The following is a 72,089-nucleotide window of genomic DNA, read 5'->3' on the forward strand; positions in this document are numbered from 1 at the left end:
CCAAATGGTAGTTATAAGAGGTGAGGGGCATTAAAGGGAAGCAGTGGTTGGGAAGGGAGTGAGACAGGGTTGTAGCCTCTCCCCGATGTTATTCAATGTGTATATTGAGCAAGCAGTGACGGAAACAAAAGAAAAATTCGGAGTAGGTATTAAAATCCATGGACAAGAAATAAAAACTTTGAGGTTCGCCGATGACATTGTAATTCTGTCAGAGACAGCAAAGAGTTGGAAGAGCAGTTGAACGAAATGGATAGTGTCTTGAAAGGAGGATATAAGATGAACGTCAACAAAAGCAAAACGAGGATAATGGAATGTAGTCGAATTAAGTCCGGTGATGTTGAGGGTATTAGATTAGGAAATGAGACACTTAAAGTAGTAAAGGAGTTTTGCTATTTGGGGAGCAAAATAACTGGTAATGGTCGAAGTAGAGAGGATATAAAATGTAGACATACAATGGCAAGGAAAGCGTTTCTGAAGAAGAGAAATTTGTTAACATCGAATATAGATTTGTCAGGAAGTCGCTTCTGAAAGTATTTGTATTCAGTGTATGAAGTGAAACATGGACGATAAATAGTTTAGACAAGAAGAGAATAGAAGCTTTCGAAATGTGGTGCTACAGAAGAATGCTGAAGATTAGATGGGTAGATCACATAACTAATGATGAGGTGTTGAATAGGATTGGGGAGAAGAGAAGTTTGTGGTACAACTGGACTAGGAGGAGAAGGGATCGGTTGGTAGGACATGTTCTAAGGCATCAAGGGATCACCAATTTAGTATTGGAGGGCGGCATGGAGGGTAAAAATCGTAGAGGGAGATCAAGAGATGAATACACCAAGCAGATTCAGAAGGTTGTTGGTTGCAGTAGGTACTGGGAGATGAAGAAGCTTGCACAGGATAGAGTAGCATGGAGAGCTGAATCAAACCAGTCTCAGGACTGAAGACTATAACAACACAAAAGTATACTGCAATATTCGACTGTTATAAGTAATCGCAAGTTGTTGCAAAGACGCCTCCCTAAGTTCTCCGCGTGTGCAGCCTTCTTTCAGTATACGGCTGACTCACACACTTGCTCGGAGCAGTGTGATGATGGAGGAATCCAATGCGGCGAGCAGATTCGGCACTCATCACTCTGGAAGCGCAAATCTTGGCCAGGCCTTTGCTACGATATAGTACAGAAAGTAACTGAAACACTACGCTATGAAAAGAACAGAAATGACACTTTTGTTCAAAGACAACGATTACACAGAAGTCACGTCGATTCATGATGGTCTGCTGCACATTACAACCGGCGTGATATTGTTCTTGGTATGATGAGTGATTACTAAGGATAGAAAACTATGGCCTGCAGTGTACTTCCATGCTGGCCACGATGTTGCTAAGGAATTGTGGCAGGACGTCTCATTTGTCTGTCTGAGCGGCTGACAATTGCCGGATAGTCGTTGGTGGATGTGGCCGTTCTGCAGTACGACTCCCCAACGCGTTCCCCACCACGAGGGAACTGGCAGGCCACTCCATTCTCAAAATTTCCTCTCACCATTACACCTGGACTACCAAAACGATGATATTCGACTATTCTGCTCTTATCCTCATGTGGCAAGAGGTGGGAAGACGTAAAGAACCAAGGAAAATTATCGAAATGGTCGTCGTTTTTGTGGGCCAAGTGCCATGGTATGTGCTGCGGCGCCGTGCGTTGCAAAGATACACTCACCTTGTGGTGAATCTCTTCTCAGACGCATGTCCACTTGAAGCCGTTGAATTGCAGATCTCAGCCGAAAAAAGCTATAGAAAAAGAGCTGTACACTTCGCAGCCACAAGTCGCACTAAAATCGTTTTGTTGGAGGAAGGAATACTTAAAATAAAGTATTTGTGTGCGTAAAATTTGATACCTTATCCAGTTTATGGTAATTATTAGTGATACTTCCCAAAAGATTACAACCGGGTTGTTTCTTTTAGAACAGCTCGCTCAGATGTTGCTATAATCAATCAAACGTCACCAAAAATTCTGAATATCACCCATTACATTAAATCGAACTCTTCCCCACTTTGTCCGCAGCTCGTGGTCGTGCTGTAGCGTTCTCGCTTCCCGCGCCCGGATTCCCGGGTTCGATTCCCGGCGGGGTCAGGGTTTTTCTCTGCCTCGTGATGACTGGGTGTTGTGTGCTGTCCTTAGGTTAGTTAGGTTTAAGTAGTTCTAAGTTCTAGGGGACTGATGACCTAAGGTGTTAAATTCCATAGTGCTCAGAACCATTTTTTTCTTCCCCACTTTCCGGCACTTCTCAAACATGTTGGTACCGAAATATCGGAGTATTAATAATTTTTATTGGAGCACATATCAGTACTTCTGATCACTATGAGAACCAAGTCGCGAGTCTCCTCATCTCTGTTCACAAAAGAAGTTTCCAGCTCCCCAAAACAAGTGCGAATATGCTAATTTCTGAGTCGCAGAGAAACATCACAGCCAATCGGAAAGCAGCATCAACCCCATTTTTTTTTCTTTATTGTTTTCAATTCCCCCTTGGGGCGGGTTGTGTAATGCCACTTCCTCGGACGAGAAATGAAAATCAAAAATTAGCTCCAAAATTCCCAAAGATTTCCCCAAAACAAATCCCAAATTCCATGAAAAGTGAACAAGCAAACAAATTTCCAGTTAACACTATTATTTGGATATTAACCAGTAACTGCATCAGGAATCTAATACTTAGTCATTTATTAACATACGAAAGAAAGATAGGATTCCAGTAAAATCAAACTCAAAATTCAAAATCATAGTAAATCGCAAAATCATCGTAATAAAAAATCGCGAAGTAGAATCAACGTTCCCAAAGAATACTCCGTGTGAGTACTTTTTGAGATTCGTGAGTAATGGCTAAGGATAATTCAATCCATTGTCACTACGTTACGACAGTTAGCCCAAGCAGGTCATACTGTTGAATGCTCGTATATGTAGGCGCATTTACATTGTTTTTTCAGAATTGTCGCAGTGAAACGATACTTTGAGTTCAAATATTACGTTATTTATAATTCTGATAGAGGGCATGCAGGTTCGAATCCTACCTCGGGCATGGATGTGTGTGCTGTCCTTAGGTTAGTTAGGTTTAAGTAGTTCTGAGTTCTAGGGGACTGATGACCTCAGATGTTAAGTCCCATAGTGCTCAGAGCCATTTAGAGGGCCTGCATTTATTAGACAGAAGTGACTTTTAATTAGATAACCTGAAATTAACACTATTTAGGAAGTGAACACAGATAGACAATTTCATTTGTAATAACGAATTGACTATGGAATTTAGGTTTAAGTAGTTCTAAGTCCTAGGGGACTTATGACCTAACATGTTGAGTCCCATAGTGCTCAGAGCCATTTGAACCATTTGATTTTTGACTATGGAATTTGGCGATAGTTACGAAGCATATAATTTATAATTCCCCCCCCCCCCCCCCCAACACCTGGGAAAGCTTCTTCCTCACGGCTCTGTTAGGAAGTGACTAATATTGTGTAATAGCATATCGTGTCAATTCATGCATTTCAAGTTTTACAATCTTATTTATAGAGATAACGTGCTGCGATATTATTTGACTGAAGCGCTCGGCGCTTTTATAGAAACTTCTTGACGTTAGGAATAAATAACACTGTTACGACTGATTATAGATTTGAGATTACAACCAGTCTATAGGGAATTTGGTGTCGCTGGAACTAATTTGAACTTATAATTAATATTTAAATAGCAACTGATGAACCATCGATTATAAACGATTTAATTACGACATTTGGTGAAGTAAATATCTCGCACAAGTCGCGAGTTCAGTTCATCAATGTTCTTTGTGTAACGTCGATACCGATACATAAGAAATAACAATCTCATTGCTCTACCGCTGAGTGCTAGCCAAGACCGAAGATCCGAAGGACGTTACAGCTGGCAAAAGCATATGCGCTGCTCTTCAGTGGAAAGATATAAAACATACAATAGAAGACATTTAAAAATAACATAAAGGAGAAAACGTGGTGCACATAGATATAAAAGAGGAGGGAACATTATGGAAGACAACAGACAAAAAGGGGTGACCGTAAAAAAGTAGCGCACACAAACCACATACTGGGACAGTTAAAAGAACACAAGGCGAAGGACTATGTACAAGTCCAGCACACAATTAAAATCACACCTCTCGACACACAAGAGAACAGCACCAAACACAACACTGACGTAGTAGACTGATGACGATGAGCAAAACGGAGGATCTGCCAGGTGAAAGGAGATGAGGGAGAAGGGAAGAAGGGAGGGAGGGGAAGAGATGGGGACAGACGGGCGGGGGTAGGGAAGGACGTGGGAGGGAAACGGGCGAGGATGGGGTGCAGGGACTCAGGGGTTTATACACAACGAATCAAAATTTGTCTCTGAATCAGGATAGTAAATTGCCCTAAATAAATTTTGAAAACCCAAAAAAGTAAAATTAATTCCATCTTAACACAACTACTTTACCGAAAACATAATCTCATTTCCCCAGTACCATACACTGACGTACTAGTTTATAACAAATTTCCCGATGTGAATGACTAATACAGACGTCATTCTCGAAAACTCGTCCACTTTACATAAAACAGTATTTCACATTCACACCCTCATTCACTCTCACAACGAAACACTATTATAGTAGCAATTAATAAACAATTAAACAATTTAACAAACAGAACTGCATATAAAAATGACTATTTTGATTGCAGCTCAAGCATTGTCCCTCAGCTGGTGACCTCTACCAGATCGTTCAGCAACTACATACACTCGAGTAATCTGACACCACCTGTCCTGCGCGTGACTCATACTTCACGTCTGTTCCCTGCTGTAATGTCCGATCTAAATAGGCACAATGTAAGGCGCTACGCCTCGTGTGGGGAGAATAATGTTCCACAAGCCGGCCTGACCATCAAATCTTTGAACACGGTATATGAGATGATATTCGGAGAATGGACTGTGCTGTTCATACCCAGCTTAAATGCTACTGAACACGTTGGGATGCACGTCCGCATGCACCAACGATCATCCAGCAGCTGTCAACCACGCTGGTGCGGAATGGATCGGCCTGAGACATGAACTCCCTACCAAACTTGTGGTCAGCTGCCATGGCAGCTTGTTATAGAGCATGCACTGCTGTCTGTCGTTTCTGTTTGGTTACTGATGCATCATTTTCTGTATTAATAGCTTGTTTTCTAGATTCATGAGAAAGAAGCAAAACGAGGAGCTGCAGTCATTTGTTTTGCTAGTCGCACCTTATCTGAATGCAAACGGATATACTCCACCACAGAAATAGAAACTTCAGCAGTAGTTTTGGCGTTCAAAAGAATCAACTATTACATTTATAAGAAGGAACATGAAAGTCTATTGTCACCAACAGGCACTGAGTTTCCTCTAGTCTTGCAAGTTGCAACATCCCCGCCCCCCCCCTCCACCCCCTTCCTCCACCCACACCGCCCCCACTTAGCAGTTGTCTTCGTATCTTCAGGAATACAAGTTTGAGATCATTTACATGCCTGGAACAGATAACATTGTAGCAGATGCACTGTCACAATTACTAGGTTTATCAGAGTATATGGAACTAATTGAACAAGCAGCTGGCTATCGAGGCTGTTAATCCCAGACTATAATTATCGCTGATATTGCCTAGAAACGCGCAGGAACAACGCTGATTTACAGAATGGAGACAATCGTAGGTAGAAGTTAAAAACGTTGCTTTCATGAAAACCTTTAGTCAAACAGAAACACCACTACATGATTCGGAATGAAGTCCTGTTCTATAGTCGAAATCCTAAGTGTGATACTTGATGCATTTGGATACCTAGCACATCTCAAGGAGCATTAATTTGATATACATATAATGCCTGGGGGCTTTATATACATCTAAGTGTATGCAGAAGACTAACTTACACCCTTATCTTTTTCCAGCTGTGAGAAAACGAACGCAACAACTGCTAAAAACATGCCATATTTCTCAAATATCCAAATCCATCAATAAATCCCATAACGCAGAGTTACAGCCCTTTATACTAACACAACCGCTTCAGATATTCTGTGGATACTGCAGGACCTCTCTGCCCTGCGAGAGGTGGTCTTAAATACGTTGTAGCTTTACACATTCACCAAGTATGTTACGTTATACACTGCAAGATCTATAGCAGCAGGCTCCCATTATCAAGAGGATAATAAACCACTACATAACAACAGCTGGCAAACCCGCAGCGCTGCTATCAGACAATGCGTATTATGAACCATGTCCCTCCTTTCGCAATTTCCAGGGTACCATCATAAAGTGCGATGACTTCAGTATCATTTCCTTTTTTTTTTTGGTCATCAGTCTACTGACTGGTTTGATGCGACCCGCCACAAATTCCTTTCCTGTGCTAACCTCTTCATCTCAGAGTAGCACTTGCAACCTACGCCCTCAACTATTTGCTTGACGTATTCCAATCTCTGTCTTCCTCTACAGTTTTTGCCCTCTACAGCTCCCTCTAGTACCATGGAAGTCATTCCCTCATGTCTTAGCAGATGTCCTATCATCCTGTCCCTTCTCCTTATCAGTGTTTTCCACATATTCCTTTCCTCTCCGATTCTGCGTAGAACCTCCTCATTCCTTACCTTATCAGTCCACCTAATTTTCAACATTCGTCTATAGCACCACATCTCAAATGCTTCGATTCTCTTCTGTTCAGGTTTTCCCACAGTCCATGTTTCACTACCATACAATGCTGTACTCCAGACGTACATCCTCAGAAATTTCTTCCTCAAATTAAGGCCGGTATTTGATATTAGTAGACTTCTCTTGGCCAGAAATGCCTTTTTTGCAATGCGAGTCTGCTTTTGATGTCCTCCTTGCTCCGTCCGTCTGGTTATTTTACTGCCCAGGTAGCAGAATTCCTTAACTTCATTGACTTCGTGACCATCAATCCTGATGTTACGTTTCTCGCTGTTCTCATTTCTACTACTTCTCATTACCTTCGTCTTTCCCCGATTTACTCTCAAACCATACTGTGTACTCATTAGACTGTTCATTCCGTTCAGCAGATCATTTAATTCTTCTTCACTTTCACTCAGGATAGCAATGTCATCAGCGAATCGTATCATTGATATCCTTTCATCTTGTATTTTAATTCCACTCCTGAACCTTTCTTTTATTTCCATCATTGCTTCCTCGGTGTACAGATTGAAGAGTAGGGGCGAAAGACTACAGCCTTGTCTTACACCCTTCTTAATACGAGCACTTCGTTCTTGATCGTCCACTCTTATTATTCCCTCTTGGTTGTTGTACATATTGTATATGACCCGTCTCTCCCTATAGCTTACCCCTACTTTTTTCAGAATCTCGAACAGCTTGCACCATTTTATATTGTCGAACGCTTTTTCCAGGTCGACAAATCCTATGAAAGTGTCTTGATTTTTCTTTAGCCTTGCTTCCATTATTAGCCGTAACGTCAGAATTGCTTCTCTCGTCCCTTTACTTTTCCTAAAGCCAAACTGATCGTTACCTAGCGCATTCTCAATTTTCTTTTCCGTTCTTCTGTATAGTATTCTTGTAAGCAGCTCCGATGCGTGAGCTGTTAAGCTGATTGTGCGATAATTCTCGCACTTGGCAGCTCTTGCCGTCTTCGAAATTGTGTGGATGATGGTCTTCCGAAAGTCAGATGGTATATCGCCAGACTCATATATTCTACACATCAACGTGAATAGTCGTTTTGTTGCCACTTCCCCCAATGATTTTAGAAATTCTGATGGAATGTCATCTATCCCTTCTGCCTTATTTGACCGTAAGTCCTCCAAAGCTCTTTTAAATTCCGATTCTAATACTGGATCCCCTATCTCTTCTAAATAGACTCCTGTTCCTTCTTCTGTGACATCAGACAAATCTTCACCCTCATAGAGGCTTTCAATGTATTCTTTCCACCTATGTGCTCTCTCCTCTGCATTTAACAGTGGAATTCCCGTTGCACTCTTAACGTTGTCACCGTTGCTTTTAATGTCACCAAAGGCTGTTTTGACTTTCCTGTATGCTGAGTCTGTCCTTCCGATAATCATATCTTTTTCGATGTCGTCACATTTTTCCTGCAGCCATTTCGTCATAGCTTCCCTGCAATTCCTATTTATTTCATTCCCCAGCGACTTGTATTTCTGTATTCCTGATTTTCCCGGAACATGTTTGTACTTCCTCCTTTCATCAATCAACTGAAGTATTTCTTCTGTTACCCATGGTTTCTTCGCAGCTACCTTCTTTGTACCTATGTTTTCCTTCCCAACTTCTGTGATGGCCCTTTTTGGAGACGTCCATTCCTCTTCAACTGTACTGCCTACTGCGCTATTCCTTATTGCTGTATCTATAGCGTTAGAGAACTTCAAACGTATCTCGTCATTTCTTAGTACTTCCGTATCCCATTTCTTTGCATATTGATTATTCCTGACTAATGTCTTGAACTTCAGCCTACTCTTCATCACTACTATATTGTTATCTGAGTCTAATCTACTCCTGGGTACGCCTTACAATCCAGTATCTGATTTTGGAATCTCTGTCTGACCATGATGTAATCTAATTGAAATCTTCCCGTATCTCAGGGCCTTTTCGAAGTATACCTCCTCCTCTTGTGATTCTTGAACAGGGTATTCGCTATTACTGGCTGAAACTTGTTACAGAACTCAATTAGTCTTTCCCCTCTTTCATTCCTTGTCCCAAGCCCATATTCTCCTGTAACCTTTTCTTCTACTCCTTCCCCTACAACTGCATTCCAGTCGCCCATGACTATTAGATTTTCGTCCCCCTATCACTATTGTGTTCGAATAAAACTGTCACATCTCTTCGTCTCTTTTTGTATTTATTTCAGCTACCTTCTCTACCGTAAAATAGCAGTTCTTTTTAAGTATGGTCCTAGTTTCATCGAGCTATGTTACCAGGCAGTAATGCATCATGTGAGCTTTACTTTCGACTTTAAGTTTTGCACACCAGTGTATTCATTTCCTATCACCAGAAATTGATAACGAATGGGATGTGCTCGACCATGTCGCTCCATATTCCTGATATATCAGAAATAGAGCACATAATTTCAGGTATGTTTTACGCACCTGCAGACAGTACTCAATAGAATATGTTTGGCTTCCAAGTTTTATTGCTTCAAATACAGTGAAGTTCACCAGAACGTTTTTCTTCCTGTAGGTAGTTGCTGTAACAGGGCAGCTGAACCCGATGAGACCGGCCCATTGAATGTTGTGTTGGACGTTCAACGTTCAACATGTACTGAAATCAGGAGTTTCCAGAAGTGAACTTGATGTTTGGCGAGGCGTTCGGCAATGCTGCCCTCCTCGTCGTTGGCTCAAATGGCTCTGAGCACTATGGGACTTAGCATCTGAGGTCATCAGTCCCGTAAAACTTAGAACTACTTAAACCTAACCAACCTAAGGACATCACACACATCCATGCCCGAGGCAGAATTCGAACCTCCGGCCGTAGCGGTCGCGCGGTTCCAGACTGAAGCGCCTAGAACTTCTCGGCCACAAAGGCCGGCTTCGTCGTTGGTACCAGGATAGGTACCCATGGCAAAGACGCCCAGGTCAGTAGATTTTTTTAAAATGTGATCATCGTCGTCTGTGGCTGATGGGAAGTTCACATCTCCAGTTTTGGAGGAGAGACGACCAAGATCTAGATCCACGTGTAGGGAAGGGTATTATGGATTCTGTCCACGTAACTCCTCCTGTCAGCAATTGAAGGTTAGGGTTAGTAGTAATGGAGTGACAGCTCTCGATACCTAAACACTCCAGTAGCACTCAAGAAAAGTCACTAATAAGATAAACATGTAATTGGTAGGTAGTGGATAAGCAGAGCAGGTATGCGGCGACCTTGACCTTCAGAATCAGGTTACACTTTCAGTATCAGGCTGCATACTGAGGCAGCTGGTCTACTAGACTAAAGACCACGCTCCCACTCCCATCCATCTTAGGAAAAAGTGTCCTGTCCACACACCTGAGGCAACCTGTGCGAGTTGTACTCAAGGCCACTCAGAGGAAGCCCCACCCCACTCACACACCTCACCTGAGGTGGTGCAGGATGTAACCTAATATTGATCAGCCACTTGCGTGATATAAAACTGGCAGTAAACTCTCTCTCTCTCTCTCTCTCTCTCTCTCAGCCACTGAGAGCACATTCCTCCTGGACCAATAAAATCCAAGCTCCCGTCAGCCTCCTCAACCTTTATACCTAGTTTAGTTTTGTAGGCCTGTTCATTCGAGGTCTGTGCATCACAGGAGAGATTCACTTTCTGTTATAAACAAATTATTATTAACAATAGTTTTTTCTCTATAGTGTAACACTAGCAATGGTATAAAAAATTAACTTACACTTTATTAACGAACATTTTAGTAATACAATTTGATAATAGTATTCTTTGAATTTGTACTAATAATTCTTTTTGATAATCCTTTTGGTGGTTTATTTCCAAAGCTATTTTTGCTGATGAACAATAATTTACAAAACTAATTTTTAATCCTTTTGTTGTTTTGCGGGTGTGGAACAGGGAATTGTATCTATGCTTTATAGATCTAGAAAAGGCATATGACCGGGTTCCTAGGAGGAAGTTATTGTCTGTTCTACAAGATTATGGAATAGGAGGCAAACTTTTGCAAGCAATTAAAGGTCTTTACATGGATAATCAGGCAGCAGTTAGAGTTGACGGTAAATTGAGTTCATGGTTCAGAGTAGTTTCAGGGGTAAGACAAGGCTGCAACCTGTCTCCACTGTTGTTCATATTATTTATGGATCATATGTTGAAAACAATAGACTGGCTGGGTGAGATTAAGATATGTGAACACAAAATAAGCAGTCTTGCATATGCGGATGACTTAGTTGTAATGGCAGATTCGATTGAAAGTTTGCAAAGTAATATTTCAGAGCTAGATCAGAAATGTAAGGACTATGGTATGAAGATTAGCATCTCCAAAACGAGAGTAATGTCAGTGGGAAAGAAATATAAAGGGATTGAGTGCCAAATAGGAGGAACAAAGTTAGAACAGGTGGACGGTTTCAAGTACTTAGGATGCATATTCTCACAGGATGGCAACATAGTGAAAGAACTGGAAGCGAGGTGTAGCAAAGCTAATGCAGTGAGCGCTCAGCTACGATCTACTCCCTTCTGCAAGAAGGAAGTCAGTACCAAGACTAAGTTACCTGTGCACTGTTCAATCTTTCGACCAACTTTGTTGTATGGTAGCGAAAGCTGGGTGGATTCAGGTTACCTTATCAACATGGTTGAGGTTACGGATATGAAAGTAGCTAGGATGATTGCAGGTACTAGTAGATGGGAACAATGGCAGGAGGGTGTCCACAATGAGGAAATCAAAGAAAAACTGGGAATGAACTCTATAGATGTAGCAGTCAGGGCGAACAGGCTTAGATGGTGGGGTCATGTTACACGCATGGGAGAAGCAAGGTTACCCTAGAGACTCATGGAATCAGCAGTAGAGGGTAGGAGGAGTCGGGGCAGACCGAGGAGAATGTACCTGGATTCGGTTAAGAATGATTTTGAAGTAATAGGTTTAACATCAGAAGAGGCACCAATGTTAGCACTGAATAGGGGATCATGGAGGAACTGTATAAGGGGGGCTATGCTCCAGACTGAACGCTGAAAGGCATAATCAGTCTTAAATGATGATATATATATATATATATATATATATATATATATATATATATATATATATATGATGCGCAGTTCAAACAGCTTTCCCGAGCACGCGTCCACTACCTCCAAATAAATCAACCAACCGCACATTCACTATCACTCAATGACTAATGAGAGTATGGACGGATCCCGATCCAATCCCCACACATGAACTATTAGCTGTTATGAGGTGACAGCCCAGTTTTCATCTGCAGTGCAGCATGTACCTCATGGCTTCAGGGTGAAACGACTACCTGGCGCACCGATCAGAGTGGTACCAATGCCCTTGAAGCACGCATCTCATGTAATCCTCGATTGTGACAGCTTGAGGCCTGACCATTCATACACTTAGACCGCCTTTGAGGGTCACCTGTATCTATACGGTAAGCGCACTTATCGACCTGACCCCTAAAAACTCTACAACCTGCGAAGCATTCGCCTCATCTTTCGTTAGACAGATAATCTCCGTGTTTGGAAGTGTTATTCCGTAAGGATTATTAGTCTCATATTCACAACTGTAGAATTCTTTGGGATTGACCTTATTACTTCATATTGATCACTGCCTTTCAACCAGTAGATGAAACTGTCTGTATACATATAAAGAAATTTGAGTGAGTGAAGTGGAATTGGTACGTACGGAGTTTGCAGTGTTTCAGAATACAGAACACACATACTGACATGGAAAGGTTTCGTCAAGTGCACTGAAACCTTAGCCATCTCCACAGCCACTAGTCCTTTAAGGACTAGTCCTTTAAGGCCTTGCGATGTAATCTCTTGCACCAAAACGAACCCCCCACCTGTAAACTAAATAAATTTCGCGTTATTATACAACATTTACCATTGTTTTTCGAAAAATTAAATATTTCATTAATTTATAAAACTCTTTTTCACACATCATAAGAGCCCTCTGTTCAGTGTTTTTAATTCAGCGACGCTGGTTGAAGGAGATTACACGTGTGGTTCTAAGAAGTTGGATCTCCAAACTGAGACATTGCTTACGGGTTTTTGTAGTGCAAAACATATCTCTCCTTTTCATCAGTTTCTGTACGGAACCATTTCTCTCTGGACACAGAGGCAAGTCGCAGCGGGCATCATGAAAATGTGTGGAATATGTCATTTCCTCCTCCAAGACATATACCTCCACAAAATCATCTACATCTACCTCAATACTACGCAAGCCATCAGGCCGTGTGTGGTGTAGGCACTACTGAAGCCGCTAACTGAGCCATCGTTCCCTATTCCATTCTCAAATGGATGTGGAAAGAATGGTTGACAGTAAGCCTCTGCATTAGCACTACTTTCTCGAATTTTCTCTTGTTGGTCATTTCACGAGACAAATATGGGAACAAGAAAAATGTTGTCAGACTCTTCCCAGAAAGTACTCTCTCGATACATCATTAGTAAACCTCTTTATGTTGCACAGCGCCTCTCTTGTAGCGTCTGCCATTAGTGTTTTCTTAGCATCTCTGTAAACGATTTCGTGACGAAACATGCCGCTCTTTATTTAATCTTCTCTCTTCTATTTCCTACCTGGCAAGGGTTCCAGATTGATGCACAATACCCAAGGAGAGGTCGAACAAGTGCCTTGTAAGCTATTTCTTTAGTGGATGTATTAAATTTTCTTAAGACGGATAGATGATTTGATGGGGTTAAAGGGACCAGACTACGAGCTCATCGGTACCTTCATCCTTTGATGTCAAGTGTCAATTCCTGCACCAATCGTCAGTCCTCCGTAGGTCCTTCTTGTAAATCGTTACTGTCTCCTATCGCTACCTTCTTAAAGACAACAGCATCATCTGCGAACAGCCTTAAAGATCTTCCAACTCATTCTACTGGATCGTTTACATACAATATAAACAGTAACGATCCAAGACTTCCTTGGGGTACATCCGAAATTACACTGGACGTTACCTATACATTTGACTATTCTGATTCGTTAAGAGCGAATTGTTGAGTTGTATCTACAAGGAGGTCTTAAATCCACTCGAAAATCTGGTCCGATGGTCGGTGAGTCGCAGTTTTTTTCACTATACGGCAGTGCGAGACAGTGTCAAATGCCATCCTGAAGTCTATCAATACGTCTTCAATCTGAGAGCCTATGTCTACTGCGCTGTGGATCCCATGGAGGAACATAGTGAGCTGAGTTTCATAAGACCTCTGTAGATTTTTGCTCTACAAAAGCATCATAGTACATGAGCATAAAACATGTTCCATAATTCTATAACAGGTTGACGTCAACGATAAGGCCCCGCAATTATGTGCATCTGTCCTTGGAACCTTCTTGAAACCAAGAATGACACGCGCTTTTTTCCCGTCGCTAGGTACCCTTCGAAAAAATGGTTCAAATGGCTCTGAGCACTATGCGACTTAACTTCTGAGGTCATCAGTCGCCTAGAACTTAGAACTAATTAAACCTAACTAACCTAAGGACACCACACACATCCATGCCCGAGGCAGGATTCGAACCTGCGACCGTAGCGATCACGCGGTTCCAGACTGAAGCGCCTTTAACCGCACGGCCACACCGGCCGGCTAGGTACCCTTCGTTGCTCTAGTGGTCTACGATAAAATGCTACTGAAAGATGAGCAAGTTCTTTCGCACAATTTCTGTAGAATCTAAAAGGTATCCCATCTGTCGTACACACTGACTTTAAGTGCAACCTCTTGAAACCCCTCCGATATCAAATGCCTGCCTGCAGGCGCCTAGGAGTACTTCACAGGTTGTTTGTTTGTAGATTTATTTTTGAAATTCTCTGTGAAGGTGAGCGGTCCCACCAAGAGTGCTTGGAATCTGGGAAGCCTTAGCGGGACTCTTTGCCGTTATATTCGCACGCATGTGTCCCCCCCCCCCCCCCTCTAGCTCCCTCACCCCGCTATCCCCTTGATCACGCCTCAGGGATGGCTTAAAAAGCTTATACACATTTTGCTGCTTCGGATCACGATAATATTTAGTCGAATGGTTTTGAACGGTGCCTAGTCGTTTCAGCTTGTACACGAGAGCAAAAACTGTGACCGCACTGCAATCCAAAAGGGTGCGATCACGCTCAGTGGATACGCCACCCCTTAATGTCCCTAGAGAAAGACTGAAACATGCGGGAGAGTCAGCAGTGTCGGTTGTCAAGAAAGTCATCTAGCTCCTCAAAGCACTCTCAACTGTCGTTGTCGACGGCGGATGCGCGGGATCAACGCTGCAAGGAAAGAGGTGGTTTTATTGATGCCATTGAAGCCACTACCCGTGAAATGTAAGAGTGGATGTGATGAATCCATCGGGTGACACGTCCACGGTTATGTTGGAGGAGGAGGAGGAGGAGGAGAAGGGTTTTGTGGGCGCACGACAGCAAGGTCTTCAGCGCCCGTTCAGTATCATAGTGAGACGGGGGTCAAGAAAGAAACTCAGAACATTTATATCAAACGGAACATAAAACACGGGGAACAATCATGGAAAAATATGTGCTCACCCACACCGAAGCGTGGGATGAAGCAGGGCGTCAGCAGTAAAACATGGACAACACGGGAAAAAAAAAGGTAGAGGGAGCTAAAACAATGGAGCAGATGGAAGTGGCTGGCTGACCGCAAGGAAAAAAGGGAGGAGTCAGCCACTCTGCAATACACTAAAATCGCCAGCCTAAAAGTTTAGGCCAGAGTCCAGACACATCACAAAACTTAAAAACCCTAGACACACACGTCTCATCGTTAGCTAAAACACAGGGCAGATCCACATCAACTTGTGCTTCTGCCCTTGCATCACGGTATAAAACGCAGTCCGTTAAAATGTGCCGGACAGAGGTGTGCACACCACAAGCATCACAAAACGGAGGATCCTCCCGCCGTAATAAATAGCTATGTGTCAGAGGACAGTGCCCGATCCGAAGACGTGTGAGCGCCACCTCTTCCCGCCTGAGCAGCCGGCAGGAGGAACGCCACGGCCGAGTGGTTGACTTTACCGACCGCAGTTTATTGGCCGTCACCGCCAGCCATTCGTCCTCCCACAACTCCATGCATTTCCTGTGGAGTGCAGCGATGACTGACTACAAGGGGATAGGACACTGGACCACATCCTGCTCTCTGCAGGCCTCCTTGGCAGCCCGATCAGCCTGTTCATTGCCCCATATGCCGACATGACCAGGCACCCAGCAGGAGGATACCTCTTTACCCCGCCGTTGGAGCAAGTAAAGTTGGTCATGTATCAGCTGGACCATCTCTTCAGTCGGGTACAGGTTCTGCAGTGACTGTAAGGCACTAAGAGAATCGGAGCAGAGAAGAAATCGATCGCCCCGAACACGATGCATCTGCTCCAGTGCCGTCAGGATCGCGTGGAGCTCCGCTGCGAAAACGGTATATTCAGCAGGGAGGCGAATCCGGGTAACATGATCAGGGAACACCACAGAACAGCCAAGGAAAGTCTCCTGTTTGGAGCCATCAGTATAAACGACAGTGAAACCGTGATGCACATCTAAAATGTTAAAAAACAGAGATTGGAACGTAAAATCTGGTGTGCCAGCTTTCCTAAAATTAGTCAAATCTAAAATAAGTTTGGATCTCCGGAGGAGCCAAGGTGGAGATCTGCTCCAACCGCGACGTAAAACACGAAGACCAGCCATAGACATCGCACTGAGGCAATCCTCTGCGCGAATCCCATAGGGCTGTGTCGCACGTTGCCGGTTATGAAACAATCGTGCCAGAGGAGGCTGAGCAACGGTATGGTATGCAGGGGTGTATGGTGTGGACAAAGTTTTATACGCCTGGCGCATTGTAAGTAGCCGTCGCCGCTTATGAAGTGGCGTTTCACCAGCCTCTGCACAGAGGCTGGGTATGGGGCTAGTTCGGAATGCCCCAGTGGCCAACCGAAGCCCTCCGTGGTGTACAACGTCCAACATTTTTAAGTAAGAAGGCCTCGCAGACCCATACACCGTGCACCCATAATCGAGCCGAGACCGCACAAACGCCCTGTAAAACTGGAGCAGACAAGTCCTGTCAGCTCCCCATGTACTGTGGCTAAGACATTTTAAAATACTTAAAGCCTTAAATGACCGCCGTTTCAGGTTTTTAAGATGAGGTAACCACGTGAGCTTAGAGTCAAAAATGAGCCCCAAAAATCTCACCGTGTCTTTAAAAGTAAGAATAGCGTCCCTCATCCTCAACTCAGGAAAGGTTAAAATCGAACGAGAACGGTTAAAAAGAACACATACAGACTTCTCGGTGGAAAACTTAAAACCACTCTTCTGCGCCCAGTCAGCCAAACGCCTAATCGTAAGTTGCAACTGACGAGTTGTCGTTGCAAGGCTTGAAGAAGAGCAAAACAAGGAGAAATCATCCACAAACAAAGAACACTGGACAGGACTTTTCACTATGGACGTAATGCTATTAATAGCGATGGCAAAGAGAGTCACACTTAAAACGCTGCCCTGAGGGACACCGTTCTCCTGCTCAAAGCGATCAGACAGGACGTCACCAATCCGGTATCTAAAATATCGTGGCGAGAGGAAAGACTGAATAAAAAGAGGAAGACAACCACGAAAACCCCATTCGTGAAGCTGCTTCAGGATGAGACGCCTCCAAGTAGTATCGTAGGCCTTCTCGATATCGAAAAATACACCTAGAAGGTGATGACGGCGTAGGAAAGCTTGTTGTATAGCCGCCTCCAAGAGGGCAAGGTTATCGAAGGTGGAACGAAACCTCCTGAACCCACACTGAAAGCGACTAAGGAGTTGCCGGGATTCTAACATCCAGACAAGGCGGCGGTTGACCATCTGCTCCAAGGTCTTCCCTATGCAACTAGTGAGGGCAATACTACGGTAGCTACTTGGGCTCGTGCGGTCTTTCCCAGGTTTTAAAAAAGGGATTAAAACTGCCTCACGCCACGCGTCAGGAAAGTGACCCGACGCCCAAATGGCATTCAAAAGTGTGAGGAGGACTTCTCTGTTCCGCATTGTGAGGTGCCATAGCATACTGTAATGGATCCTGTCGTGACCAGGGGACGTGTCACGAGCCCCAGACAATGCAGAATCCAGCTCCCACACAGAAAATGGGCAGTTGTAAACTTCATGAGAGGTGGACTGGAAGTTCAGACTACGTCTCTCAGCAACCGCTCTATGGCACTGGAAACCGGGATCCTGACTGGTTGTGGCAGTAGCTGTGGCAAAATACGCTGCCATAGTCTGGGCAATGTCTCGCGGATCCGTGTGGAGAGTGCCGTTAGTCATTACAGCAACCATGGGGCACCTCCCTCCTCTGCCAGAAATTCTCCTGATGGTCTCCCACATAATGGAACTTTTGGTGGAACGATTAATGGTGTTCAGGAACGTTATGTTGGGCACGTAAAATCATTAACCCAGCTTACACGTCATATGAACTTTTGAACTTTGTCCTTTTCTTCTGCTGCGTCGACACTTTGCTATTTGAAGCGTTGTCGCGTCGCGGGGGGTGATGTCACAGGGTACCTCACTTTTGCACCGTTACAGAAGTAGGCTGTAGCCACCTTTCATTCTAATGTCAAATTTTTGCGCCGCACGGAGTGGCCGCGCGGTTCTAGGCGCCATACGCCGGCCGCTGTGGCCGAGCGGTTCTAGGCGCTTAAGTCCGGAGCCGCGCTAATGCTACAATCGTAGGTTCGAATCCTGCCTCGGGCATGGATGTTTGTGATGTCCTTAGGTTAGTTAGGTTTAAGTAGTTTCTACGTCTAGGGGACTGATGACCTCAGATGTTAAGTCACATAGTGCTTAGAGCCATTTTAACCATTTTTGAGGCGCTTTGTCATGGACTGCACGCCCCTCCCGGCGGACGTTCGAGTCCTCCCTCGGGCCTGGGTGTGTGTGTTGTTCTTGAGCCTGGTTGTGGCTTGGGTTGGTGCCGTTGGTAGGTTGGCATCGTGTAATAGGGATAGTGGCATCTCGTTTTCTTCTCGTGATTCCTGTCACCACTACTTTTGCTAGCATTGTCTGTCCGTGACTAGCAGCAGCAGCGGTTATCGATATCTAGTACGCTAGTACTATCTTTGGAAGGGCGTCAAGTATTTTCCAGCTCAGAGTGTGTCGGGTAGTTCGGATAGGACGGAGCAGCAGTGAGGCCCAGCAGTGCGAAGACATGCCGGGACCGCTGGCAGTATGCAGGGACTGCCGGATCGAGGGGCTGTAGTTGTAGTCGTTCTCCACCGGACCCAGGACGTTTGAGTTGAGTGAACATTAACCCAGTAGTGAAACATCTATTATTTTGAGATCACGCCATTTGTTCGCACGTTGCTGCTCGCAGCGTTGCTGAGACGAAGAGCTATGAGTGGAGTGTGTGGAGTTGGCGAAACTAATTAGCCATCCTCCACCTTTTATTATTAATCATTGGATTCCTTGTGTTTATTGATGAAGTTCAACCAGATGTATTTTTCTGCCCCAGTTATCTGCCCTGGAGGTTAGCGTATTTTCGCAGTAGTGTACTTTCCCTCGCCTTGTTGCTGCCGTCCGGTAAGGCGCGTAGTTCGACAGCCTCCTTCATTGTGCTTCGGATATTTGTTTCTTTTGGACTACTTTGGTCGTAGTGGGTCCTTCTGTTTCTGGATGTTCTAAACACCGGATTCTGAAGACGCAGTGCTGTCCGCCAGTTCCGCCTTGCCTGGGTCATTCCATCGTTGTGTTGGTTATCAGACGCCAGGTAGATGTTGCTGGCCTGCGTTTTAACTGTCACTAGTTTGAGTTACCATCCGGTTAAGTGAATACAACTCTAGTCTGCCTGTCTCATCGTTTACCAAGCTGAGCGACTTTCCCAGGTCGATCCTTGGAGCACTGTCTGAGGCCCACTTCTCTCTTGATTTGGTCAGATTGTGATGATTGTCAATAAGGCCTTCAGCCGTGAATGCAATTTGTCTTAAGAATTTTTAATTAGATACTGTCTCTTAATAGTGAAAATTTGTTGATAGTCCTTTTTTTATAACATTTTAGTTGTGTTGCAGAAGTTAACTCGTTCTTAAGAATTTGCCAACTAGGCCTTCAGCCATCAAATTGTTATTTTAGTTATTACTATTGGGACCTTCATCCAACAAATAATTTGAATTTCTTGTCAATAAGGCCTTCAGCCGCGAATGAAATTTGTCTTAAGAATTTTTAATTAGATAATGTCTCTTAGTAGTGAAAATTTGATGATTGTCCTGTTTTTATAATATTTTAGTATCTCTTGGAGAAGTTTAATTCGTTCTTAAGAATTTGCTATCCATTCCTTCAGCAGTCAATTTGTTTTTTGCGTTATTACTATTGGGGCCTTCAGCCGACATATAAGTTGAATTTCTGGTAACTTCTCTCGCTACAAGTGAGTAGTGTGAGTACGGGTGAGTTTCAATGCCGTCATCACAGATGACCCTTTTATCGTCATGAGGCGACAGACCGATTTTAAACTGCAGTACAGTGTACACCTCGTGTGCGATCGATCGAATACTAGTTTGCCGGACAATATGCGGCGGCTGCAGCTCAGCACAGCGAACACCACCACGTAGGCACTGCAAAAAGCCTTCGATAGACAGAGCTCGTGATGCCATCCGTCGTACCCCGTTAGCCCGTCTCTAAGTGGGACCTTCCAATGTGCGATATGCATACATCTTGGACCGAAGACCTACAAACTCCAGAATTGGCAATCCTTTCGTCTCGTCTTTCATGACACCAATAACCTTCTTGTTTTGCGGAACAATACCATAAGGATTATCGCCCGCATAAGAAGACGTGTCGAATTCATTGGGGTGGTACCTAATTACTTCATATGGATCGCAGTTCTTCACCCAATAGATGAAACTATCTGTATCCATATAAAGTAACTTAGGATCTGTGAAATGAGTTTTCGCAAACTCATAATGAAAGCGGTACATGTGGAGTTTGGATAGGTCTATTATGCACATCCCCACATAGATAGGTTTAGTAAACTCTACTGCAGTTTTAGCCATCTCCACAGCAACAAAATTCTTATTGAAAATAGTGAGCCGTTTCAAATTTGGTCTGGCAATGCATTTTCGTACGCCATAACGCCCATCCCATTGCGTTCTAGTAAAAATTTCACGTCGTTCCCTCAAATTCTCCATAGTGCTTCCGAAAATTGAATTATTCATTAATTTATAAAAATCTTTGTAGCGGGACTTTGAATTTCGCCGCGCTACACTCGTTCCCTCAGAAAAAAATATCCCGTCGCAGCGGTATGAGCGCTCGATGGCAGAGAAACGACTAATATTGTAGCTTTTTTTTGTTTACTATTCGTTTCTTAATTGTCTCTTGTTAGCCGAAGCTGAAGGCAGACGTGATCTGATGAAGACGTAAAAAAAAACTTATTAGCTAGTCTTGATCTGATTTTAATGTGTAGACACATCGTGGAAGTTGTTAAGAAATTCAGAGGATGGAAGTAGCAAAGTAAATTAAATTGCATACAGTATCAAGATGATTTTAATTGGTATAAATTAGTGATTCCTGGATCATTGCAAGATTTCGGAGCAGACTTTTCACGCCGAAATGAAGGAGATTTTTGAAGACCTGGATGCCGCACGAAAGAAGACAAGTTAACCTGGTAAAGGATGAACTCTTATCTACGCCACTTCCCCCTGGCAGTTACATTTTGTTATTCTCTGTTTCTTTTCAATAATACTTGTAGTGGAAATTGGTTTAACTTTTGCTCAAAAACGCCACAAGGACCACCCTAACTATAGCTTTTCTGTAATACGAAGTCCGATCTGCATTTCTTTCTTTCTTTCCCTTTTTTCACGGTCATTTACGATTTTAAAACCGCCTTATTATTCACCATTTCTCCCCACATTTTCAACCTTTTTTTCTTTTTCCTTTATTCTCTCTTTTCTTTTTTTATTAACCACTACAACTGGCTCCCGCGACAGGACGTTGTGCAATTTTCGGGTGTGTCGTTTTTGAGCAAATTTGAAACTTTAAATTGTATTTTTTCCCAACAGAGAATAACCAAAAATCCTGAAGTTTAAAGGGTAACGAAAACACCAACTTTATTGTACCTAAGCAAATGATCATACAACAATATTGTAAAGAATTTTTGTAACTAATTCAATCTGTTTTCTTTTCATAGCATATATTGATGCAAAACTGTTATTGTGAGACGTTTTGGTGATTATCCGATGGAGATGTATTAAGAAAATCCATATTTTGACGAATACGATTTACGCAGAAGTGATTGACCAGCCGCTGCAGGACAGAAAATTTAATGGTGAGTCACACAATTATGTTTCATTCAAGCATTCAATAGCCAACTGCAGAATCCATTTTTCCCTTTCCACGCATCCTGTAGTTTTCTTCTAGATTTTTCCAAAATTATCTATCTCTATTGTAGTTTGTGGTAATTATAGTATTGTAGTAGCATATGAAGATCGTGAATTTGACCGCCAAACAGTCATTTGTTACGGAAAATTTTGTCCGCCCTGCTGCATCTTTCTCAACCATTGTTTGCAATAGAGCAATCATTTACATTGACGAGAAAATATTTCAACCTAAATTTGAGTCAAATCTTTATTAATCAGACTCATATTATTCCCTTTTGACTTACGATTATACATCCTATTACACTTGAACGTGGTAAGGTAGAGATAGTTTCGGCAGATGAGTGAAGTGAACTAGATTCATTGTGCAACCAACAAGAAAGACCGCGTTTCCCTCCATGGACGAGTTCACAGATCAATGCAATGATTTTGCCTCACACTCGCAACATTTATGATAACACACAGATGGCGACTTTAAATGACGAAATGTGGAATGGACGCGAGACTAGACCGTCAGCGCCATTGTTAACATCAATGTCAGAACCGAATATGAGACAAATTCAGCAATGTGACACAAATCGGACACAGGAAACTGACAAACTGGACCGACTATTAGAGTTATTTGCAGATATGAAACGAGACGTTAGTCAGAAAATTGACATATTAAACCATACTATGACCCAAAATTTTGAACGGACGACAAAACAGATGACAGAACTAAATAACACCACTCAACAGCTCAGCCAGCGATTTGAGACACTGTCCGATCGAGTCACTAAACAGGAAGAAACTTTGGTTATATTCACACACGAAACAAAAAACAATACCACCCGATGTGAGAATCAGTTAACTCAAATAGTTAATGTGCAGCAGGAAGTGAACACTCGTGTGGAAGAGTTAGCTCAGGCCCACACTTCAGCTCGCTCCACCCAAGAAAAGCTGACTGAAGAAGTGGGAAATATTACCCAACAACTCACAATGGCAGTTCTTGAGCAAACCCACCTCAAAGAAAAGATAGAAAAATTAGAAGACCGAGCGGACCTCGCGTCACTAAACAACGACACCAACATGGCCGAAAGAATCGTACATGAATGTAAATTGTGTGACGACTATCTGGACAAAAAACTTGAAACAATTACACAGGACATACTTTCAAAAACAAAGACGCATGTTAAAGACGAGACAAAACACATAGAAGACGAAGTGACAAAATTACGAGACAATGTTGTGCCGTGTTTGGCGATTGGTGCAAACGCATCGCTAGGAAACGACAAAACAGCTAAAACCATGGCTAATGACACAGACAGAACACCTATTGTGAAATCACCTATTTCCATCAAAATTTCAATGTGGAGCTTTCTTTTCCACCAAACGAGCAATATTATGGTACGACACCTAGAGTAGCAAGTGACACAAACTACGTCAATACAGTTATGCCAACCGTCATGGCCGATGACACGTTTGTAAGACATGGGCATTTCCAGACATTTTCCAGTGAGGACAAGCACAAAGTCCACCCTATTGTGTTTATTAGATCATTTGACGGTGTTTTTCCACGTAGTTGGTCAGAAGTCGATAAAATCAGATACGTCACCAATCTCATGAGAGGACGAGCAGCTAAGTGGGGTGCCGCTATGAAACGGCGGTGCCTTACGTTTGAACAGTTCGAACAAGTCTTCCTGGCCGAATTCTGGTCCGAGAATGAGCAACAGAGTCTAAGGAGAGAAGTGTGCAACCCCGAGACCTATGACCCTAAAAAAAGAGACATTAAGACAATACTTTGAGAGGTACCTAGACAAGACACTGTACTGGTCCAAACCAGCCGACTTGCCAGCGACAATTGACACTTTAAAGGGCCACTTACCCTTTCCATACCGAGACAGATTAATAGGAGTACCGGAGAATGATGTTAAGACTTTCTTAAACTTCTTAGATCAAATGGACGTAGTTTACAGAGGCGATTCACGCCATTCAAATTTTACTCATATTAGTAACCAAAATCAGCACCCACCCCAAAGGAACCGTAGTGACGGTGGTTGGTGGAACCATCCGTCCGCGCCGCGACACAATACGATGCCTGCGCGCGAAACATATTCAAATGGAAACGTGTATGACAGTAGGAACAACCGCAGAAATTCGTGGAGTAATAGTAACAATAATTATCACCCATATCAAAATGGTAACTACATGCAAAATGAAAATCACAGACAGTACAACAACAACAGCAATAGGAGACGTGAGAATAACCGGTTCAACCCGGGCTACTTTGACAGGAACATGACATATAACAGACATAATTACCACCAAAACAACAATAATCCCAACAATCACCGACAGAATATGTGGAACACACAAAATTCACGCATGATAAATCATAACCCTCCACGGAATCCGTCCCCGTTCCCCAGTACAGTTATGCACTCCCCGCCACGAAGTAGCAATAACAATTGCGGCGCGCCATCAGCTGACGCGTGGGCGCCAACCGGCCGGAATGTAAACATAGTGGAGCTGGTCAATGAACCCGGCCAAACACAGCAGACGACGGAAAACAGTCGACGACCGAGCTAAGCGCTCGTGCTTCGGTCGTGAGGTGTTCTAAGAGCGCAACGGCTGAGACGGTTTGTTTCCTCAGGTACGACGACAAAATGACAGCAGAACAGGAATTAACGAACCTATCAGGTTGATAACCTTGTTCTTTTGCGTTCACATCCCAAGTCTACAAAGTTAAAACAACTGAACAGAAAATGGCAGCTATTATAATCAGGTCCTTTCAGAATAGCAAGCATACCTCACCCAGGTTGTTACTCCCTAGAATACCCGTTATCTCACAAGCCGAGGGGGCTGCATCCCCACAGACATTTGAAACCCTTTGTGCACTAACACAACATAATATAATGATAACTAATTTGAACATGAGCAAGTTGCTGTGAAAACGAGATCATAAATACTTGTATTGAATACACGAACATTAATTTATACAGCCTAAGAACACGAACATTAATTTATGGAAATTATATACTGCAGTTACACTTGTACACATAATTATGAACCGAATGTAAACCCAGGTGATTACACTTACTGAATGAGAAGAGATATTCATATAGGAATGAGATCTACACAGATTACATTTGTTGTTAGTTGTAAACTATAAGGTGAATCAACAATTAGTTATTTCAAGGCACTACAATGAGAGGAAATAATAGCTATTGAGATCAGTAATGACATATGTATGTAGCAGAATGAATGAGGACGTAAGAATGAATGATCAGTATGAATGAGTTAATATTTAGGTTAATATAAGAAGGTAAATTACTGTGAAGTAGTTGATGGAGACAAGAAATTATTTGAGGAAAATATTATTGGAAGTTTATGAGAATGGAAGTGCCCCACGTATGTGATATATTAATGTTTGATGAGGAACATGTTTAATGTATAAGGATATATATATATTATAATTATTATGTGAGTAAGGAATGAGTGAGAATGTTTGGTAATATTGTGCTACATAGAGAAGTGAGTAAACAGTCTACATTTTTAAGATTACATAAGAATTTCAGTTTGAGAGAAAACATTTGTGATGAGTTAAAACACGTGAGTACAAGGCGTTAAAGGTAAATCTATTTACAGTGTCCTTGAAAATGAACGAATGCAAGAAAAGCAGAGTGAACATAATGATGATTACAGCTGTGGAAAGAAGTTTTGTTAAGCCATTGTGTGGAAGAAAACATTTATACTCCTGGAAATTGAAATAAGAACACCGTGAATTCATTGTCCCAGGAAGGGGAAACTTTATTGACACATTCCTGGGGTCAGATACATCACATGATCACACTGACAGAACCACAGGCACATACACAGGCAACAGAGCATGCACAATGTCGGCACTAGTACAGTGTATATCCACCTTTCGCAGCAATGCAGGCTGCTATTCTCCCATGGAGACGATCGTAGAGATGCTGGATGTAGTCCTGTGGAACGGCTTGCCATGCCATTTCCACCTGGCGCCTCAGTTGGACCAGCGTTCGTGCTGGACGTGCAGACCGCGTGAGACGACGCTTCATCCAGTCCCAAACATGCTCAATGGGGGACAGATCCGGAGATCTTGCTGGCCAGGGTAGTTGACTTACACCTTCTAGAGCACGTTGGGTGGCACGGGATACATGCGGACGTGCATTGTCCTGTTGGAACAGCATGTTCCCTTGCCGGTCTAGGAATGGTAGAACGATGGGTTCGATGACGGTTTGGATGTACCGTGCACTATTCAGTGTCCCCTCGACGATCACCAGTGGTGTACGGCCAGTGTAGGAGATCGATCCCCACACCATGATGCCGGGTGTTGGCCCTGTGTGCCTCGGTCGTATGCAGTCCTGATTGTGGCGCTCACCTGCACGGCGCCAAAGACGCATACGACCATCATTGGCACCAAGGCAGAAGCGACTCTCATCGCTGAAGACGACACGTCTCCATTCGTCCCTCCATTCACGCCTGTCGCGACACCACTGGAGGCGGGCTGCACGATGTTGGGGCGTGAGCGGAAGACGGCCTAACGGTGTGCGGGACCGTAGCCCAGCTTCATGGAGACGGTTGCGAATGGTCCTCGCCGATACCCCAGGAGCAACAGTGTCCCTAATTTGCTGGGAAGTGGCGGTGCGGTCCCCTACGGCACTGCGTAGGATGCTACGGTCTTGGCGTGCATCCGTGCGTCGCTGCGGTCCGGTCCCAGGTCGACGGGCACGTGCACCTTCCGCCGACCACTGGCGACAACATCGATGTACTGTGGAGACCTCACGCCCCACGTGTTGAGCAATTCGGCGGTACGTCCACCCAGCCTCCCGCATGCCCACTATACGCCCTCGCTCAAAGTCCGTCAACTGCACATACGATTCACGTCCACGCTGTCGCGGCATGCTACCAGTGTTAAAGACTGCGATGGAGCTCCGTATGCCACGGCAAACTGGCTGACACTGACGGCGGCGGTGCACAAATGCTGCGCAGCTAGCGCCATTCGACGGCCAACACCGCGGTTCCTGGTGTGTCCGCTGTGCCGTGCGTGTGATCATTGCTTGTACAGCCCTCTCGCAGTGTTCGGAGCAAGTATGGTGGGTCTGACACACCGGTGTCAATGTGTTCTTTTTTCCATTTCCAGGAGTGTATTTCGTGTTCAGTTTGCTAGGAGCGTGCGATGGGTCCCGCATGTGCGCGTGATATTGACTTGTTAATTTCTTTTATTTGAGTTGGGAGCTTCGTGTTAAATTGACTTGCATTGGTACGTATCTTGACGGGAGCGACAGTTCACGCGTATGTGTGTATTTTCGCGGTGATCCTGTTTTACGTAATTGGGGTATGTGGGGTGAACGTTCTTTGTCCCACAGTTCCACATGGTTGATCGCCCATTGTGACGTCAGGGAAGTTTCCAACTCTGTACCAAACATTCCAGTTCGAGCGTGTCGGTTCCTGTCTATCGGTGAGAGAATTGCAGAGTTTATGGGGCGAGAGCGTAGTTTGTGCTACATCATCACACGTGCTGGTGGCGCCGTGGAGTCGCGGGCATGTGGCGTGAGGGTGGTTTGAACAAAGCAAGCGTGTCGGTTCCTGTCCGTCGGTGCTGGGAATTTGCGAATTTTAGGACCGATATAGCTTTTAGTGTGTCATGTGATAGAACTTTCCAAACATCTCGAGCGGTTGTGTGAGGTAGGCATCAGCAGGTTGGAACCTGTTCAGAAAAAAAAAGAAATTTGGATGGAACGTGTCCTTTGTCTGGCACGCGGTCGACAGGTTCCATCGTGTCCGGCGTTAAGCGCTCGCGGGCGGGTGAGGATGTTTACGTAGCCGGACCGTTTGTGGCGCCGCTCGCCGCCTACCTAGCGCGCTGGCCGCCTCACGTGCCAGGCGTAGGCAGTGTCTCCGCGTGCTGGCCAGTGGTTGGTTAGGATTTGAAAAAAAAATGGTTCTGAGCACTATGGGACTTAACATCTTAGGTCATCAGTCCCCTAGAACTTAGAACTACTTAAACCTAACTAACCTAAGGACATCACACAACACCCAGCCATCACGAGGCAGAGAAAATCCCTGACCCCGCCGGGAATCGAATCCGGGAACCCGGGCGTGGGAAGCGAGAACGCTACCGCACGACCACGAGATGCGGGCTAGGATTTGAACTAATTCAGTTGGAGCGCGGACGTTGTGGTGACTGCACTGCGATATCAAAGATGTGTGTGCTGACTGTGTTGGAGAACAAGTGATGATCGTACTGCTTGAAATAAAGTCTTCAGTCCCTTCCCCCCTGCAAAATCAAAGGATGTGACTTACGTTACTATAAGAGCAGTTTATTATTTGACGTGATTATGATAGGATACCAGTGAAAAAAATAAGTGAGGGAGAAAGTTCGTACGTGTGATCAATTATGGTGTTGGGATTTGAACTTGTGATAGATTTTTGTTATGGATGTAAGGAAAATGGCTTTCTCGCAGAGAAAATCGGACATCTTGAATAAATAATAAATGATAATAACAGATAGAAGTACAGTTTTCGAGGTATTATGGTGTTGGAATTTGAATTTGGTGCAATTTTCTAGTGGAGGTAGGCCTATAATAATAAATGATAATGAATGATAATAAATGATAATAAATGACAATGAATGTTAATAAATAGTAATGAATAATAATAAACAAAAGTAAGGTTTTGAAGCCATTATCGTGTTGGAATTTGAATTTGGAGGGAATTTTCTAGTGGAGGGAGGTCAATAATAGTAAATAACAATAAATGATAATAAATAATAATAAATGATAATGAATGTTAATAAATGATAATCAATAATAATAAAAAGACAAGTACAGTCTTTGCATGCATTATCCTGTTGGAATTCAAAATTCCCACCATTTTTTCTTCTAGAGGTTTAGGTCAGTGGACGTAGCACAATTGGACTATTTTCCCACCAAAATTCAAACTTCCAGCCATTTTTTCTGAAGGTTAGGTTAGTGGACATAGCACAATTGGCCTATTTTCCCGCTAAAAGCCGCCATCTTGGATGACGTCAACCACTGTTGCCAAGCCTACATGCCGCCATCTTGGATGACGTCATCACCGCCAACTTGAATAAATTTGGCAACAATGCAACGTGTCTTGGTGCCCCCTTTGTCCCCCTACTTACCCCGTGGTACACAAAACAGAACACTGTTGTAGAAGTGACGAAAAGACCATGTCAAATTTTAAAAGAACACAAAATCTCCAGGATTGTCGAGGTTTTATTGAAGCTCGAAACTGAGTGCAGACTTCAATGCAAGACGCTTTTAAAAATTTCCACAAGGAAACTGTGTCTTGAAATTTGACAGAAAATGCAAAGAGATTAGGCCGTATGTAAATTACACCAGCAACAAGACACAGTCAATACCTACACTGCACGATACCACTGGCAATATTACCGACGACAGCGCCACTAAAGCAGAGTTTTTAAACACAGTTTTCCCAAGTTTCTTCATCAAAGACGACGAAGTAAGTATTCGAGAAATCTAACTGAGAACATATGCCATTGTAAGTAACTTAGATGTAGATATCCGCGGTGTAGGGAAGCCTAAAACACTTAATAAAGGCAAGTCTTCCGGTCCATGCAGCATTTGAATAAGGTTCCTTTCAAAGTATACTGATACAAAGCACCATAGTTAGCAATCACATACAACCGTTCGCTCAACGAAAGATGCGTACCAAAAGACTTGAAGATCACCCAAATATTCAAGAAAGCAAAAAAGAGTAAACACGCCGAGTTACAGGCCCATGTCACTCACGTCGATTTTACGGGCTCTCCTGTGTCCAGCGGTCAGTGGAATGCACCTTACAGGTCTCCGGCCGAATAAACCATGTCTGTTCAGTCACCTGCCGACTGTGTGTCTGGAGACTACAGTTCCAGTGGCTGCGGTAAGGTCCCGAGCAAGGCTACCTACAGTACTCCGTGGCCGTCTGTGGGCGCTGATGATGAGGTATCGGTCTTCTTGTGGTGTTGTACACTGTGGACGTCCCGTACTATAGCGCCTGTACACGTTTCCTGTCTGCTGGAATCGTTACCATAATCTTGAGACCACACTTTGTGGCACACGGAGGGCCCGTGCTACGACCTGCTGTGGTTGGTCAGCCTCCAATCGCCCTAGTATTCTACTCCTCATAACGTCATCAATATGTGTTCTTTGAGCCATTTTCAACACACAGTCACCATTAGCACGTCTGAAAACGTCTGCACACTTACTCGCTGCACCGTACTCTGACATGCACCAACACACCTCTGCGTATGTGGACTGCTGTCAGCGGCACCGTGCGACAACCGCAGGTCAAATGCACCGCGTGGTCATACCCCGAGGTGATTTAAACCAGGAAACCGCCCCCGAGAGCGTTGTTTCACCATGTACCAGCATTATCCTTAATTTATGAGCATGATCGTATATAAAAGATGTAGAGGACAATCTGAGCAGCCCTCTTAGATTGTTTGCAGATGAAACTGTTATTTTCTGTCTAGTAAAGTCACCAGAATGTCAAAATAATTGCAAAATGACTTATAATGGGTGTCTGTAAGGAGCGAAAAGTGACAATTGTCTCTAGAGAAGAAAAGTCTGAGGTCATCCACAGGAGTAAGAAAGAAATCCGTTAAATTTGGGAAGACTGTGAATACAATTAGATACCTTGGGATGACAATTACGAAGAAGTTAAACTGGAACGATCCCACAGATAATGTTGTGCGGAAGGGCAACCAAAAACTGCGTTTTATTGACAGAACACTTAGAAAGTGCAACAAACCTACTAAACAGACTGCCTTCCGTACTGTTGTTCGACCTCTTCTGGAGTGCTGCTGCACTGTATGGATTCTGTATCAGACAGGACTGACGGAGGACACCGAAAAAGTTCAAAGAGGGGAGCTCCTTTTGTGTTATCGCTAAAGAGAGGAGAGTGGCTCACGAATATGATTCCGGAGTTAAGGTGGCACTCATGAAAACGAAGGCGTTTTTCGTTGGTGCGGGATCTTTTCACGAAATTTCAATCATTAACTTTCACCTCTGGATGTGAAAATATTTTACTGTCGCCAACTTATATAGCCATTTAAAATATAAAAGAAGAGAGCAAATGAAGTTCAAGAAGCAGTTTACTTCAAATTACGAGGGGCATTCGGAAAGTAAGGCCTTACTTTCTGAAAAACTGTCTAAATCTGAGTGGCGACTTTGTAGAGAAGTAGTGGAAGGTCTAGTTAACTGTTTCAAATAAAATACTTTCGAATTTCACAGTGGTTTCATTTCGCAACCGGTCAGACCATACTTTCTGAAAAGCCCTCGTAGTGTGTTTTAATTAGCTTGCAGGTTGCCTTCGGAAACTCTATCCTGGTGAGAAAACTGCATCGGAAAGCGCCTCACAAGTAAATAGTAGATATTTGACCACTACTCGTAATGTAGCTGTACTGTATGAGCTCGGCCACACACTTGATCGGCAGGCGATGTAGGTGCTCTCACGCCGCTCCCACCCGGCCACGTGGTCGACGTCGTTCCATCTCACCCCGACCCGAAAGTCTCGGCCACCGTGCGTGACCTGCTGTCTTCGGACGAGCAGGTGCAACCACGCCATGAGCCGGTAGTATCGGTCAACGTAGACTCCAGGAAATTCCAATTCCATGCAGGAAGTATCGAACTTTTGTATGGCCATCCTTTTGACTGGAGTTCTGGGACACCACGGCCGTTCACTGTTGTAAGAAAATGAAACGCTTACAGCCGTCCTTATGATCTTATTTATTGTGCAGCTTCCAGTTTCTGGACTTCAGTGAGCCGTCTTCAGTCTTAGTTGATGCTGAAGGGGTTATCACGACCCATATCGTGCATATGATGCATCAGAGCCCAACGTAACTGGTTTACTCAGACTATCTGTAATTGTGAAGTCTCTCTAAGCATCAACTGTCAACTGTCGACGGTTGATGGTTGGAGAGACGACATCACAGTAATAGATAGCGTAACCGGTTATGTTGGCCAGTGATACATCGTATATAGGGTGGTTCATTGATAGTGACCGGGCCAAATATCTCTCGAAATAAGCATCAAACGAAAAAAAAAACTACAAAGAACGAAACTCGTCTGGCTTGAAGGGGGAAACCAGATGGCGCTATGGTTGGCCCACTAGGCGGCGCTGCCATAGGTCAAACGGATATAAACTGCGTTCTTTTAAGTAGGAACCCCCATTTTTATTACATATTCGTGTAGTACGTGCCGCACCATTCGTTAACCCGCCAAGGTCGCTATGTTCCACTAGTCGCAGCCATCGTGCATTTTCCGTTGCCCAATAGTGCATATTATGCCGGTTTACGTTACCGCTGTTGGTGAATGACACTTCGTCGCTAAATAGAACGCGTGCAAAAAATCTGTCATCGTCCCGTAATTTCTCTTGTGCAGAGTAGCAGAACTGTACACGACGTTCAAAGTCATGGGCAAGCAATTCCTAGTGCATAGAAAAATGGTACGGGTGCAATCGATGTTGATGTAGCATTCTGAACACCGACGTTTTTTGAGATTCCCCATTCTCGCGCAATGTGTCTGATACTGATGTGCGGATTAGCCGCGACAGCAGCTAAAACACCTACTTGGGCATCATCATTTGTTGCAGGTCGTGGTTGACGTTTCACATGTGGCTGAACACTTCCTGTTTCCTTAAATAACCCAAGTTTCCGGCGAACGGTCCTGACACTTGGATGATGTCGTCCAGGATACCGAGCAGCATACATAGCACACGCCCGCTGGGCGTTTTGATGACAATAGCCATACATCAACACGATATCTACCTTTTCCGCAATTGGTAAACGGTCCATTTTAACGCGGTTAATGTATCACGAAGCAAATACCGTCCGCACTGGCGGAATGTTACGTGATACCACGTACTTTTACGTTTGTGACTATTACAGCGCCATCTATCACAAAGCGAAAAAAGTGGTCCAACTAAAACATTCATATTTCTTTACGTACTACACGAATATGCAATAAAAAAAATGGGGGTTCCTATTTAAAAAAACGCAGTTGATATCTGTTTGACGCATGGCACCGCCATCTAGCGGGCCAACCATAGCGCCACCTGGTTTCCCCCTTGAAGCTAGACAAGTTTCGTTTTTTGTTGTTTTTTCGTTTGACGCTTATTTCGTGTGATATTTGGCCCGGTCAAGATCAATGGACCACCCTGTATAGAGATCGTGATAACCCCTTCAGCATCAATTATGGCCTGAAGATGGCTGGCTGAGGCGCCGAAACTGGTAGCTGCACAATAAATAAGATCATATGGACGGTTGTAAGCGTTTCATTTTCTTACAACAAGACAGTAACGAGGCTGGATTTCTAGTATCAGAGTAACAGTTTTCAAGCTCGTAAATCACCGCACAGGCCTACCGCAATCACGATATCACGTCGCTACTGAAAATACATATGAAGCGATCAAAGGTCTACTGTGAGTCAGACCAGTATCTCTGAGGAACAATACCAACATGTAGTAGAGTCCATACCTTGATGTGGTACTGCAGTTTTGACGTTGTTGTTGTTGTGGTCTTCAGTCCTGAGACTGGTTTGATGCAGCTCTCCATGCTACTCTATCCTGTGCAAGCTTCTTCATCTCCCAGTACCTACTGCAACCTACATCTTTCTGAATCTGCTTAGTGTATTCATCTCTTGGTCTCCCCCTACGATTTTTACCCTCCACGCTGCCCTCCAATACTAAATTGGTGATCCCTTGATGCCTCAGGACATGTCTTACCAACCGATCCCTTCTTCTGGTCAAGTTGTGCCACAAACTTCTCTTCTCCCCAATCCTATTCAATACTTCCTCATTAGTTATGTGATCTACCCATCTAATCTTGAGGATTCTTCCTGTAGCACCACATTTCGAAAGCTTCTATTCTCTTCTTGTCCAAACTATTTACCGTCCATGTTTCACTTCCATACATGGCTACACTCCATACAAACACTTTCAGAAACGACTTCCTGACACTTAAATCTATACTCGATGTTAACAAATTTCTCTTCTTCAGAAACGCTTTCCTTGCCATTGCCAGTCTACATTTTATATCCTCTCTACTTCGACCATCATCAGTTATTTTGCTCCCCAAATAGCAAAACTCCTTTACTACTTTAAGTGTCTCATTTCCTAATCTAATACCCTCAACATCACCCGACTTAGTTCGACTACATTCCATTATCCTCGTTTTGCTTTTGTTGATGTTCATCTTATATCCTCCCTTTAAGACACTATCCATTCCGTTCAACTGCTCTTCCAAGTCCTTTGCTGTCTCTGACAGAATTACAATGTCATCGGCGAACCTCAACGTTTTAATTTCTTCTCCATGGATTTTAATACCTACTCCGAATTTTTCTTTTGTTTCCTTTACTGCTTGCTCAATATACAGATTGAATAGGATCGGGGAGAGGCTACAACCCTGTCTTACTCCCTTCCCAACCACTGCTTCTCTTTCATGCCCCTCTACTCTTATAACTGCCATCTGGTTTGTATACAAATTGTAAATAGCCTTTCGCTCCCTGTATTTTATCCCTGCCACCTTTAGAATTTGAAACAGAGTATTCCAGTCAACATTGTCAAAAGCTTTCTCTAAGTCTACAAATGCTAGGAACGTAGGTTTGCCTTTCCTTAATCTTTCTTCTAAGATAAGCCGTAAGGTCAGTATTGCCTCACGTGTTCCAGTATTTCTACGGAATCCAAACTGATCTTCCCCGAGGTCGGCTTCTACTAGTTTTTCCATTCGTCTGTAAAGAATTCGTGTTAGTATTTTGCAGCTGTGGCTTATTAAACTGATTGTTCGGTAATTTTCACATCTGTCCACACCTGCTTTCTTTGGGATTGGAATTATTATATTCTTCTTGAAGTCTGAGGGTATTTCGCCTGTTTCATACATCTTGCTCACCAGATGGTAGAGTTTTGTCAGGACTGGTTCTCCCAAGGCCGTCAGTAGTTCCAATGGAATGTTGTCTACTCCGGGGGCCTTGTTTCGACTCAGGTCTTTCAGTGCTCTGTCAAACTCTTCACGCAGTATCGTATCTCCCATTTCATCTTCATCTACATCCTCTTCCATTTCCATAATATTGTCCTCAAGTGCATCGCCCTTGTATAGACCCTCTATATACTCCTTCCACCTTTCTGCTTTCCCTTCTTTGCTTAGAACTGGGTTTCCATCTGAGCTCTTGATGTTCATACAAGTGGTTCTCTTTTCTCCAAGGTCTCTTTAATTTTCCTGTAGGCATTATCTATCTTACCCCTAGTGAGACAAGCCTCTACATCCTTACATTTATCCTCTAGCCATGCCTGCTTAGCCATTTTGCACTTCCTGTTGATCTCATTTTTGAGACGTTTGTATTCCTTTTTGCCTGCTTCACTTACTGCATTTTTATATTTTCTCCTTTCATCAATTAAATTCAATATTTCTTCTGTTACCCAAGGATTTCTACTAGCCCTCTTCTTTTTACCTACTTGATCCTCTGCTGCCTTCACTACTTCATCCCTCAAAGCTACCCATTCTTCTTCTACTGTATTTCTTTTCCCCATTCCTGTCAATTGTTCCCTTATGCTCTCTCTGAAACTCTCTACAACCTCTGGTTCTTTCAGTTTATCCAGGTCCCATCTCCTTAAATTCCCACCTTTTTGCAGTTTCTTCAGTTTTAATCTACGGGTCATAACCAATAAATTGTGGTCAGAGTCCACATCTGCCCCTGGAAATGTCTTACAATTTAAAACCTGGTTCCTAAATCTCTGTCTTACCATTATATAATCTATCTGATACCTTTTAGTATCTCCAGGGTTCTTCCATGTATACAACCTTCTATCATGATTCTTAAACCAAGTGTTAGCTATGATTAAGTTGTGCTCTGTGCAAAATTCTACCAGGCGGCTTCCTCTTTCATTTCTTAGCCCCAATCCATATTCACCTACTACGTTTCCTTCTCTCCCTTTTCCTATACTCGAATTCCAGTCACCCATGACTATTATATTTTCGTCTCCCTTCACTATCTGAATAATTTCTTTTATGTCATCATACATTTCTTCAATTTCTTCGTCATCTGCAGAGCTAGTTGGCATATAAACTTCTACTACTGTAGTAGGTGTGGGCTTTGTATCTATCTTGGCCACAATAACGCGTTCACTATGCTGTTTGTAGTAGCTTACCCGCATTCCTATTTTCCTATTAATTATTAAACCTACTCCTGCATTACCGCTATTTGACTTTGTGTTTATAACCCTGTAGTCACCTGACCAGAAGTCTTGTTCCTCCTGCCACCGAACTTCACTAATTCCCACTATATCTAACTTTAACCTGTCCATTTCCCTTTTTAAATTTTCTAACCTACCTGCCCGATTAAGGGATCTGACATTCCACGCTCCGATCCGTAGAACGCCAGTTTTCTTTCTCCTGATAACGACGTCCTCTTGAGTAGTCCCCGCCCGGAGATCCGAATGGGGGACTATTTTACCTCCGGAATATTTTACCCAAGAGGACGCCATCATCATTTAATCATACAGTAAAGCTGCATGCCCTCGGGAAAAATTACGGCCGTAGTTTCCCCTTGCTTTCAGCCGTTCGCAGTACCAGCACAGCAAGGCCGTTTTGGTTATTGTTACAAGGCCAGATCAGTCAATCATCCAGACTGTTGCCCTTGCAACTACTGAAAAGGCTGCTGCCCCTCTTCAGGAACCACACGTTTGTCTGGCCTCTCAACAGATACCCCTCCGTTGTGGTTGTACCTACGGTACGGCTATCTGTATCGCTGAGGCACACAAGCCTCCCCACCAACGGCAAGGTCCATGGTTCATGGGAGTTTTGACGGGAGAAAGATATCCAGCCCTGACCATAAATTTTCGTCTTTCTGTCAGTCAGGTGCAGAAGTAGACACATTGACTGATATCAATGAGGGTATTTGTCGCCACACAGTTTAACCTTCTGGACAGAAGCTATTCGTTCCTTTAGGTACCATATGCCGGCCGGAGTGGCCGAGCGGTTCTAGTCCCTTCAGTCTGGAACAGCGCGGCCGCTACGGTCGCAGGTTCGAATCCTGACTCGGGCATCGATGTGCGTGATGTCCTTAGGTTAGTTAGGTTTAAGTAGTTCTAAGTTCTAGGGGACTGATGACCTCTGATGTTAAGTCCCATAGTTCTCAGAGCCATTTGAACCATTTTGGTACCATATTGTATGACTACTTGCGGTTAATAACATGTATGGTCTGAGAATGGACGTGTCAGCCCGAAACCGGTAACTACTGCAGCAAAAATTTTTATATTAATGCAAATGCGATGATGAAATAAAAAAGAGAAAAAAATCAAATTTCCTGTCTCGTTTTAGAAGAGTCGGGTAAACTGCCTCTTTTGGTGGCAGTGGCGGTTGTTGTTAGCTTAATTGCGGTCCTCGCACGGAAGCCGTGGCGCCGTTGGCGGCAGCAGCCAGTGCAGCAGTCGTGACCTCGGAGCTGGCGGCGAGGCCAGACTGCGCCACCGGCGCCGCCAGCCGCCCGCAGCCGGTCCTATTTCCGGGCTGCGCCGGTCCGCCGGCGGGCTGGCCGCGGGCGCCCCGCAGTCCCTCAGACACCGGCTGCAGCGGCCGGAGCGCACTGCAGCAGCAGCGGCAGCGGCGGCGGCAGCGGCGGCGGCAGCGGCAGCGGGAAGGCGTTTTTGTCCGGTAGGCGGGCTCCACCACCACCACCAGCAGCTGCTCTGTGTCCTCGGTCTGGCGGCTGCTGCCAAGCCGACAGACAAGAGCACTCGCCTCTTGCCGCTACTGCGACGGTTATTACTAATTACGGAAAGGCCACAAAACTAGCGACTGCTCTTTATCGAACAACAAATTTCCTGCAGTAGAAGATAATCATCCTCAAGACAAATCCGTTCAGATAAACTGTTACGGTCTTTACACACTCAAACGCCAAAGAAACCGGTGTAGGCATGCGTATTCAATACATTTATTTATTTAGTGTATGGTTAATACAGACATATCATGAAATTAAATTACATATACATATGTACATATGTACAAGGCCCCGGGAGTAGACAACATTCCATTAGAACTACTGACGGCCTTCAGTCCTGACAAAACTCCACCATCTGGTGAGCAAGATGTATGAGACAGGCGAAATACCCTCAGACTTCAAGAAGAATATAATAATTCCAATCCCAAAGAAAACAGGTGCTGACAGATGTGAAAATTTAATAAGTCACGGATGCAAAATACTAACGCGAATTCTTTACAGACGAATGGAAAAACTGGTAGAAGCCGACCTCGGGGAAGATCAGTTTGGATTCCGTAGAAATATTGGAACACTTGAGGCAATACTGACTCTACGACTTATCTTAAAAACTAGATTAAGGAAAGCCAAACCTACGTTTCTAGCATTTGTAGACTTAGAGAAAGCTTTTGACAATGTTGACTGGAATACTCTCTTTCAAATTCTGAAGGTGGCAGGGGTAAAATACAGGGACCGAAAAGCTATTTACAATTTGTACAGAAACCAGATGGCAATTATAAGAGTCGAGGGACATGAAAGGGAAGCAGTGGTTGGGAAGGGAGTGAGACAGAGTTGTAGCCTCTCCCCGATGTTATTCAATCTGTATATTGAGCAAGTAATAAAGGAAACAAAAGAAAACTTCGGAGTTGGAATTGAAATCCACGGAGAAGAAATAAAAACTTTGAGGTTCGCCGATGACATTGTATCAGAGACAGCAAAGGACCTGGAAGAGCAGCTGAACGGAATCGACAGTGTCTTGAAAGGAGGGTATAAGATGAACATTAACAAAAGCAAAACGAGGATAATGGAATGTAGTCGAATTAAGTCGGGTGATGCTGAGGGAATCGGATTAGGAAATGAGACACTTAAAGTAGTAAAGGAGTTTTGCTATTTGGGGAGCAAAATAACTGATGATGGTCGAAGTAGAGAGGATATAAAATGTAGACTGGCAATGGCAAGGAAAGCGTTTCTGAAGAAGAGATATTTGTTAACATCGAGTATAGATCTAAGTGTCAGGAAGTCATTTCTGAAAGTATTTGTATGGAGTGTAGCCATGTATGGAAGTGAAACATGGACGATAAATAGTTTGGACAGGAAGAGAATAGAAGCTTTCGAAATGTATTGCTACAGGAAGAATCCTCAAGATTAGATGGGTAGGTCATATAACTAATGAGGAGGTATTTAATAGGGTTGGGGAAAAGAGAAGTTGCTGGCACAACTTGACTAGAGGAAGGGACCGGTTGGTAGGACATGTTCTGAGGCATCGAGGGATCACCAATTTAGTATTGGAGGGCAGCGTGGAGGGTAAAAATCGTAGAGGGAGACCAAGAGATGAATACACTAAGCAGATTCAGAAGGATGTAGGTTGCAGTACGTACTGGATGATGAAGAAGCTTGCACAGGATAGAGTAGCATGGAGAGCTGCATCAAACCAGTCTCAGGACTGAAAACCACAACAACAACATGTACATATTGACACACAAGAAACTTAAGTTTGTCTTCACAACTGAATATCCAGTCCTTCAATCCAGCGCACTGCATCTGGAGTTGCTAGCAGGAAGTCCTCTTTGGCGCCGTGATAGGCTCGAATCCTGCATTCACTGACAATGTGGTGAACAGTCTGGTACGGAGCCCCGCAGTCACAGGCTGGATTGGGCAGCTTCTTCCACTTAAAGAGAGCATCCCTGCATCGGCCATAGCCGGTGCGGATTCTGTTGAGAGTAATCCAGGTCTTGCGCGGTAGGTCGAATCCACTTGGAAGTTTAGCACCTGAGAAGATGTTATGCAGGTGCACATCTGTCACTGCTTCCCACCGACCTTTCCATTGTTCAAGAGGTTTGAAGTCCTTAGCAACCATGCCAGCAGCATCGCACAGAGTTGGATGGCGTGATTTCAGTCTCTTACGATTTAAAAGTGGCAGGTCGCTATGCACGGGTAGGTTAGAATTCCTGGAGATCTTGTGGAATTCTCTCATAAGGGCAGTACATCTGCGTAGATCGGAGGCATTATACCGGTTAACAGTCGAGGCCAATAAACTGGAGTAGATCTGATTCCGCCAGATATTAAGCGCATTGACATATTCAGCTGGATATCAACAAGCCTTGTATGATGACTGTTCGTCCAAACAGGTGCACAATACTCAGCACTTGAGTACACCAAGCCCAGAGCTGAAGATCGCAGGGTGGTCGCTGAAGATCCCCAGGTAGTTCCACATAGTTTATGGTGGATGTTGTTTCGAGTCCTCAACTTTTGGGCTAAGTTAAGAAGGTATTGTTTGAAGCATAGTGTACGATCCACGACGACACCAAGATATTTTGGGTTCCAATTATGACGAACAATTCTGCCTCCGAAACTTACTTCCAGTTTTACGTTCGCCAACCGGTAACGTTGCTCACGTCAGTGGGTTTAACCTTAAAATACCCTACACGTGCCTCCTGGGTGGTGCTAATTGAGCAACATTGATTACAGGCAGCCAGACTATCCATAGGATCTCCTGGCAATGACATACCAACTAAATAGCAGTATTCAATACAGAGATATGTAAACAGGCAGAATAAGGCACTGCGGTCGGCAGCGCCTATGTATGACATCAAGAGTCTGGCGCAGTTGTTAGATCGGTTACTGCAGCTACAATGGTAGGTTATCAACGTTTAAGTGAGTTTGAACTTGGTGTTAAAGTCGGCGCACGAGCGATGGGATACAGCACCTCCGAGATAGCAATGAAGTGGGAACTTTCCCGTACGATCATTTCACGAGTGTACCGTGAATGAGTGTACCGTGAATATCAGAAATCCGGTGAAACATCAAATCTGCAACATCTCTGCGGCCGGAGAAAGATACTGCAAGAACGGGACCAGCTACGAGTGAAGAGAACTGTTCAACGTGACAGAAGTGCGACCCTTCCGTAAATTTGTACAGATTTTAATGCTGGACCATCAACAAGTGTCAGCGTGCGAAACATTCAACGAAACATCATCGATACGGGCTTTCGGAGCCGAAGGCCCACTCATGTAGATTTTATGACTGCACGATGCAAAGCTTTGCGCCTTGCCTGGGCCCGTCAACGCCATCGTTGGACTGTTCATCACAGGGAACACATTGCCTGGTCGGACGAGTCTCGTTTCAAATTGTATTGAGCGGATGGACGTGTACAGGTACGGAGATAGCTTTATGAATCCATGGACCTTGAATGTCAGCAGGAGACTGTTCAAGCTGTTGGAGGCTCTATAATGGTGTGGGGCGTGTGCATTTGAAGTGATATGGGACCCTTGATAAGTCTAGATACGACTCCGACTCGTGATACGTACGTAAGCATCCTGTCTGATCATCTGCATCCACTCAAGTCCATCGCGCATTCCGAGGGACTTGGGCAACTAAAAACAGGACAATGCGACACCCCACACGTCCAGAATTGCTACAGAGTGGCTCCAGGAACACTCTTCTAAGTTTAAAAACTTCCGATATCCACCAAACTCCCTAGGCATGAACATTATTGAGTATACCTGGCACGCCTTTTTATTTTATAGAAGATTTAGTATGCAGCCTAGATATCAAGTTGTTTTCACTAATCATCAAAATCTTTATACAAACGTTCCTGTACAAGAGACGCTTAGGATCGTAGAAAAAAATTGACCTCATTTCAAAAAAGAACTTTCAAATGAACAAATCACTGACTTTATGAATCTGATCACAGTCGTAGTCAAATACAACTAATTTGAATTTAATGAACAATTGTATCAGCAATTCGACGGGCTCGCTATGGCAAATCCGTTAGCTTCTATCCTTGCTGAAATTTTCATTAACTCTCTAGAAGAAAAGTTCTTCAACTGTTTCTCAGCTACAGCGCTACGCATTCTCTCCTATTTCAGATATGTAGATGATATTTTAGTTATCTACAAAGGACCTGTTGATGGCATTGACCGTATTTTCAATCTCTTTAATGACTTCACGAGAAATATCATTCACCAGTGGACTCAAAAACGAGGCCCGTCAATTGGACTTTCTTAACTTGACGCTTACAGAAGAAGAAAATAAAATGTCATTTACCGTTTTTCGTAAAGAAACATATACCGATCAGATCGTACCTGCGTCTTCCATGCGCCCACAATCTCATAAAAACGCTTTCATTCACTCTGCTATTCACAGAGCTACTTCTGTTCCACTCTCGAAAGAAAAATTCTAAGAAGAAATTACTTTAATTAAAACTATAGCAGTTCATAACGAATATGAACCTGCCATGATGAATGACGTCCTGAAAAAGAAAATTGCTGAAAGGGTTATTACACTCGCACCTCTATCATTGAGTCCAGCCTAAATAAGAAAGTTTCTTCTGTTCCTTTCTTGGATCCCATCTCCTATCATATTCAACACCTTCTTCGTAATAAATACAACTGTAATGTCGCCTTTTCAACCAATAATAGTTTGAAACAAAATTTTATTCACAATTGAAAATCGACTCGTTCCCCTTTGGAAAACTCTGGTGTCTATAAGACTTTTTGCGACACTTGCTCTTTTTACTAGGACAAACAGGACGTGCCTTTACAGTCAGATACAAAGAACATCTTTTAAGAAAAAATGGCACTAGCACTCAAAATTCGTCTTTTGCTAATCAACTTCTGATTAGAGGTCACGCGCCTAAAGCTGTTCACGACATCAACATTTCGCACACTGAGAAGAAAGGGCGTATATTAGATGTTCTCGAAGAATTCGACATTTTTAAAAGTCTTTCTCGAAATGATGACCTCATTCTTAATGAGCACCTACAATTACGTAATAAAAGCTTTTTCAGCGATATAAATCCGTAGCTTGATATTTGATTTCGTGTTCCCTCTTGCATGTACAGAAATATTTTTTCTATCTAAGTCGACTCATAATTTTTAGTTTATTAAATGGTTTATATTAACTACATTTCATGTTATACCATTTTCCTGCTCGCTGAGTTATTCAGCTCTCTTTGTATTTCTAAAATGGCGTGTTCAGCCTTTAAACTGTACTTATAAGCTCTTATGTAGAAAAACTGTTATCATGCGTGCTGCTGTCAAATAAAAGAATATTGTCTTTTACTTCATGTACTAAATAATGTTCATCGTAACATTCGTCTGTCTTCATTTTGAATGTTAAGTAGCCTGTTTGTATTTGCGGCTACTAGATAGCACTCTTCGTGTAATGTTCACCTGCCCACAATTGCTAGTGTCGGCACCTCAGTCAGATGCTTCCATAGCTCGACATGTGTGAGCAGCCCATAGTGGCTTGCCTTCTATGTATTCTATTTCAAAAATTTTGTGACTAAAGCTTTATCGCTTGATATTTATTTTATACGTGAATTGTAAGCATGGTTTCTTTTTTGCACTTTTAGTCAGTACCTACACTTAACAAAAAATGGTTCAAATGGCTCTGAGGGACTTAACTTCTGAGGTCATCAGTCCCGTAGAACTTAGAACTACTTAAACCTAACTAACCTAAGGACATCGCACACATCCATGCCCGAGGCTGGATTCGAACCTGCGACCGTAGCGGTCGCGACCGTAGCGGTCCAGACTGTAGCGCCTAGAACCGCTCGGCCAATCCGGCCGGCTACACTTAACATATTTTTTTCTTATGATATTGTACTTACGTTATAGTCCAGTTAGAGTGTTTTACTTCTGATGAAGGCACTCATAGTAGTGTCGAAACCTAGTTCAAAAGTCTTCTTTTTTTGCGACCGAAGGCTGTTGTTGCTTTAATTTTACTAAGTATCTTAATTTTGTCGGATTTTGTCTCATGGAGCGGACTGTGTCCACTTGTACTTAGGTGGCTATGGTGATTAATATTCAGCGCACACATAATATAAAACGCGTCCCATCGCAAACCATTACCATTACGCACATGTATTTTGAATGCATCTGCAAGGAGAGACATGAATAAAGCTGTCGAACTTGGCACTGGATGCGCCTATTAATTCAGATTTACTGCTATCGAAATGCACATGGCCTAGATCGATCGGGACTAACGTAATAACTTGTACTGACAACGAACACAGATCACTGTTAAAGCGTATGCAGATTCCCCTCAAAATTTCTGCACTGAACACACACACATTTATTCATTGGAACTTTATTACACAGTTTTTAAACGTGTATAAATAAAAAACAGTAATTTTAAAACAATAATACCCAGTAAGAATCATTTTGCTAGTATCGAATGATTGACAATGTCACTTCCACCTACATCTACACTCCGTGTGCGACTGAGGCTCTTTGTGTACCAATCTGACTTTCCTCGGCCCTTTCCTGTTCCAGCGTAGCTGCACAAAAAGAACGATTGTTGGTAACCTTCCAGAGGAGCCACAATCTCTCTAATTTTACCTTCAGGGTTTTCTGCGAGACACACATAGGGACAACTAATACAGAGATTGACTTCTAAGGATGCACGCTCTCGAAAACGGACTCCAGATACCATACGTGACGTGGCTGTACGATGCTGCGCAGTCTAGCGAACAATATGTACGTAGCCGCAAGTACTCATACTGATGAACGATGCCAGCAATTGCAGCCGGAATACCAACAGTTTTACCACATTTGATGAAGTCACACACCCAGAAGGATTTATTGACATACGAGGGCGTTCAAAAAGCAATTCAACACGGCTTTCCTGAAAGCAGCTTGATTTCATTCAGGATTCCAATACACCGTGTTATTCCTTACACTTTTGGCTACAAAATCCTATTTTCAACACAACGTCTGTTCAGTTGGACGACCTTACACATCCTTCCTGGGAGGGCTTGTATACCCGCGTGGTACCACCCTACTGGTCGACGTCGGTGCCAACACCTTGTTGCATCAATAATCCCCCATCATTTACACACCGCTTCCCTGGAATGCATTCTTCATTGGGCCATACATGGAGACAGGAAGGTGAGAGATGCGGGATGTAGGGTGGATGGAAGAACATTCCAATGAAGTGTGTCAGCATTACCAACAGAGAAGTCCAGCTGCGCAGCTGAGCAGCGAGTATCCGTCGATCACCTTGAATGAGAGTGTCCGCACGGTGCAACACTGCAGGAGTTACAGCTGTGTGCTGCCGGCCAGCACGTGGAAGGTCCGTTTAGGCGACCGTGTTGCGATAATGACAGAAGCCGCGCTTTTGTTCTTGTCAGGCCTCCGTAGATATTCTGCAAACGCCTAACAATATTTGCGATGCACTGATTTTCCGCCAAAAGAAACTCATGGTAGCTCTCTGCTTAGAACGCCCCTCTGTTACAGATGCCATTTTGAAGACTACGAAACTTAAAGAAGGAGCTGAAGTGGGAATATTCCACAACTTCCCACAGCAAATTCCGCCCTTTCTGAACCGAAATTGCTCGAGAAAAGAAATATTGCATTACTTACTGAACGCCCCTCGTACATCTGTTCTCTTTGGCGCTAGCCGTGCAGGGCCGCTGAGATCCCGGAGAGCATCCAGTATGCTTCTTCCGAACGTGTCTGTTCCAAACCTGCACGACGTTCGCGGGGTTCCGACCAGAATGAGCAGCACCACTGTGGAGCGATAAACTGCACTCTCTATAGGCCGAAATTATGCCGCTTTGGAATTCTGACGCCTGCTTGTAGGCATCTTTCCTTCTTACACAAAGCATAACACTATATTCTCATAAGTAACCAACATTCTAACGCAGTTTCTGAATGAAATTCCCACTGCGTAGTGTTTCCTTATACACAGGTTTTAGACGGCCTTACTCCTACCTATTTCGTGCTGTTGCATTGAAATGATGATAAAATGTGTATTCAAGCATTTGCAATTTCATGGGGATTTCACATTTGTAGTGTACTTCTTCAGACTGTTACTGGACATCGGTGTATTTCGAACAAGAGACATCTCCACAGTCCTTTTACAGTTCCTTACCAACGTCGACGATAAAAAGGGAGCTTGACGGCGGTCGTAAGTGTGCTGCGAGAAAGGGTTTTTTGGGTGTACCTTCAACTTTTACGGCTGCTTGTAGTACGTATGACCGCCATAGGCCATGGAATCGTTTGGACCATATTACAGAAGGCGCTGTCTGATTTTGTATCACCAACTTATTTTACATGTGATTTTTTCATCAAAATACACAGGACGCTGTTTTCCATAAACAATTACTTTCATACATTGGTCAAATATGGGTCCTACGTTTCTCTTGCCCATTGTTTTAGCAGTCACATCTCGAACTAGGAGAACACAATTGTGGTTGCATCATATGTTTCCCATGAAAGTTAGGGCTGAAATGATTGTAGTAGTAGCAGTAGTAGTAGTAGCTTTATTCATCCGTAGATCTCTTTTTACAAGGATATAGGACATGTCAAAGTACTTACAAGTTTAAACCAATTTAAAATAAGCTAATTCGTATACACATATATTTACAGACTTCTAGTTAGACATAATCATTAGATTTACTCCTGGTATACAATACTTTTTTTACAAATAACTTATTAAATAATGTAATGCCACACCGTTCACTCATATCTCACTATTAGTCACTCCACACACTGTACACACATTGTTACATAAAACTTCACTCACTTCACACACACACACACACACACACACACACACACACACACACACGTGTGATCTTTGGGCCATTTTCTGTACCGCAACTTCCCATTTGCTGTCCTGAAAAACTGAGTCAGTATCCCTTCATAATGAGTGAGATATTGAGCTCAGAAAGAGGAAGAGGTGTTAGTATTGTGCTATGCATAGCTTGGGGGTAAGTATTTCTAGAAAGGAAAAAAGAAAGAAAAAACATAAAGTGAAGATGTTAACTGGAATGTTGGATGTTTTTTAATCATTATTATTATAATTTATCCGTACAACAATTTTTTATCAAACCCCTAATCTGTTTTATCTAAGTAACCCTTCAATGTATAAACTGTATTGCGTAACAGATACATTTTAGCTGTCTTTTTAAATAAGTGTATATTTGCAATTTCTAATTGATAATCATCTTCTACGACTTATATGTCTGCCAACCTTTTAACTGGACTGCGTGCTATCAGTTTCTGCATATTACCCTTCAGCAGCTGCTCGACACAGTACCAGATCTCTTGGACCAAAAATGATGAAGCTGCAACATATTTCAGTCCTGTCAAGCTGCTACACGAGCATAGCTGTCAACTTTTGAACTGTTCATCTAAATTGGTGCCTCATGATTCCTTTTATTTTCCCTCTCTCTTTCTGGATAGGCCGAGGAGGAAAAGGAAGGTTAGCGTTTAATGTACCGTCGTCAGTGAGGTCTTTAGACATGGAGCTAATCTCGGACTGACAAATGAAGTAGTCACGACAATTTCAACGCATATTCGCCTTCACAGATTATGGAAAAACTCGAAAACCTAAATCTGGACGTCAGACGAAGTAGGAATCCTTGTTCTTCCAAAAACGAGCTAACCACTTCGCTCGGTAGACGTTCCAACAGTATGGTATACACTGAAGAGCCAAAGAAACTCGTACACCTGCCTAGTATCGTGTAGGGCCCCGCGAGCACGCAGAAGTGCCGCAATGCGACGTGACATGGACTTGACTAATGTCTTAAGTGGTGCTGGAGGGAATTGGCACCATGAATCCAGCAAGGCTGTCCATAAATCCGAAAGAGTACGAGGGGGTGGAGAGCTCTACTGAACAGCACGTTGCAAGGCATCCCAGATATGCTTAATAATGTTCAGGTCTGGGGAATTTGGTGGCCAGCGGAAGCATTTAAAGAATGTTCTTGGAGCCACTCTGTAGCATTCTGGATGTGTTCGGTGTCGCATTGTGCTGCCGGAATTGCCCAAGTTCGTCGGAATGCACAATGGACATGAATGTGTGCAGTTGATCAGACAGGATGCTTACCTACCTGTCACCTGTCAGAGTCGTATCTAGACGTATCAAGGGTCCCACATCACTCCAACTGCACACGCTCCACACCATTACAGAGCCTGCACCAGATTAATCAGTCCCTGCTGACATGCAGGGTCCATGGATTCATGAGGTTGTCTCCATAGCCGTACACGTCCATCCGCTCGATACTATTTGAAACGAGACTCGACCGACCAGGCAAAAGTTTCCAGTAATCAACAGTCCAGTGTCGGTGCTGACGGGCTCAGGCGTAAAGCTTTGTGTCGTTCAGTCATGAAGGGTACACGAGTGGGCCTTCGGCTCCGAACGTCCATATCGACGATTTTTCGTTGAATGGTTCGCACGCTGACGCTTGTTGATGGTCCAGCACTAAAATCTGCAGTAATTTGTGGAAGGGTTGCATTTCTGTCACGTTGAACGATTCTCTTCAGTCGTCGTTGGTTCCGTCCTAGCAGGATCTTTTTCCGGCCGCAGCGATGTCGGAGATTTGATGTTCTACAGATTCCTAATATTCACGGTACAGTCGTGAAACGGCCGTACGGGAAAATCACCACTTCATTGTTACCTCGGAGATGCTGTGTCTCCCCGCTCGTGCACCGACCATAACGCCACGTTCAAATTCACTTAAATCTTGATACCCTGCCACTATGGCAGTAGTAATCGACCTAAAAACTGCGCCAGACACTTGTCTTCTTATATAGGCGTTGCCGACTGCAGCGCTGTATTCTGCCTGTTTATATATATCTCTGTATTTGAATACGCATGCGTATACCAGTTTCTTTGGCGCTTCAATGTATGAAAGACAAGTTTTGTTTTATGAATGGCTTTTCAGTGTAAAGCTAAATAATAAGAAAAGTGACGAAATAAATCAATAAAGCTTGTAATAAAAATAATAGTTATGCAGAATTACATGGTGATTTTTATTGTTGGGCTCATCAGTATTATCTCACAATTGACGGACGCACATCAAGTGCTGTCCAGATATGCCAAATCCCCTTCATTGCTGTCAAATGAAACGTATAGCATGAAATTTTTGTGCATGTGTATTATCCTTCAGTTGTGTATAATAGTTCGTTTTTTTTAGAATCGAGTTAACGATGTAATGTACGAATTCGAGGGGTCCCTTACACTTTAAGAAACTACATTAGTCAACAAGGAGACATGGGAATAATGGCACGACCACAGGTCGATGGCGCCGACCGAGGACCCATTCAGGATGTACAACGAAGATGAGCCCTGTCCAGTGCACTGTTAACCTATTGAGAGCGCGTGCCCAGTGTCTACACCATCATAGTAGGTACTGTGCGTTGGCATCACTGTGAACACTGGACGGAGATCGCGAAGATTGCCATTGCGTGCGTGCGTGTGTGTGTGTGTGTGTGTGTGTGTGTGTGTGTGTGTGTGTGTGTGTTGCTCACCACACCGAAGGTTGTAGACTCCTCCGTTTAGCAGTGCAGTAAGAAAAAGCGTTAAGAATTCTTCATCGAAAAACATTTACTGAGTGGGAGGTGTAGAGTTCCGACAGTAAACAAAAAACTTGTTCACTAAGAAATCCGTGAATCTAGTTCAGTTTTATGAACAATTCTGAATGGCGCTCGTACGGCGAAAAGAAGTTTGTGGAACGAAAGAGGCGTTGGAGAAGAAGTAGAAGAAACGTGAACGCTAGCATTCATATAAATGAAAGGTACGTTCCCAGACTGTGATGCATCTTTGTATCTGCTCAAGGACAACAGGGCGCAGATGGCATTGGTGTAATTGGTTAGAAATCTGAGGTTAGCCCGATTATCTCAACCATATGATGTGGATAAGAAGCCTACAACGTACGATACAGAATGGTTTGCGGGCTTCTTTCACCATTTGGAAAGAAGAAGAAACCTAACAAATCATCCTAGAGAACAAAGGAGCATGCTGTACTAAACTACTACAGCCCTTTCTGACTTAGAACAGACGTATATAGTGTAAAATACTTGCCACACGGTTGACTAGTATTCAAAAAGAAGACGTTGCTAGGTAAATTTGGAGCTACTGTGACACAAGCGACATGAAAATTCATCTAAGGTGTAGTATATTTTCTGTCTGCAATCGAAGTCTGACCTGAGATTTTCAAACGCACTGGGTTGTAATACTGAGATAATTGATATAGTGTACCGAGACCGTCCAATATTAGTTAGCTGTCACTGGAAGTGAGTGACGTAGGGCGATGAGTCAATTAATAATTCTTTCCAATAACAAGTCGGATTTATGTGTGTAGAACAACCAAAGATATGTATTGTTAGAGTACTAGTAGACCCACTCATTATTAACCCGCGTAAACGGTAACCCAAATGAACCGCAAGGATTTTGCTCTCTTTTAGTAAATGTTAACGTACCTGCTAATATTAATACAATGCATTCACTCTAAAATCAAAAGCTGTTGTTGTTCTTCTCCTTACAAATTCCTGGAAAGATTTACTCGCGGGCAAAATGTGTTACAAAATTACCATTACACACTGTGAAAGGTTTTAGCCATGTCTAACCCCCCACAACTACACGAAAATTCCCGCTTCTTCATGCAGTTTGCGACCAACCTTGGCCAATATTAGGTGAACTTGTACCTCCCGCGTCGGTTTGTAGATTTCCGCCATATTCCGTTTTTCCGAGCTTAATCTTATGTGGTCGGTAATTTCCTTAATGAAACGCTTATGCATCACTGTGATATTTGCGCTGTGGTCTTAACGCTAGTTTTACCTCAACGGACCAGTAACTGTTCTTGAGCAATGCATTTGTGAGGTGCAAGTAACGGTGTAAGTAACGGCCTGTGTGTGTGGGTTTTCTGTAAACTGTGGGGCCTAAGCTACCATATTCTTTCTTGAAAACTAGCACATCAAGAAAATTTAATCTTCTTCCTGCCTCCTCCTCTAAGGTAAACTGAATCTTCCGAATACTCCCATTGAGGCCGGCCGCGGTGGTCTCGCGGTTCTAGGCGCTCAGTCCGGAAACGCGCGACTGCTACGGCCGCAGGTTCGAATCCTGCCTAGGGCTTGGATGTGTGTGATGTCCTTAGGTTGGTTAGGTTTAAGTAGTTCTAAGTTCTAGGGGACTGATGACCACAGATGTTAAGTCCCATAGTGCTCAGATCCATTTTTGAACTCCCATTGAGAAGGTTCGGAAAACGACCTATTTCTTCTCGGCCATGCCTTCACAAAACAAACTTATCATCCACGTTCCGGAAACAACTTTCCAACGTTGAGCTTAAATGTGAAATCCATTCAAGCACGGCGTAACAGCCTGAAACATCTTATTAACTGTGTAATTTCCGGCCGTGAATCTACATTTTACTATCCGTTAATTACTACATTTTAACCAACTAAATAATACATAAATAATGGCTATTGTCGACTGCTGTTGCAGCAGTGGAACATTATGTGGACAATCAGTGGAACCATGGACATAAATCTTCCGTGGATAGTATCTCACTCGCGACTGAACGTTTTAAACGAACTAACTGATGTCACAGCGCATGATTCTCCTTTTTTTCCCAGCAGATGTCACACACCGTAACAACATGTTTGTAAGATGATCTCATACCAACGGAACAGAGCTCGGACCTTCAAAGCTGTTGTTACTTTCAAACACTACATGAATAAAGTAAGACTGTGGGTACAGAGCGTCCAACAGAAGAATCTCGGATTTTAAAATTAAATAACACGAAAATAAAGATCGATAGCAGAATGCAACAAACGGTACGTTTATTGTGGCGGCTGTAAGAGTTCTACAAGGAAATTTGAAATTAGTAGTTACAAAAGCTGCGAACAGATCGCTCTTTAATTACAATACGTTTTACGTATAAATAATACTCCACAAAACCGAGCGATCACCTCCACCGCTGAAATGTGAAAGGATGTTAGCATACCGAAGGAAGAGGTTGACATCATGTGTTCCATTGACGAAAACGTGTATCTGGTACGGGAATATCACAGGTTAGAACACAGTATTGTGACAACAAGACGGAGTTTTCAAATGCGACTTAATATTCCTGTAGGTTTTGAGGTGAAAATATTACACAGGCTCTTCGCCAGGCAGCGTGGCTGACGATCTAGCGTGAAATGTTGGAAGCAGCCCAACTGTAGCTACTGCCACCACAGTTTCTGGACGTATCCAGCATCTGTCTACTTGAACCATCCCACCACGCTGGAAGGAACTGAATCGTCGATCTGGGTGGCAACTGAATTCATTTCCGTTGAGACACCACAAGATGTGATGGAAAATTTCGTTGTTCGTTTGAGTGACCTCTCTACTGTGAGCAGTGGACATTTTGAAAAGATTGTGATGTGATTTCAAAGACTGCTTGCAGAGACAGAGTTTATTGATGAATATTGATACGAGTTTTATTGCACACAGCGCCACATGTTATGAGATTTTGTAACTATCATTTCGAAAATCCTCTGCAAAATTCTTGCAGTTTTCATAGTAAACGAACCGTTTGTTACATTCTTTTTCTCATGTTATTTAATCTTAAAATCAGGAAGCCGTCTGTTAGACACCGTGTAGATGCTGTGTTGAAGATATAGAGAGTCACGAGTTGCGACACAGTTGCAGCAAAATTCATGCGTTCAAGTCATTTAATTTTGCACTTTATTATTACATTTTTATTATAACTGTCAGTATTTTTTACACCTCTTTTGTGTTATATATATATATATATATATATATATATATATATATATATATATATATATATATATATATGAAATTGCCCAATACCCTGTGCTTTTGATATTGCGGTGTACGTCCATTAATTCTGTCTATTCCGTTTTTGCTTGGCTAGCGAGCGTACTACTAAAATCACTTTATTGTAGTGGAATGTCGATGGGAATTAGATGCAACACTCAGTTTCGCCAGTTGATCTGCATTTTCGTCACCCCTAATTCCAACGTGTCCCGGTGTGCAGGGAAGATGAATCCGCTGACACAGCTTTCCTCGATTGAGACTTCGCAGTATATCGTATGCCAAAAGATTAACAATTTTTCCTTCGGCTACTCTCGTAAGAGACTTTAGGGCACTCACCTAGTGAGTAGGTACGGTGAGGGTTTACTGTGCAGAACTGCCATCTCTGATAGTAGGAATGGCTCCAAAGAACAGGCTATCAAGCCGAACTGAGCTTGGATGACAGATACTGGTACGTCCTCAACTGTACGCCAGGTGGCTCGCGAATGGTGGACAATCTCTCAGGAATCCATGACCACGTTTGATAACGGACATCTTGTTATACCCCATGAGCTCCATTTTGAAAGCATTTATATGCCAGACTGGTATTCGAGCTCACTGCCAATCTCTAATGGTAAGTGATACGGATTAGCAATAAATGTATGCATGTCGGTATTGACACAAAAAGAACCTTTTGTGTACTCTAAACTAGAGAAAAAAGATTACTAAAATACTACGCACAACTTCTGTGAACAACGTACCTGTCGGGCGTAAAGTCTTTATCATGATTACAAACTATGCTGATCTAGAAAACGTAGTAAACCAGTAGATATTTATATTGTAATTATAACACCGCACATAACGGTAAATACATGAATATGGTAAGTTGCATCATCTCGTGGTAATAACAAAGCGCCTTACATCTGCGATATGCGAATCGTCGCTCGCCGGGAATTCCTGTCCTGTTTCTACGCATGTCAGCCTCCGTAGCTACGCGCTCAGCGCGGCGTATTATCACGCAAACGGGCGTGGCTTCTATTCCCCGCCGGGTTGGAGATTTTCTAAGCTCTTGGACTGGTTGTTCTGTTGTTCTTACATTTGTTTCGTCATAACTGCCATTCCAGCGTTGATCTAGCTGAATGGACACCTCCCCAAACCCAACAAAATGAAAAAAAAGTTCTTTTCATCTGAGAGCAGCAATTCCAACCAACGTCCTCAATTATTTGCTCGATGTATCCCACTCTCTGTCTTCCCCTCTGTTTCTACACAGCTCCCTATAATACAGTGGAAGCTACATGATAATGTCTTAACAGAAAATCTATCATCCTGTCACTTCTGGGCAGAACCTCATTCCTTACCCTAATCAGTTCACCTAATTTTCGACACTCTTCAGTAGCACCACGTCTCACATGCTTCGTTTCTCCTCTGTTCCGGTTGTCCCACAGTCCACGTTTCACTACCACACAATGCTGTTCTCCAAACGTACATTCTCATAAATTTCCTCTTCAAATTAAGATTTACTTTTGATGTAAGTAGACTTCTCTTTTCCAGGAATGCCCTTTCTGCCGGGGCAGTTCTGTTTATGTCTTCCCTGCTCCGTCCGTCATGAGTTATTTTGCTCCCTAGGTTCCAAAATTCCTTAACTTCGTCTACTTTGCGATGCTCAATTCTGATGTTAAGTTTCTCACTGTTATCATTTCTGCTACTTCTCAGTACTTTCGTCTTTCTTCGATTTTATCTCAGTCTGCATTCATTATGTTGTTCTTTACATTCAATAGCTCCCCTAAAACTTCTTCAATTTTATTGAGGATATCAATGCCATCATCGAATCTTATGGTTGATGTCACTTCACCCTGAATTTTAATCATATTCTTGAACATTTCTTTTACTTCCGTTATTGCTTCTTCGATGTATAGACTGAACAGTATGGGCAACAGTCTACAAACCAGTCTTACGTCCATTCTAATTCGAGGAATTCATTCTTGATCTTCCGTTCTTCTTATTGCCTTTGGTTCTTGTACGTGTTGTGTATTACTCGTCTTTCCCTAAAGCTTATCCCTATTTCTACCCGAATTTCGAACAGCTTGCATCATTTTACGTAGTCGAATGGATTTTGGGGGCCGACAGAATCGTATGAACGTGATTTGATTTTTCTTCAATCATGCTTCCATTATCAACAGAACGTCAGAACTGCCTCTCTGGGGCCTTTATCTTTCCTAAATCCAAATTTACCGTCATCTAATAGAGCCTCAGCTTTCTTTTCCAGTCTTCTGTATATTATTCTTGTCAGAAACTTGGGTGCATGAGCCGTTAAGCTGCTTGTGCGATCATTTTCGCAGTAGACGGATCTTGCTGTCTTCGGCATCGCATGGATGATGTTTTTCCGAAAGTCTGATTTTATACCTCCCGTCTCATACATTCTTCACACCAAGGTGAACAGTGTACAAGGGCATAAGGTATAAACAGGCAAAATTAGTGAGATAGCTGTAAATGTAATAACACTTTTGTTTATTACGTAGTGGAGCTGTCAGCCTGGGCCCGTGTCAAATAACATACCAACAAATCTTTTCAATGCTCGTCAGTTTCTATGTAGGAAAATGTTACTGTCTGTACATTAAGGACGTTGTCTGGGTGTTCCACTTTGTGCAGTTATACCTCTATTTCTTCAAGGATATCCAGTAACCTACCTATTTATGCCTTGTGCAGAATGGTGATGTTCTTAGTGATGTCTCTAGCAGAATGCTTGTACTTTCTTAAATGTGTGCTAAATGCTATTGAATTGGGGTTACTAACATTAACATGCCATCCAAACTCCGTATTGGATTACTCTCGGTTTGCCCAACATAAACCTTATCACAATGGCCACATATAATTTTATATAGTCGGACTATATACAAGTGTCTGACTATAATATATGTTTGAATTGAAAGGTTACAGGTGGTAATTTGCCTTATTTTTCTGGGAAGACCAGCGGTTAGAGGGGTGCTTCTGAATGCGTAACATCCTCTGATTAGACTCAGCTCGATGTGTAAATCATCGGGCCAGATAATGAATTATTCTCAGCAGTAGAATGATTTCTTTGAAGAAGGGATAACGCGATGAAGTGCAATTATTCAGAAGAGAGAACGTACAGTAAGCAACTCACAGTCTTTCTGTGTAATTCATTTGTATTATTCATTCAATGTGTCGTTTAGTAAACATTGTGACTTCTAAGGAGGAAAATGATCTGAATGGCACTAACATTGGCTTATGTGATTGAAAGGTTATTCACGTGAGCAACAGGGTTTTTATTCCGATTCCCATGTACACTGCTCGCCCGTTGCTAAGGAACAACTGACACTTGCTAAGGAAAAACAGCTAGTTGCTACGGAACAACAGACAATTGCTACGACACACCAGAGATAGTAAAAGGAAATGAAGAGGACGGGACGTGTCAACTGCTGTGAAGCCTGTGCACGAACGCTCTGCACCCATTCGACAGTTCATGCAGTACTGTACTTAACGAAAATCGTTGTAGAACCGATTAATGTGACATTCCCTGTGATACAGCAAAATGTCTCCAAGATATTATTTGAGTGTTTATGATCTTGGACGCGCAGATGGGCGCGTTGAAGCCGGTCAGAGTATCACTACTGTGGCCACAGTAATGGGTGTGTCCAAAAGCGTCGTTTCGTGGTTGAAAATGGCCGCTGAAGACGCAAATGCTATGTGAAGGTATTCTGGTGAGATAGACGGATCACCAAACCGCAAGCGGGTCGAGGATCGAGGATTGATACGTAGCCCTAGTGGCGGAAAGGAAGAGATGGTTGGTTGTGTGATTATCGGGAGGGGGGGGGGAGGAAGGGAGGATACCAAACAGCGAGATCATCTGTCCCAAAAGGAACAGACCTCTCACACCTAGCCAGATCGCTACAGACCTTATAGCCGCCACAGGTACAAGTGTCTCTGCCAGAAGGAATTCGCTGTCGATTAAATCAAGCTGACTTGTAAGCTCGGAAACCTGGTACTGCATCCCACTTCAGCCACGCCATCGTGGAGAAAAAGGTCATTGGTGTAGAGCTGATTGGAGGCAGTAACAGTGGTCACAAAGTGATGTTCTCCGACGAATACCGCTTCACTGTGGCAAGTGAACCTGGCCACCAGTTAGCGTGGAGTGAGAGAGAGGCAACATGGTACGTACAACAGATTGTTCGTGAATGTCGTCGGTGTGGCCTAGGCGTTATGGCGTGGGCACGCACTATGCACAGTGATCGAACACTGCTGCTTATCTTTGCATGAGATACTGTAATGGCACAGCGGTTTTCATCGAGATTATCCTGAAGGAGTGGGACAAAATCGCCCAAGGACTTGTCGACAGTTTGGTAGCCATCATGAATAACATATGCAAAATGTGCATTAGTTGATCACTGAAAGTCCAATATCGACCTTTACGTTCGGAGCCTGACCTGTGCCAAATATGAAGACCGTCTATGCCTTTTAGCCTGCTTTTCCATGTGAAGAAATCTGTACCATTTTTCGTTACAAATATACCACTCTAAGTTCTCGCCGACTTTTAATATGGCACCTCCTGACAACCACCCACTACATTTGGTGTCTTCCAACTACATTTGATCATCCTGATACATTCGGTGCCAGAAGCTGCCACAACAGTTGGTTTGGTTAGGTGTACAGGATACGATCTGAAAAGGACATAACGACCGTCCAATGGCAGGCTCCAATATGTAAAACATTCATGCAAATAATGGCACACTTGGCAACCATATCGACTGTTAGTTACCACAGGCTATCTGGGCAAACTTCGAGTATACCAGATAAAGCGAGAAGCGCAAATCAAATGTATTTTTACACTAGCAGGGTTCCAAGAGAAATCCAGTAGTGGCTTCTAAGAATTCAGTGCGGAAAGCACTTAATTAGACGTTATGAACGAAACAACTGTATAGAGTGGCGAGGGCAGGGGGGGGGGGGCAATACTGAAGCCTGGTAGGTGCTTAATCAAGACAGCATTGCATGGTGGTGGCCAAAAAAGAGCTCACTACTCACAAACGGTCATACTAGAATAATCTCAGCCCCTCCCATAAGTCCACCTGTATCTTTCCGGTGGATTAATTCAATAAATGTGACTCAAGTGAAGCTCCCAGTAATCATGCACAGTTATGGACAAGAATATCACTCAGCACAAAAAATAAAAATAGATACTACATCATATAGCAAACGGAATTTAGTTACTCATTGTACGCAGTATTTAACACGCAACATCTGTAGGCCATTAGCTCTGAAATCATGAGCACGTGGGCTGATGGCGGGCAAAGACGAATTCGCTACCCACAAATTCGTCACTAAAATTGATGACACTGACTCAGAAACATGTGCGGAATTTAATATGAAAGAGGATTGAAAACGCTACTCCTAGCTGGTCGTGAAATTGTGGCCACATGGTGTGCTGGCAAGCAAAGGTGCATTCACTACCCACAAAGAGACCATCACTGAAATTTATTTAAACTGACTTCATTTAAACTGATTTATTTAAACTGAAACATACATGAACTAGCTGTGGCTGAATGTTATCAAAGCATTAACTTCTGGAGCTGAAGGCTTGCAATACTTGGGCACATAGACCGACGGCTCAAGATTCGCACAAAGGGATGATTATCAGACTACAATCTCCCCACAGAATTAACAGGAAAATAATCAAAATTAACGGCCTCGCAACAGTTCTCTGCCGGCCGCAGTGGCCGAGCGGTTCTAGGCGCTTCAGTCTGGAACCGCGCGACCGCTACGGTCGCAGGTTCGAATCCTGCCTCGGACATGGATATGTGTTATGTCCTTAGGTTAGTTAGGTTTAAGTAGTTCTAAGTTCTAGGGAACTAATGACATCAGAAGTTAAGTCCCATAGTGCTCAGAGCCATTTGAACCATTTGAAAAGTTCTCTAAAATAGGTAGCTCTGAGAGAAAACGCTTTAATTGATTCTGTTCTATGGGTTACAAAAATACTAAGTTACTTCGGCAAATTTTCTGCTACTGGGACGCCTGATTAAAGAGGTCATTGAAACTAGGGCCCAGGATGGTCTAATCAACAACGTTGCACTGAGTCTAGAAAAAGAAAAGCGTTCCCGTACAGTAGGGCCACGCCCGACAGCGATATTGCAGACGCTGGAGATCATAGATCCCAGTCGGGCGCCGTTATTATCACAATAACCATTATCACCACCGCCACCACCACCCACCGTGGCGGTTGCGCAGATAACAGGAGCGCATTGATGGAGAGGTTACGGCCAACGTAAACATGACGCCGACAAGGGCGAAGCAGCAGTCAGCAAGAACCACCTGAAGACGGTGACGAGCTGTTTGCCAAAATATCGTGGCGAACTTGACGACCTGACGTGGGCGGACACACGAGAGTTCTAAATGTTTATCGTCCGCATGTAGAACTAGAATAGGACCAATGTAGCCCACATTAAAACTTAAACGTAAGGAAAGAAACATTAATTAAGCATTACAGAGTAATGTCCTTGCCTGTGCTGCTGCATGGTAGCGAATGTTGGACTCTAACATCTGATCAATTACGACGAATCGAATCATAACAGAAGAAATTTCTCCGCTTCGTTGTGGGTTATTCATTACTGAACCATAAAAGAAGCACTGATAGTAGACAGAAACTAAATATTGAACCCATAACCACTATCACTGCAAAATACGGACTGAACTGGAAAGACCAGGTCCAACGTATGTCTAACAACAGGCTAACTTTAAGCAGTACTATACTGTCTAACGCTATAGGGAAGAGAAACATAATACTTGCAGCAACAGTTATCGTCCTGATGGCGGCATCGCAGGAGTATGCAGATACTTTGTAACAGCGACTCAGACGTGGAAATAGAGGTGTTTCAGGTAACAGAGCAGCTGTAGAAAGTAAATATGATAGTATGTTTCTCTATAATTCTCCATCTTATCACCACCAGCACTAATGACTCCATTTAAACAAAAACAGAGTCGGTGGTATTGACTTGGAAAGATTTTCATTCCTAGTGTAGAATTAAATCTTTCCTTCGTGAAATTTTCGTGTTGTGTCTTAGCTGCATCTGTCCGTACACTAAATGAATAAAAATAATTTCTCTGTTGTAGATGACTGGGATAACATGTGTGTGTGTGTGTGTGTGTGTGTGTGTGTGTGTGTGTGTGTGGTGTGTAGTTCTGTGTGATGTCCCAGCGCAAACCCAGTGTCACTGAACAAGCGCCCATTACGACCTAATTACAAGTAAAAATCCATCAGCTCATTGCCTTTCATAGCATCGTCTTTTGGTACTGTGCCGTGTGAAGCAACGGCACTTATGATTTTACTGCCGACAGTGTCTAGTAATCATCTGATCCGTTTCTAATCTCTTAGTTAACTTTACATTTTTAATACCTCTTCCGTGGCAGCCACTAGGGGTATTGTAAACCCGCTCGCGATGGTTCTGACTACGAGTTCATTATCCTTTGTAATTACACAAACACAAACGACAAGCGAACTTACACGTAATGCTATCATGATACATCTTATTGTAACCTAGCTACTCTGCCTACGTGAATGCAAATAACTGTTGCTTTCCATACTGAAAACGATGAATACTCCTTGACAGTACTCACCGTCATCTCCTGAATCGCTACACGAGTTTATCACTTTATACACTCTTAGACAATGAGCCACAATCCTTGCTCGTGGTAACAGATATTGCAAAACTAACATTCTTATTTACACATCCACAGAACACTGTCTGCGACAACCGACCACAGCGCGGCTCACACTGTCGGAGGTTCGAGTCCTCCTTCGGGCATGGGTGTGGGTGTCGTCCTAAGCGTAGGTCAATTTAAGTTAGATTAAGTAGTGTGTAAGCCTAGGGAGCGATGACCTCAACAGTTTGGTCCCATAGAACCTACCACAAATTTTTCCAGCCCACCACAATACAGGGACACGTTTGGCAAAAGACCTACTGCCTCACCATGATACTCGCAGACAAACAGACACAAACAAAAACAATACACTCAGCCGTGCGCACGTGACAAACTGCAACCCTTGCAGTAATCAGGTCATATCCTTCATCCATGGATGGTGGCTGTAGTCGTCATAGATTGCACTTCTGACAGCAACCGAAACGGACCCATGTAAGACGTCGTGGTCTCCTGACCTTCATTGCTTACATATTCCGCGCTCACAATCATATTCCGCACATCAAGACGCTTCATTCGGACCTAAACTCGATAAGATAAAGTCAATGTTGTATGAATTCATGTAAACGATACGCAAATAACAAGTGCGCACCGGGGTTGAGATACTCGAGGCTGGCGTACACACACACATTCAAGACACGACGGCCACAAGAGCTTTTAGTTCAGGGATCAGAATAGATACAGGTAGTGAAGAAAGCAGAATTGTAGGGAAAAGGGAGTGTGTTATCGTGTTGGAAAATTTTGCATTTATTTACTATTTTGGTGTAGCTGTTAGGGCATAGGGTTTTCAGGTGATAGGTACAGACGCAGAGTGACGCAGAGACGCAGTGTGACGCAGCATCATATAAGTTAGAATTAAGAAATAACATTTTTCTCCCTTTGAAAGAGCCCAGGTGGAGATTGGAGACTGTAGCAGAGCAGACAGAACATTAGCCGAGAAGTCACGACGTTGTTGTCGTTGTTGGTTCAACCAACTGGTAAGTGGTCGTACAGTTTTGTAGATAGGGTTGTGGGGTGTTGAAAGAATTTCCATGTTAACACGAGCACAAGCCAAAAGGTTACGTGAGAGACAGCAAGTAGACGAGATGGGGGAGAATCAACCAGATAGCAAGTAAACGAGTTTATTGAGAATAGGACAGAAGGTGAACCTGAGAATAGGACAGACGGCGAATCAGAGACTAGGACAGTCGGGGAGTTGCAGAATCAGGAGGCTCAGTTAGACTGGGATAAAATTGAGACAGATCAGACAGATGGGAATCGAGGGGACGAGAACATCGAATTTCCAGAATATGAAATTCCAGGTAGGGCACATTCTGAGCCAGAAATCGGCAGCGCACGTAGGAAATGGCAAAGATTAGAAGCGAAACGAGCACAGGAAACGCGTTTGTTTGTAGCATATTCAGAGACAGAATACGCGACAATACAGTCAAGAGGGGGAACATTTAGAATACGTCAAACCTGTCGTACACATTCTAAATATGCCCAAACAACAGACACAGAATTTTGCGGAGTTACGAGCGTCACGAAAAGGTTCCGTAACAGACACAACTGTACCTGCAAACACAAGACATACACAACAGAGAGAGCAGAATTCGGAGTTGTTTGCGCCACGTAATGGTTCAATGACAAACGCAACTAGTTCTCAACACAAACAGCACGGGTTATTGCAGTTATCAAACTTAGAAATGCCACAGCATAGCCCAGTAGACACGTAACTGACCGAGTGGAAAACAATAGATCGAGAATACATAGTTCAGCAGAAGGTAGTGTTACAGGACAGGACACGATCATGGAGATGTTACAAAAGATGAACGCTAGTATAAAGAAACATAATCAGGATATTAATACACAGATAACGAAACAGAATACACAGATGACAAAACAGTATCAGGAATTGAAACAGGATAATCAGGCTATTAAGACACAGATCCAACAGGTTAAAATCCAGATGGAAGAAGGGATCGTCAGAATTGATAGTCAGATCACTCAGATAAACAAAGACGCGAAAGAATCTAGAAAAAGAATTCAGGTACTAACACAAGGTCAGCAGCAATTACGCACTAACGTGGACAAGGTCCAACTGGACATCGTAAACGTTGACAAAAAGGTCGAACGTTTTACGAAAAAAGCCACTCGAACAGCAGTACAAATTTCGGAAGAACAAGCAATTCAAAGCAAGGTCGTAAAGGTTCCACTGAAAAAATATGATCAGCGGATCAATAAAATAGAACTTAAAAACAAAGATCAGTTTGAAAAGCTTCGAACAGAGTTGATACAAACTATCGAAGAAAAGATCGAGACCGATACACCTGTAGCGAAACAACTGACACGTCAAGCATTAATTCAGTACACGAACCCGCGCCGTCTAAGAAAGTTCAATTAGAACCAAGGCTAGACGTAACACTCGCGCAGAAATCGAAACGGAAAACCCCGATTAAAGTAATACATGACATGCCACAGGACCAGGCACAGTATCTAGAAAAACGCAAAACATATATTCAGCCGATACCAATCGAAAGACAGGCAACTGAACCAGTAAATCCAGCGGCACAACATAATAGCAGCACAGGTACTATACCGCGAACGACGAGAGTAGAAACACACGAACAACACTTTTGTTCACCAATGATACGATATGACGCGGATATCAGTCAGAAAATTGAGAATAGGCAGACAGGCAGTAGATTACCAGAGAATAAACACGACGACACAAGCAGTGGCAGATTATTTCAGTCCATGAATCAGCCACAAACCGGATTTATGAGTAGATATGATACAGACCACTTCCTTACAGTTAGAAAATTTCAACATTTCAAGGAAGAAGACGGCAGCTTGCATGCACGCACATTCATCGACCAGTTTCAAGTAGGCTTACCAGACCACTGAAGCGTAGCTCACAATCGTGACTTCATTTGTGCACACATGTCAGGGACAGTAGCAGAGGTGGTGCAAAAGATCGCGGCTACCTGTACGTCTCACCTACAGTTCACAACAGCATTTCTCGAAAGATATTGGCCTAAGGAGGCGCAAAACAAAATTAAATACGAGTTACTTCAGATGACACCATATGAAAACTCAGGAGAAAAAGCGTGGTAAAATTCTTTGATACAATGGACAAAAAGAATCCATGCCTAGACAAACCATACAGTAACGGAGATCTGATACGTCTATGTAGAATGAAATTACCGGTAAAGTATCAACAGGCAACAGTAGGAAAAAATGAAAACACCGAAGAATTCAAAGAGGTTTTAAGGGAACTTGAATTTATGTTTAAAGAAGACGAGGTGAAAAAAAAAAAGAAAGGAAAGTGAACAGCAAAAGAGAGGACTAGGAACCAATATTCCAATAGTAATAATCATAATCCTAACACCAATAATTTCAGGCAATTTAACAGACAAGGACAGTGGCACAATGGAGACAATTGGTGTAGAAAGGATAACCAGAATAATTGGTTCCGAAATAGGAACGGTAACAGACACTCATACAGTGGCGGATATGGGTTTAGGAATCAAAATGCCAACGGTCAAGGATACTTAGAAAGAGGTCACGATGTCAGAAACAGCAACTGGCGTGACCAGGGCGCGAATAATTACTGAGGAAATTATGGTCCACAGAGACAAAACAACACAGCAAAGAGAAACCATATGTAGAAGTTAGGTCACCGAATACCGCAAAACGTAAAAATTGAATTGAAAAATGCGGAAGAGGTTAGGCAAACTAACGTCCACCCTATCTTATACTAACCACTCAATAAAAGTTAATTTAAGAATCAACAAAATAACACATTAATTAAAAGAAAAAGAGATACAATACACACTAACAATCTCTTGTAGTATCAAGTACACTATAACATGCACACAAACAATGAATGGTACACAACAATTAAAAGAATGAAGAAGTGGTAGGACATAATTAGAATAAAGAATAGAAATCACATATAGACAATAATTTTTGCCACTATCAGAAAATTCTTGCATTATATCAAATCAGAGTTTTTTTGTAAATAACAAATATATGTAAAACAAAAATTGTACATATTTCTGTGCGTCAGAGGGACATCGCCACCAACACCAATCACCAGCTCCCTTAACACCAGATTCTTCGAGATAGCGACAGAGAGGGTACAGACATGTTGAGAAAGCACACTGGAAATGCAGGTTGCAACCAGGTTGGACTTCAGGAGGACAACGCGCAGCACGGACATTTCATATGTCACGACACTGCTACACAACGGAAGACCATGGGGAGAATCATAATACGACGAGACGACAATGAAGGTACAAAAAATTACCAAGATCTACAAACTCATCAAGTAACATTTGTAAAGGCAGTAAGATACTACAAATCCTATATCACTCCTACACTAAAATTCACATATTCCTAGCCCAAGAAGAACAGAAGAATGCAAGAAAGAAGAGAAGAACAGAAGATGCAAGATGAAGAAGGGCAGAAGACAGCAAGGTACCTTTCTCTCCTATCCTACAAAGCAAATTGCTACAAACGTCTTTCCATGAACTTTAAGGCATGGCAACTACCACAACCACCTCTCCAAAAATAAACCTTGAATCGTCAAACAAATACAAGTGAACGGCAAACAGAATATTAAGTAGTACCATCCAACATTGTCTAGAAATAGATTCAGCAAAATGTACAGTATTCTCCCTACCACATCATCAAATCGCCATACCGAACCAGGTGTGAAGTACCAAGACGTCACAGCACAGTACTGGGTGACGATCGTCGGTAGCCTACTACAATCATTGAACTGCCATACCGCACCAGGTGTGACAGTAAATATGTACAAGGACATCACTGTATATTCAGTAAACCACAGTCATGAACAACCATTGGTTAGAATCCCACTTCATGATGACAACGTCAACAGATAAGACCCGGCATCGCATGCTACAGTGCTTCTCACATGATTTGTGGCATTCATATAAATGAGTCGACGCCTTGCAGTACTTCAATGGAGATCGTCAAGCACAGAAACTGACAGAGCAGCACAAAACGAAAAGACTATATCGAAAAATAAATAAAGAAATTTGTGAAAATTATATACATTTGTAATATGATATTTTTCTTCTCTTTCTTTGTAAAAGTAATTATTTTTATTATGTATGTAAAGTCCATAATTTATAGATACTTTAAAACATTTTGTAAAGAAACTTAGTTAGTATAGTTATATAATCTCACAAACTCATGGAAAGTATATTTATTTCTTTTATATGTAAAATTTGAAAAGGATTTATGCAGGATTTTTCTTCTTTAAGTAACATTGAAAAACACCTTTTGGGCTAATAATATTAATACCGAGGATAGAATTAAGAGCAAATGCTTCTTCATTCTTACACAAAAAAAAACAATGACACATAAAGAAAAAGATAAGGCCTAAATAAATAAAACAAAGTAACACAGCAGAGCTTTTGCGAACATTTACGCAAAGCCTAACTGAAGAAGAGAGATACCCACACCAAGACATAATACACTGTACACTTATGAGCTTAGAAAAATTAATATTGTAAAAACAATTTTTGGAAATTAAAAAGAAAAACCGAGACACGTACTGGCAACGACAAGAATAACAGCCTTTGTAAAATCTATATTTGCCTAACAACAAAACGTAAATTGTAGAATTAAAAAAATAGAAACAATAGCTATAAAGAAATCACTAGAAAAAAATTGTTAAGAATGGCTGAGAAAAGTTTATTGGAAAATCTAAAAGAACAAGTTTTGCCTGACTTTGTCAATGTTTTCCTCGGCATTGACAAACCCCAGACAAAAATTTTGTCAGAAGGAGGGAGGTATGTAAGACGTCGTGGTCTCCTGACCTTCATTGCTTACATATTCCACCCTCACAATCATATTCCGCACATCAAGACGCTTCATTCGAATCCAAACTCGATAAGATAAAGTCAATGTTGTATGAATTCATGTAAACGATACGCAAATAACAAGTGCGCACCGGGGTTGAGATACTCAAAGCTGGTGTACACACACACATTCAAGACACGACAGCCACAAGAGCTTTTAGTTCAGGAGAGGCAGACCACACGCCGAGAGGCCGGTCCCTTCAGAGGACGATTCAGCCTATCTACGTCGGACAGCGACCATCCGTGTAGCAGACAGCGTTTGCCCGAGTGAAAGGGGAGAACAACCCCGTGTTCAGCTTAAAAGCAAATTCCGCTACATTGTGTGGGAGCACCCAGCCTATGCATTCTCTGCAAACATAGCACGCAGTTTCAGAGGTTTTCACAGGGAGACAGCAAACACCAAACGCCGATGCTACAGATTTCCGGATAGGTCGCCTTAAGCGAAACGTCATTCTCCCGTTTTAGAAGAGCAATGCTGATTGGCCGACGAGATTCCTGACACCTTGAGCTGAAGGAATAATGTAAGAGACCGAAAGATATACCCCTTCACGTATGGCATGGAGAGGGGCCGTTCTGTTGTCGCTCTTGGAGCGAGAACACGTGACGAGAGCGTGTGCGCTCGTACGTGTACTCAACGAGCGCGGAACAAGTCTCTCCTCAGTCCTTCACTGGGAGAGCACCTGTGTCGAGAGCGAATCGGAATGCGACTCTATATCGAGTCCTTGCGATTAAGTGTTGTTCACTGTGTTGGCCACCACACTTATTGTGTGGTGTGAATGGACAGAGTTATAGTTAAACGCCTCTGAGCGAATTTTTTAGTGGCATCATGGTGGCCTGGTTATCTGACAGGTGTACCACGCCAATAGTTAGACTAGGGGCGAATAGGAATCCTTGACTTCATCAAAGCGTAGGGAGAGTTTGATTGGCAAAGGTCAATCCAGATAGAACGAGAGTTACCTTATTTGTCAGCAGCGATCGGCACAGACAGCAGTCATCGCAGCTCACGGTATTGTGCGCTACAGCTCTTGCGAGCCCCATATTTCCCCCACAACAATACACTTCACTGTATTTCACACGCGACAGCCTCGACCGTACCTAGCAACATTCTAACGGATAATTATTCAATTTGAGTAGGTGCGGCTCTCAGCCATTCTGCCAAGTCAATAACAATCTTAAACTCTGTATAGAAATTTCATTAGCGAATCCTATCCTTAAGAGGTAACTTCACATTCCGAAAAGAACCCGGAAATAACTTGTTCAGTTCATAACTAAAAGTGCCATTGTGATTTCTCAGAATTTTTGCAAAATAAATAATAATTTTCGTTAGTTTCATGTTTTTTTTTACCATAACTAGCACTACTCCAGTACCCAAGTATCCCACTAGTTACGTAAGAAATTTTGTGAATTTTTGTCATTTCCTTACAGCGGAAGACTCCAGAAGATATTTATTGCTGAAAGTTTTTCAGGCATTTCTCTTTAGAACGTCAGGAGCGTCTGTCTGACTTTTGTAGTAGTGTGGGCGTGGAAATTGCATCTTGCAGGATCCACAGGGTAAAGGGTACATCTCAGATTAATCCGTTGCGCAGAATGACAGAATAGCACCCACACGCTCACACCCAGGATGAAGAATCAGTCATGTGCGGGATCGAGTAATGGTGATGGGTAGTGGCAAAGATGCTGGTCCTGGGCACGCCAGAGAAACATCGGAAAATGAAACATTTTATGGAACCCCATGCTACTACACTTGCAGTGCTGTGGTCTAGTGACCATACCGTTGATGGCTCCGCGTGCATTGCGGTGGCAACCAAGCCGCCCAGAAAGTCGGCCGTGTCATTTGCGCCCAGAAATGCTCGCTCAGCAGAATATATCTCAGTTAAGCGCAGCGTAGCTGCTCACGAAAGGTGCCAGCAGCGTAGAATACATCCGGAATATTTATAGATGTGAAATTCTGCCCTTTGAGCAAAAGCTAGCTGTGCCAGGAATCCCATACCAGTGTATAAGGGCGAACAACTTTATCGCTCCAGCTGCGATCTGGTGTTCTCCAGGACAGGAGTCAGTTTATTGGTGAAGTGGGCCTGCAGATGGTCCACCATTAAGAGGGCACCGACCCTGGGAAGAGCATTTGGAGCTAGAAGTTGGTCTTGTGCTAGCTGCTTGCTGACACATATCGCTCTGGTGCCTAACATAGTTGTCTCGTCGCCATAAGTGCAGCCAGACTGCAAAAACCTCAGCTAAAATTGACGGTTATTTATACGGGTTACAGTCTCAGCCTGTGTAGCGATGCACTGATTCCACGTACAGATAGAATAACAAATTCGTAGTCCAGCGGTGTAGAAACCGCTTGCCCTGCCCTGCAAGGGCCCTATATTTCCACTATGTTGACAGGATTGTGGTGATCGGCGTGGACCGTCTCCCATTGCAGCCCTGTTACTGCAACGGGCACGCCAACACCTTGGCAGACACCAGCTGCCTATGGCTGCTGCAATTGCTGTGGCTCAGATGCTGTTGTGTGTGGTCTAGGACTAGCGTCTTTGATTAGCAATCACCACTTTGGTCCCAGGTTCAAAACCTGCCATCCTTTAAATTTTGATTAATAATCAACATTGGCGGCTGAAGACTTCCGGCATAAGAAGTCACCCTCATTCGACCAAAGGTCTTGTCAAAGAGAGCGGAGGAGCGGACATAAGTTCAGGGCATTCCCTTGTCCTTGGGGTGGGAAACTGCCCTTACGCGGAAGAAACGGCAGTGACTAACGGCATGAGCATGCAGAAGGCAATGGAAACCACTGCTTTCCAGACACATAACGTGTATCCACAAGACATGTGGTCTATAACTGAAAAAGTGTCACGATGATCTCTCCATTGGCAAAGATCCCGGAATTGTCCCCCATTCGGATCTCCGGAAGGGAACTGCCAAAGGTGAGGTGAGCATGAGACAAATACAGAATAACAAACTAAAGGATAACTTTCTACGAGTCGGGGCCAGGAATGTCAGAAGCTTGAAAGTGGTAGGGAACCTAGAAAATGTGAAAAGCGAAATGAAAAGACTCAGTCTAGACATAGTAGCGGTATGTGAAGTGAAATGGAAAGAAGATAGGAATTTCTCGTCAGATGAGTATAGGCTAATATCAAAAGAAAATAGTACCACGGTAGTAGGATTTGTTACGTGTACGAAGTTAGGACAGAGAGTGTGTTACAGTGAGCCATTCAGTGATAGGGTTGTTATTATCAGAACCGACAGCAAAGCAACACCTACATAGTTCAGGTATACATGCAGACGTCGGAAGCTGAAGATGAAGAGATACAGGAAGTTTATGAGGGTACTGAAATGGTAATAAAGTACGTTAAGGGAGATGAAAATTGAATAGTCATGAGGGACTGAAATGCAGTTTTAGGGGAAGGAATAGATGAAAAGGGTGCAAGAGAATGTGGGCTTGAGGCAAGGAATGAGGGATGAGGAAGACAACTTGAGTTCTGTAATAAATTTCAGCTAGTAACAGCGAATGCTCTGTTCAAGAATCACAACAGGAGGAGCTATACTTCGAAAAGATTTCAGTTAGATTACATCATGGTTAGAAAGAGATTCCGTAATGAGGTACTCAGTTGTAGGACATACCCAGGGGCAGAAATAGACTCAGATCAGAATGTAGCAGAGAAGAGGAATAGGCTGCGGTTTAAGAGATTACTCAGGAAGAATCAATACGCAAAGAAATGGGATACAGAAGTACTAAGTAATGATGAGATACACTTGAAGTTCTTTAAGGCTGTAGATACAGCAATAATGAATAGATCAGCAGGCAGTACAGTTGAAGAGGATTGTACATCTCTAAAAAGGGCTGTCACAGAAGTTGGAAAGAAAAACATAGGTACAAAGAAGGTAACTGCGAAGAAACCATGGGTGATAGAAGAAATACTTCAGTTGATCGACGAAAGAAGGAAGTACCAAACCGTTCAGGGATATTCAGGACTACAAGTCGCTGAGGAATGAAAGAAGTGCAGGGATGCTTAGGCTAAAAGGCTGTTTGAAAAGTGTCAAGAAATTGAAAAAGAAATGATTGTCGGAAAGACAGCATACAGGAAAGTCAAAACAACTTCAGTGACATTAAAAGCGAGGGTGGTAACATTAAGATTGCAACGGGAATTCCGCTATTAAATGCGGAGGAGAGAGCGGATAGGTGGAAAGAATACATTGAAAGCCTCTATGAGGGGGAAGATTTGTCTGAAGAGATAGAAGAAGAAACAGGAGTCTTATTCTCAAGAATACGCTGCTTTCATTCAGTTAATATACTCGGCAGAAATCCAACCTGCAGTTGGATCGGACTTCCCTAACTCTTGTGCAGAAAGGTGTGCAGTGTACTGCTGCATCCATTTTCAATAAGCTTGGGGTACAAGAGCGAGAGCATTCTACAGCAACATCATCGGGCTATAGCATGCCGGCGTACCCTGGAAAAGTTATCAATAACGATAACGGCCAATCCTCCCACCACCGCAAACGGTTACGAGAAAAAGTTCAATAAGCTACCACAAGAATTCCAAAGTCTTAGTAGTGGTCCACGCGATTTCAAATCGAAACTGAAGAGTTTCCTCATGGGTCACTCTTTCTATTCTGTTGAGGAGTTCCTTGAAAAATGAAACTGATTCTTATGTTATATTGTTGATTGCGTGTACTTAAACTTATGGATTGACTTTTTTGGGCAAATAAACGTTTTTTCTATCTGTTATTACTTTTATGTTGCTATTTCTTGATTTGTTGTACTGACATGTTCCATGACCTTGGTGAATTGCTCCTCAATTTGGTCCTACGGAACTTGACGTATAAGTAAATAAATAAATAAAATTTAGAAGAGATAGGGGATCCAGTATTAGAATCAGAATTTAAGAGAGTTTACGAGTAGATCAAATAAGGCAGAAGGGATAGATAACATTCCGTTAGAATTTCTAAAATCATTGTGGGTAGTGGGAACAAAACGACTATTCACGTTGGTGTGTAGAATGTATCAGTCTAGCGACAAACCATATGACTTTCAGAAAAATATCATTCACACCATTCCGAAGCATGAAAGAGCTGACAATTGCGAGAATTATCACACAATTAGCTTAAAAGCTTATGCATCCAAGTTGCTAACAAGAATAATATACAGAAGAATGGAAAAGAAATTTGAGGATTTGTTAGATGACGATCATTTTGACTTCCGGAAAGGTAAAGGCTCCAAAGTGGCAATTCTTACGTTACGGTTGATAATGGAAGCAAGACTAAAGAAAAATCAAGACCTGGAAAAAGCGTTCGACAATGTAAAATGGAGCAAGATGCTCGAAATTCTGAGGAAAATAGTGATAAGATGTAGGGAGATGCGGGTAATAGGAATAATAAGAGTGGACGACCAACAACGAAGTGCTCGTACTAAAAAGGGTGTAAGACAGGGATGTAATCTTTCGCCCCTACTGTTCAATCTGTGCATCGAAGAAACAGTGATGTAAATAAAAGAAAGGTCCAGCAGTAGAATTAAAATTAAAGGTGAAAGGATATCAATGAAACGATTCGCTGATGACGTTGCTATCCTGAATGAAAGTGAAGAAGAATTACACGATCTGCTGAATGGAATGAACGATCCAATGAGAATAAATCGAAAAAAGACAAAGTAATGAGAAGTAGCAGAAATGAGCACAGCGAGAAAGTTAACATCAGGACTGATGGTGACGAAGCAGACGAACTAGCAAGAACATGTGAAACACTTGAGAGAAGGGCTGTATTCGAGTTGGGTGAGTCTCAACAAGCTGAATTTGAAGGACTAAGTGAACATTAGTTGGGGTTCCTGTGTTAGCCATATCACACCTTGATAAAGAATTTATTGCGCGAAATGATGCCTCTGTTATCAAAACAATCGAATTAAGGGTCGGCAGCTGCACTTTGACCAGCGACACACTGTTCATCCTCCCACAATTCCAATGTCAATACGGAAAACGGCGCAGCAATCCAACTACTCTCAGAAATATCCCCAGGTCCGAACAATCGACTGCAATATGTCCACTGCCAACACTTCACACAAAGCCTCCAACTGACGACTAGCA

The sequence above is a fragment of the Schistocerca cancellata genome, chromosome 1, assembly GCF_023864275.1.
Source record: "Schistocerca cancellata isolate TAMUIC-IGC-003103 chromosome 1, iqSchCanc2.1, whole genome shotgun sequence".
Taxonomy (NCBI): Eukaryota; Metazoa; Arthropoda; class Insecta; order Orthoptera; family Acrididae; genus Schistocerca; species Schistocerca cancellata.